Source organism: Ranitomeya variabilis, chromosome 1, assembly GCF_051348905.1.
Source record: "Ranitomeya variabilis isolate aRanVar5 chromosome 1, aRanVar5.hap1, whole genome shotgun sequence".
NCBI classification, from domain to species: domain Eukaryota; kingdom Metazoa; phylum Chordata; class Amphibia; order Anura; family Dendrobatidae; genus Ranitomeya; species Ranitomeya variabilis.
This window is the reverse complement of record NC_135232.1, coordinates 322038817-322110905: the sequence shown is the minus strand read 5'-3', so window position 1 is coordinate 322110905 and position 72089 is coordinate 322038817. Positions and strand designations below refer to the sequence as shown.

General features: G+C 44.7%; 2 protein-coding genes across 2 annotated transcripts; both read left to right on the top strand.

Moving 5' to 3' along the window:
- The first annotated feature begins 32218 nt into the window (after positions 1–32218).
- On the top strand, positions 32219–33519 carry LOC143793973 (taste receptor type 2 member 40-like). Its single transcript, XM_077280891.1, has one exon. It carries the CDS (start codon positions 32219–32221, stop codon positions 33194–33196), a length of 978 nt encoding a protein of 325 aa, XP_077137006.1. The 3' UTR covers positions 33197–33519.
- Positions 33520–52626: 19107 nt separating this feature from the next.
- On the top strand, positions 52627–53574 carry LOC143793972 (taste receptor type 2 member 40-like). Its single transcript, XM_077280890.1, has one exon. It carries the CDS (start codon positions 52627–52629, stop codon positions 53572–53574), a length of 948 nt encoding a protein of 315 aa, XP_077137005.1.
- The last annotated feature ends 18515 nt before the right edge of the window (positions 53575–72089 follow it).

Genomic DNA, 72089 nt, shown 5'->3' with positions numbered 1-72089 from the left:
CCTGTAATTGCAAGTAGAATCTATCCTTAACCCCTTCCTGACATCTGACGTACTATCCCGTCGAGGTGGGGTGGGCCCGTATGACCGCCGACGGGATAGTACGTCATACGCGATCAGCGGCGCTCACGGGGGGAGCGCCGCCGATCGCGGCCGGGTGTCAGCTGATTATCACAGCTGACATCCGGCACTATGTGCCAGGAGCGGTCACGGACCGCCCCCGGCACATTAACCCCCGGCACACCGCGATCAAACATGATCGCGATGTGCCGGCGGTGCAGGGAAGCATCGCGCAGGGAGGGGGCTCCCTGCGGGCTTCCCTGAGCCCCCCGCAGCAACGCGATGTGATCGCGTTGCTGCGAGGGTCTTACCTCCCTCCCTGCAGCTCCCAGACCCGGATCCAAGATGGCCGCGGATCCGGGTCCTGCAGGGAGGGAGGTGGCTTCACAGACGCCTGCTCAGAGCAGGCACTGTGAAGCAGCCTGCACTTTCCTCAGATCGGTGATCTGTCAGAGTGCTATGCAAACTGGCAGATCACCGATCTGTATTGTCCCCCCCTGGGGCAAAGTAAAAAAGTTAAAAAAAAATTTTTCCAAATGTGTAAAAAAAAAAAAAAAAAAATATTCCAAAATAATGAAAAAAAAAAAAAAATATTATTCCCATAAATACATTTCTTTATCTAAATAAAATAAAAAAAACAATAAAAGTACACATATTTAGTATCGCCGCGTCCGTAACGACCCAACCTATAAAACTGCCCCACTAGTTAACCCCTTCAGTAAACACCGTAAGAAAAAAAAAAAAAAAACGAGGCAAAAAACAACGCTTTATTACCATACCGCCGAACAAAAAGTGGAATAACACGCGATCAAAAAGACGGATATAAATAACCATGGTACCGCTGAAAACGTCATCTTGTACCGCAAAAAACGAGCCGCCATACAGCATCATCAGCAAAAAAATAAAAAAGTTATAGTCCTGAGAATAAAGCGATACCAAAATAATTATTTTTTCTATAAAATAGTTTTTATCGTATAAAAGCGCCAAAACATAAAAAAATTATATAAATGAGATATCGCTGTAATCGTACTGACCCGACGAATAAAACTGCTTTATCAATTTTACCAAACGCGGAACGGTATAAACGCCTCTCCCAAAAGAAATTCATGAATAGCTGGTTTTTGGTCATTCTGCCTCACAAAAATCGGAATAAAAAGTGATCAAAAATGGTCACGTGTCCGAAAATGTTACCAATAAAAACGTCAACTCGTCCCACAAAAAACAAGACCTCACATGACTCTGTGGACCAAAATGTGGAAAAATTATAGGTCTCAAAATGTGGAGACGCAAAAACTTTTTTGCTATAAAAAGCGTCTTTTAGGCTGGTTTCACACTTGCGTTTTTATCTGCATGCGTTTTTTAAAAAAACGCATGTGTGAAAAAACGCATGTAAACGTGGTAAAACGCATGCGTTTTTAGACGCATGCGTTTTTATAGAAAAACACAAGAAAACAAACGAAAAAAAAAACCCTACCCCTAACCCTACCCCTAACCTGAAATACGTGGCACTAAAATATACGTTTATATACGTATATAAGTGCCACGATATTTCAGTGGCCACGTATATAAGTGCCACGTATATAAGTGCCACGTACTTAAGTGCCACGTACTTAAGTGCCACGTACTTAAGTGCCACGTACTTAAGTGCCACGTACTTAAGTGCCACGTACTTAAGTGCCACGTATTTACGTGCCACGTACTTAAGTGCCACGTATTTACGTGCCACGTATTTACGTGCCACGTATTTACGTGCCACGTATTTACGTGCCACGTACTTAAGTGCCACGTACTTAAGTGCCACGTATTTACGTGCCACGATATTTCAGTGCCACGTATAACCACATAGTTATAGTATTTATAGTACGTGGCACTGAAATACGTGGCACTGAAACACGTGGCACTGAAACACGTGGCACTGAAACACGTGGCACTTAAATACGTGGCACTTAAATATGTGGCACTTAAATACGTGGCACTTAAATACGTGGCACTTATGACTGTCAGAAAATGTTCATTAAACGGTTAGAGGTGAGGTTAGGGGTAGGGTTAGGGTTACTGTTGGGATTAGGGTTAGGGGTGTGTTTGGGTTAGGGTTTCAGGTAGAATTGGGGAGTTTCCACTGTTCAGGCACATCAGGGGCTCTCCAAACGCGACATGGCGTCCGATCTCAATTCCAGCCAATTCTGCGTTGAAAAAGTAAAACAGTGCTCCTTCCCTTCCGAGCTCTCCCGTGCGTCCAAAAAGGGGTTTATCCCAACATATGGGTTATCAGCGTACTCGGGACAAATTGAACAACAACTTCTGGGGTCCAAGTTCTCTTGTTATCCTTGGGAAAATAAAAATTTGGGGGGCTAAAAATCATTTTTGTGGGAAAAAAATATGTTTTATTTTCACGGCTCTGCGTTGTAAACTGTAGTGAAACACTTGGGGGTTCAAAGTTCTCACAACACATCTAGATAAGTTCCTTGGGAGGTCTAGTTTCCAATATGGGGTCACTTGTGGGGGGTTTGTACTGTTTGGGTACATCAGGGGCTCTGCAAATGCAACGTGACGCCTGCAGACCAATCCATTTAAGTCTGCATTCCAAATGGCGCTCCTTCCCTTCCGAGCTCTGTCATGTGCCCAAACAGTGGTTACCCCCCACATAGGGGGTATCAGCGTACTCAGGACAAATTGGACAACAACTTGTAGGGTCCAATTTATTCTGTTACCCTTGTAAAAATACAAAGCTGGGGGCTAAAAAATCATTTTTGTGAAAAAAAAAAAGAATTTTTATTTTCACGGCTTTGCGTTACAAACTGTAGTGAAATACTTGGGGGTTCAAAGTTCTCACAACACATCTAGATAAGTTCCTTGGGAGGTCTAGTTTCCAATATGGGGTCACTTGTGGGGGGTTTGTACTGTTTGGGTACATCAGGGGCTCTGCAAATGCAACGTGACGCCTGCAGACCAATCCATTTAAGTCTGCATTCCAAATGGCGCTCCTTCCCTTCCGAGCTCTGTCATGTGCCCAAACAGTGGTTACCCCCCACATAGGGGGTATCAGCGTACTCAGGACAAATTGGAAAACAACTTTTAGGGTCCAATTTATTCTGTTACCCTTGTAAAAATACAAAGCTGGGGGCTAAAAAATCATTTTTGTGAAAAAAAAAAGAATTTTTATTTTCACGGCTTTGTGTTACAAACTGTAGTGAAACACTTGGGGGTTCAAAGTTCTCACAACACATCTAGATAAGTTCCTTGGGAGGTCTAGTTTCCAATATGGGGTCACTTGTGGGGGGTTTGTACTGTTTGGGTACATCAGGGGCTCTGCAAATGCAACGTGACGCCTGCAGACCAATCCATTTAAGTCTGCATTCCAAATGGCGCTCCTTCCCTTCCGAGCTCTGTCATGCGCCCAAACAGTGGTTACCCTCCATATATGGGGTATCAGCGTACTCAGGACAAATTGGACAACAACTTTTGGGGTCCAGTTTATTCTGTTACTCTTGTAAAAATACAAAAGCTGGGGGCTAAAAAATCATTTTTGTGAAAAAAAAAAAAGAATTTTTATTTTCACGGCTCTGCGTTATAATCTGTAGTGAAACACTTGGGGGTGCAAAGCTCTCAAAACACATCTAGATAAGTTCCTTAGGGGGTCTAATTTCCAAAATGGTGTCATTTGTGGGGGGTTTCAATGTTTAGGCACATCAGGGGCTCTCCAAACGCAACATGGCGTCCCATCTCAATTCCAGTCAATTTTGCATTGAAAAGTCAAATGGCGCTCCTTCCCTTCCAAGCTCTGCCATGCGCCCAAACAGTGGTTTACCCCAACATATGGGGTATCTGCGTACTCAGGACAAATTGCACAACGTTTTTTGGGGACCAATTTCTTCTCTTACCCTTGGGAAAATAAAAAATTGGGGGCGAAAAGATCATTTTTGTGAAAAAATATGATTTTTTATTTTTACGGCTCTGCATTATAAACTTCTGTGAAGCACTTGGTGGGTCAAAGTGCTCACCACACATCTAGATAAGTTCCTTAGGGGGTCTACTTTCCAAAATGGTGTCACTTGTAGGAGGTTTCAATGTTTAGGCACATCAGGGGCTCTCCAAACGCAACATGGCGTCCCATCTCAATTCCAGTCAATTTTGCATTGAAAAGTCAAATGGCGCTCCTTCACTTCCGAGCTCTGCCATGCGCCCAAACAGTGGTTTACCCCAACATATGGGGTATCTGCGTACTCAGGACAAATTGCACAACATTTTTTGGGGACCAATTTCTTCTCTTACCCTTGGGAAAATAAAAAATTGGGGGCGAAAAGATCATTTTTGTGAAAAAATATGATTTTTTATTTTTACGGCTCTGCATTATAAACTTCTGTGAAGCACTTGGTGGGTCAAAGTGCTCACCACACATCTAGATAAGTTCCTTAGGGGGTCTACTTTCCAAAATGGTGTCACTTGTAGGGGGTTTCAATGTTTAGGCACATCAGGGGCTCTCCAAACGCAACATGGCGTCCCATCTCAATTCCAGTCAATTTTGCATTGAAAAGTCAAATGGCGCTCCTTCCCTTCCAAGCTCTGCCATGCGCCCAAACAGTGGTTTACCCCAACATATGGGGTATCTGCGTACTCAGGACAAATTGCACAACATTTTTTGGGGACCAATTTCTTCTCTTACCATTGGGAAAATAAAAAATTGGGGGCGAAAAGATCATTTTTGTGAAAAAATATGATTTTTTATTTTTACGGCTCTGCATTATAAACTTCTGTGAAGCACTTGGTGGGTCAAAGTGCTCACCACACATCTAGATAAGTTCCTTAGGGGGTCTACTTTCCAAAATGGTGTCACTTGTAGGGGGTTTCAATGTTTAGGCACATCAGGGGCTCTCCAAACGCAACATGGCGTCCCATCTCAATTCCAGTCAATTTTGCATTGAAAAGTCAAATGGCGCTCCTTCCCTTCCAAGCTCTGCCATGCGCCCAAACAATGGTTTACACCCACATATGGGGTATCAGCGTACTCAGGACAAATTGTACAACAACTTTTGCAGTCTATTTTCTCCTGTTACCCTTGGTAAAATAAAACAAATTGGAGCTGAAATAAATTTTGTGTGAAAAAAAATTAAATGTTCATTTTTATTTAAACATTCCAAAAATTCCTGTGAAACACCTGAAGGGTTAATAAACTTCTTGAGTGTGGTTTTGAGCACCTTGAGGGGTGCAGTTTTTAGAATGGTGTCACACTTGGGTATTTTCTATCATACAGACCCCTCAAAATGACTTCAAATGAGATGTGGTCCCTAAAAAAAAATGGTGTTGTAAAAATGAGAAATTTCTGGTCAACTTTTAACCCTTATAACTCCCTAACAAAAAAAAATTTTGGTTCCAAAATTGTGCTGATGTAAAGTAGACATGTGGGAAATGTTACTTATTAAGTATTTTGCGTGATATATGTCTGTGATTTAAGGGCATAAAAATTCAAAGTTGGAAAATTGCAAAATTTTCAAAATTTTCGCCAAATTTCCGTTTTTTTCACAAATAAACGCAAGTTATAACGAAGAAATTTTACCACTATCATGAAGTACAATATGTCACAAGAAAACAATGTCAGAATCGCCAAGATCCGTTGAAGCGTTCCAGAGTTATAACCTCCTAAAGGGACAGTGGTCAGAATTGTAAAAATTGGCCCGGTCATTAACGTGCAAACCACCCTTGGGGGTGAAGGGGTTAAAGACAAAATAATTATGATACAAAATAAATTCAAGTAACTCCAAAATAAATTCAGAAAGGTGTCCATCCCAGTTGGCAGATTCATGGAAGAAGCGGGCAGCCCTTATACCGTCTTCATGTCTAATTGATGTATATAAAGATTCAATGTCAATAGTGACAAGAATCATGCCCGCCTCGAGAGACAGCCCATCAACCCTCCTAAGCACATCAGTAGTGTCCCTGACATAGGAGGGAAAGTTTAAATTAACTGTAGGTAAAAAAAAAACCTGTTGTTAATAGCTAGGGTAAAACACAGCAAAACCAGTTCAAAGGAGCCCTCAAATGCCACAATTTTTAGCCCACAGATAGAGGTGGCGTTTGACAGAGATACCATACTGTTCAATATGTGGCTTGAATATTTTTAATTTAAACCGAAAAAAACTGTATAGAACTAGGGTAACACACCGCAAAAAAGGTGAATGTAGGCCAGATCTTGCATCTGACAGAGAAACCACAATGCTCAATATGTGGCCTGTATTTTTGCCCTCAAAATACTGTATAGAACGAGGGTAGCAGACAGCAAATACAGTAGAATGTAGGCCTGAATGCCCAAATTTGTAGCCCACAGATAAATCTTGCATCTGACAGAAACCACAATGCTCAATATGTGGCCTGTATTTTGCTATTTTTGCCCTCAAAATACTGTATAGAACGAGGGTAGCAGACAGCAAATACAGTGGAATGTAGGCCTCAAATGCCCAAATTTGTAGCCCACAGATAGATCTGGCGTCTGACAGAGAAACCACAATACTCAATATGTGGCCTGTATTTTTGTATTTTTTTTACCCCCAAATACTGTATAGATTGAGGGTAACAGACAGCAAATAGAGTGGAATGGAGGCCTGAAAGGCCCTAATTTGTGGCACACAGATAGATCAGGCATCTGACAGAGGTACCACACTTTTCAATCTGTGGGCTGTTTTTATTTTTTACCCAAAATACTGTATAGAACTAGGTTAACAGACAGCAAATACAGTGGAATGTAGGCCTGAAATGCCCAAATTTGTAGCCACCCACAGATAGATTTGGGGTCTGACAGAGAAACCACAATGCTGAATATGTGGCCTGTATTTTTGTATTTTTGCCCCCAAAATATTGTATAGAATGAGGGTAAGAGACAGCTAATCTAATGGAATGGAGGCCTGAAATGGCCACATTTTCAGCCCACAGATAGATCTGGTGTCTGACAGTGAAACCACAATGCTCAATATGTGGCCTGTATTTTTTTATTTTTTACCCCAAAATAGTGTATAGAAGGAGGGTAACAGACAGCAAATACAGTGGAATGGAGGCCTGAAATGCCCACATTTGTGGCCCACAGATAGATCAGGGGTCTGAGAGGTACCACAATGCTCAATATGTGGCCTGTATTTTTGTATTTTTTCCCAAGAAATACTGTATAGAACGAGGGTAACAGACAGCAAATACAGTGGAACGGAGGTGTGAAATGCCAGAAATTTGTAGCCCGCAGATAGGTCAGGCATCTGACAGAGGCACCACACTGTTCAATATGTGAACAAGCAAAAAACAAAAAGGGGGCTCTGGATTGATTTGGAATAAAATAATCAGGATTAAGATGCCAAAAAAAATTCTTCCTAGCCACTGATACCTGGGGCTAGGTATATATGTAATAGGCAGCAGCAGCAGCAGACAGCAATGGAATGGACCCTCTTGATGTATGCAATGATATCTATATACCCATATACAGTGCCTGCTTGCCTTGCACTGATATGTATAGAGCCACATACACTTCCCTGCCTACCTAGCACTGCAATCTATATACTCCTTAATTAGTCCTTAGAAGGACTGTTGGTTTAGCTGGATTTGTGGATTCTAAGATGGTAGATCCACACTAACTAATAAATCTCCAAACCTGACCCTATGTCGGCAGCAGCTCTCACTAGGAACCCGAGCTCCCGCCGAGCAAAATGTTTGGTGTTCGCCGAGTACCGCGAGTTCAGTGATGCTCGGGCGAGTAATGAGCATTACCGAGTATGCTCACTCATCACTAGTACTGACCGCTGGGGAAGCAGGCAACGGACATGCTGCCACTCTAGGGATGAACGTGCTGAAGGAATTCGGGAGTCTTCTCATCAACGAGTCCCCAGATGTGTTCATGAAACAGTGGAGCCCTCGCGCTCCCCAAAGAAGAGTGTTTCAGTAGCTAATTTATACGGCCCAAGCCCAAGAGACCTCTAGTGATGGGAAAATGTTGGGAAAAGTGATCGTTCCAGCCTCTGCCAATCTTGTTTTGCCACCGGCACAAACCGTGCTCACCCTGCCCGTCCGGGCTTGTACCCCTCTGGAAGGAGTCGAGATACAGATAGAGCCATCTATTATTTAGCAACTACCTCCAGGGCTCCTTGTTGCATGGACGTTGGCCACTGTACATGATGGGACGGACCCAGTACAATGTGTTAATTTAGGAGCTCCCATCCAAGAGTGAAGTAGCGCAAATTCTGGGCAAGCCAGAAGAACTGATACCACCCCAGGCCATACAATTGACGGTGAAACAAGGAGATCCCTGGAACGTGGCTGTAGATATCTCTTCAGTTCCAGAACCTCAGCACCTGCGAGAGGGGTGCCATATACTAGAACAAATGCGGGCCGAATTGGCAGAACTTACACAGCAACAGGTCCAACAGTTAGAAGAATTACTAGGGCGATATCAGGATGTGTTTGCACACCATGAGGACGATTTCAGGTGCACTACAGCAATCACACACGAGATTCCGACTGGAAATGCCACACCCGTGAGAGAAAGGTACAGACAAATTACACCGCAAATGTACCAAGAGGTAAAAGGAATGCTGACCCAGATGCTACAGAACGGTGTTATCCGAGAGGGTCAGAGCCCGCGGGCTGCTCCCATCATGCTGGTGCAGAAGAAAGATGGCACTTTGCATTGTTGTGTGGACTATCACAAACTCAATGCTTGCACTGTGCGAGATTCCTACCTGTTACCAAGGTATGAAGAATCTTTTTCTGCCCTAGGAAACGCAAAATGCTTCTCATCTTTTGACCTAGCCAATGGCTATTGGCAAGTACCGATGTCCGAGCAGGATCAACCAAAGACGGTTTTTATTCTCCCCATTGGCCTATATGAATTCAACCAGATACCGTTCGGCCTGGCTAACGTTCCTGGTACTTTCCAGCGATTGATGGAGAGGTGTTTGGGTGATTTGAACTTTGAGGCTACTCTCATCTATTTAGATGATATCATCTCCAAGGACCGGAACAGGTATTGAGCCACCTACAAAGACACGGTTTGAAAGTGAAGCCTCAGAAGTGTCATCTGTTTCGGACCCAAATTGAATACTTGGGACATGTCGTCTCTGTTGAAGGGGTGAGATCGTCCAGTGAGAAAATTGCTGCAGTACAGGATTGGCCTACCCCAAAGATGGTGAAGCATGTACAGGCTTTCCTGGAGTTGACCAGGTATTATCGGTGGTTCGTGAAGAACTTTACTCACATAGTGAACCCGCTGTTAGAACTTTTGAAGGGGGTGCCATCTGGCACGAAAAACAGGACTAGTCTGTAGGGAGAATGCCAGGAGAAAGCGTTTCGAGCTCTGAAGGTGGTTTTGACTGAAGCTCCGGTGATAGCCTATGCCGTTTTCTCACAACTGTTTATTCTCCACACTGACGGGAGCCTGCATGGACTCGGAGCTGTGCTGTCCCAGATACAAGAAGAACGAGTAATCGCCTACACGAGTCGGTCTCTCCATGACTCCGAAAGGAGTTCAAAGTAGAGCTGTTAGCATTAGTGTGGTCCATGACAGAGGAGTTTGCCGAATACTTGTCTGACTCCAAAGTTCTGGTACACACTGACAATAACCCTTTAGCCCATCTTGAAAATGCGAAACTAGGGACCATGGAGCTGTGCTGGGTGGCTCGGATAACGAAGTTCCAATATAAAATCACCTACAAGAGAGGAGCTGAGAATACTCATGCCTTATCCAGAGTGACACATGGGAAACATGGTTCCAACCAAGACGACAAGCTGGAGGCTGAAGAGGTCCCTGAGTTCTGAGATTCTGCCAGGATCGTGGCAGCTACGCAGGAGCAGGTGCATGTAGTGTCTCGAGAATGTGTAGCGTCCCCACTGCCGCAGGGCCGAGGGGTACCCGGTACCGGGCCTCTAAGTCTCTGCTCTGGGGTTGTCACGGTGGCTAGACCCGGCCCGTGACCCTGCTTGGGGGGCGTACAGTAGTGGACGTGGATAGTGGTGATGGTGCGGTGCAGTAAATAACGAGGACACCAGGTTGCAGTCTCTTTACCTCTTTACTGAAGGTCTCTGGGTCCTCAGTCCGGAATACGGTTCACCAGGCTGCGCAAGTCCGGCCGGTCCAATGGCACCTCCAGAGTTCTCTTTGCAGGTGGAAATCTGTGCCTTCCTGCTAGCGCTATGTGTTGTGGTCCTCCCCTGCTGTGCTTACGGGATAGTCCCCACAACTGTTGTGTCTGTTTCTGATGTTCCCTCACAACTCGATTAGATGATGTTCTGCTAATCCTCCGTCCCTCCCTGATGTTACGGTTGGGACGCACCCGTATGACGGGTAGGCTCGGAGCTCTTCCGGGACCCTAGAGTCGCCCCTCTCCACAGGTTGCCCCCTATGTCTTCTTAGGTGATTTAGGTGAGACAGCCCGCCTATGACTGACTGTCCTGCCGTTGGTTTCAAGTATTGCCTGAAGCTATATATATATAGAAATACTTCCTCGGCGTTCCGGCCGCCGGCTGTGCGCCTCAGTAGGATGTTGCCTCGGTCTTACAGCACGACTCCTACTGGTATTCTCCTTCTTGCTTTGATCTCGTTTCTCACTCAGCACAATAAATCTCGCTTCTTGTCCTTTCTTAGGGCATCGCCGCTATGAAGTGCAGGCGCGGTCCCGTAGCTTTCTCTCTATTTGCCAGGCCTCTGTCAGGGTCCCAAACCTGACAGGGACCCTACCGAATCTTCCCCCACAACACCCTCTGCCACAAGGTGTTGCCTGGTTCCAACCCAGTCAGCTCTCTCTCTAACTTCCTGCCTGACCCCCAGCTTTACCAGTATGTGAGGAGTGGCCTAATGAATAGAACCCTTAGCTCCCCCTGGAGGCCCGACTGTGAAATGTATTGGTGTATGTGATACCTGGTCAGATGAACTCCTTCAGTGCCATCAGACGTACCATAGCCCCCCTTAGTGGCGGAGCAACAGTACTGCAATGACCAGGACTCTGGGGTGCTGCACTCCCCCCCGGTTAAATCCAGTACTCCGGGACTGGGAAGAAAACAACAACACATGTCAGCAAAAAGACATACAATTTTTGTGAGTGCAATAACAATAAGCATATTTGTACAGAGCTTCCCTTTATGGGAGGTGAGAACACTTGAACGTTACAAACATGGTTAAATACTTTTAATTAACTTTACTATAAATAACTTTTCTTACCCAACCGGGTATTCTACTTAGTGCAAATTTTCTGAACAATAATTTAACATTGCCTTTAAGGATGAACACTCTAAATCCACTAAAGACCTTCTTATAACACATTATAAGGCTTAAGCAACTGTGCTACATTCTCCTACTTTATTTCTGCAGGACCGCCTGTCCTAACGGCTCCATACCTTCTGCCTCTCCTTTCTTTTACAGGACCGCCCCTTTCAGCCCGGGCCTTCTGCCCCTCTCCTACTATACACAGTATAGAACATAACATTTTTCCTTCAGTTCAAAACTACTGAGCCTTCCCTGTATGGCTCCTAGGAGGACTCACCAACTAACCCCGTCCGGGTTCACTCCCTGTCCTCATCCTTTCATCAACATTATCAACCATTTCTCACAATTAACTAGTTAGTTACATTTAACGTTTACATATCAGCATTATTACTTTCTTTCAAGACATCATTATCACTTTACTGTTTTAAGACAGTACTACTCATAAGTGCACAGGTAAACATCCCCTTTAAGAGGAGACCAAGTCTTTATGAGGTAGCACAGCTTCTTCAGCTACCAGTCCGTACACCGTAAGGACTCCGGTGCAGGTTCCAAGAACCGTATCTTCGCAAAGAGTCCTTCTTGTATGTAAAACCAGTAAGAAGCCCCTTTAAGAAGGTGCAAACTATTTACAAGGAGTTTGTATCATGCATTGTTCATGATTCAGCAGTTCTTTGATAACTTGTGCAAAACGTAGAAAACAAACAAAAACAATAGGGATCCCGGGTCAACAAAGGGATCCCTTTAAGAATAACCCTAGACGGGTTTTAGAGCAGCAAAAAGCAGGGAAACAAACAGTTAACTATTTACATTTTCAGGTTTCCGAGGTTTAGTTGGACGGCTTCCAGGGCTGCACCTGGCACTTAACCCTTCTTGGCCTGGGAAGAGTGAAGTCCAGGGTTACACCCAGTGCTGGACAAACGCCGTTAACCCGTCTTTCATGTACGGTTAAATCATGCGCAGCGATGGAGGTCTGCGCAGCTTGAGTATGGGCATTTGCTGCAGCAGAGGTAGCGGTTGCTGCAAGATCAGTCACTGGAACGGAGTCAGCAGCTGTGGCACTAGCAGTCACTGGAGTGGTGTCGGTCGTCAGGGCAGGGTCATTCTTCATACCTGCTTCAGATGCGGTTCCTCCGGTGCCGATCTGCTCCGTCTCCACTGGGGTCTGTAGCGCTGGTTGCAGGGCCTTGCGCTGCGGCATTGTCATCTCCGTTCGCAGCATCTCGCTTTCCGGCAGGGCCTTGCTTTCTGGCTTCGGAGCGCTGGAACTTCTTTCTTGCTCCGGACCAGACAAGGCTGCCAACAGACGTCTGATGAGGCTCCCGATAAAGGTCTTCTTCCACCCGGCCTCAGTGCTCAGCTGCGTCCGCGGGAGTTGGTGGATCAGCTCGTCCGCTCCAGTCTGCAGGAAGTCAGCGTCAACTATGGAGGTCTGGCTGCGGTGCCTCTCCGGGTAGCTGGGGGAGTCCTCGGCTCCGACCCCACGCTCCGGCTCCGGCCGGCTCGCCATGGCGTCCTCCATGTCGCTGACTTCTTCTTCCAGGTCCTTTTCCCGCTCTCTCCTTCGTGAGCGGTTTCGTTTTCTTTGTCTCTGCCCACCATTGAGGATCAGGAGGCGGATCTCGGCTGCTGACGGACACGTCCTCAAGGGGCCGAAATATTTAGACTGGGCGGCCATTGTCTTTCGTGCTCTTCAGCTTGTTCACGCCCACTTCCACGCCCTTCTTCTTCTCCTGCGCTCTCCTTAGCGCTGCAATGGCGGCGGTTTTGGCGGGAACTTCTGGCGGCAAGTGGCAATACACAGTCTTTGCAATAAGTCACAGTCCAAGTAGAATAAATCACAGTTCCAAGGCACACATGACCTGATTCTTTAGGCTTAAGTAGATCCTGTTCGTGACGCCAAGTTGTAGCGCCCCCACTGCCGCAGGGCCGAGGGGTACCCGGTACCGGGCCTCTAAGTCTCTGCTCTGGGGTTGTCACGGTGGCTAGACCCGGCCCGTGACCCTGCTTGGGGGGCGTACAGTAGTGGACGTGGATAGTGGTGATGGTGCGGTGCAGTAAATAACGAGGACACCAGGTTGCAGTCTCTTTACCTCTTTACTGAAGGTCTCTGGGTCCTCAGTCCGGAATACGGTTCACCAGGCTGCGCAAGTCCGGCCGGTCCAATGGCACCTCCAGAGTTCTCTTTGCAGGTGGAAATCTGGGCCTTCCTGCTAGCGCTATGTGTTGTGGTCCTCCCCTGCTGTGCTTACGGGATAGTCCCCACAACTGTTGTGTCTGATTCTGATGTTCCCTCACAACTCGATTAGATGATGTTCTGCTAATCCTCCGTCCCTTCCTGATGTTACGGTTGGGACGCACCCGTATGACGGGTAGGCTCGGAGCTCTTCCGGGACCCTAGAGTCGCCCCTCTCCACAGGTTGCCCCCTATGTCTTCTTAGGTGATTTAGGTGAGACAGCCCGCCTATGACTGACTGTCCTGCCGTTGGTTTGAAGTATTGCCTGAAGCTATATATATATAGAAATACTTCCTCGGCGTTCCGGCCGCCGGCTGTGCGCCTCAGTAGGATGTTGCCTCGGTCTTACAGCACGACTCCTACTAGTATTCTCCTTCTTGCTTTGATCTCGTTTCTCACTCAGCACAATAAATCTCGCTTCTTGTCCTTTCTTAGGGCACCGCCGCTATGAAGTGCAGGCGCGGTCCCGTAGCTTTCTCTCTATTTGCCAGGCCTCTGTCATGGTCCCAAACCTGACAGGGACCCTACCGAATCTTCCCCCACAACACCCTCTGCCACAAGGTGTTGCCTGGTTCCAACCCAGTCAGCTCTCTCTCTAACTTCCTGCATGAACCCCAGTTTTACCAGTATGTGAGGAGTGGCCTAATGAATAGAACCCTTAGCTCCCCCTGGAGGCCCGACTGTGAAATGTATTGGTGTATGTGATACCTGGTCAGATGAACTCCTTCAGTGCCATCAGACGTACCATAGCCCCCCTTAGTGGCGGAGCAACAGTACTGCAACGACCAGGACTCTGGGGCGCTGCAAATGCATACTGGGATGGTCCCGTGATGAGTGGGTCCGGTTACAGCAAAAAGATGGGGAACTTGCTCAACTGAGATAGTGGGTAACGCTCAAACAACTTCCCAATCAGGGAGAGAGATGCCCTGTCCCCAGGGACTCTGCAGATGCTTTGGCAATGGGAAAGGCTCCAACTGAGGAATGGGCTACTTTATCGGAAGATCCAACTTCAGCGGGAGCTGGATGTCAAATGGCAGGTGTTGATCCCTGAGGCGCTGCTAACCAAGGTGGCTGTAGAAGTGCATGAAAGAGGAGCTCACTTCGGTCAGGAGACGACATCTCAGTGGCTGCAAAGATTAGTTTATCATCCTTGGCTGATGGCCGTGGTGGAAGAAACCTGTCGGCTATGTAGAGGCTGCGAATTAGCAAAACCTCCAGAGCAGAGAGTTCCCACACAGACCATCGTGACTTTGGCTCCTCTGGAAGTACTAATGATAGACTATCTGAAAATTGGCCCTGCTCATCAAGGTTATGAACATTGTCTAGTGATGACGATCACTTCACAAAGTTTGCTGTTGTGACCCCGACGCGAGATCAAACTGCTGAATCTGCTGCACATGCTATCTGCAAAAATTTCATTTAGGTGTACGGATGCCCGAAGCAAATTCACTCCGATCAAGGCGACTGTTTTCTTAGGAAAGTGATGGAAGAATTGCACCTTCTGTACCAAATCGAAAAATCTTGGACACCCTCAGGGAAATGGAGCATGTGAACAGTTTAACTGCACTCTTATTCAGATGTTAAGGATGCTAGAGGAAGATCAAAAGACTCGATGGCCTGAATTTGTGGCTGAGTTAGTGTGGGTGTACAACAACTGAATACATCGCACCACCGATTACACTCCTTATACCTTGCTGTTTGGTCGCTCAGGAAGAGAGATTACCGAGCTGGATCCAGAGAAGGACTACCCACGGACGGGTGTCAACCTGGGTCCGAGAACATTTTCATCGCCTGCAGACTCTACATGGTCTAGTAAAGACCAGGTTTCAGGAACTAGAGCATCGAGAAACTACTCTGCGAGGGACAGTGTTGTGAATTCCGTTCTTGGGCTCCCTCCGGTGGTTGTAAATGGCACTTTTGTGAATTCTGCCCTTGGGTTCCCTCCGGTGGTTTTGAGTGGAACTGCTGCTCCTTGGGTTTAGCATTAGCAGCTGCTTCTACTGATCGTCTCTCCTGGCTCTGCTATTTAGCCTGGCTCTAGTCTTCAGCCAGTGCCAGCTGTCAATGTTTCTTGGTTGGATTCAGATCTCTCCTTGGATTTCTCTGATAGCCTGTCCATTTCAGCAAAGATAAGTCATTGCTTGTTCTTTTGGTTGTCCACTTGCTGTGGACTTGATCGTTCAGCTCATGTTATGTTTTTCTTGTCCAGCTTGTCAGTATGATATATTCAGCTTAGCTGGAAGCTCTGGGGAAGCAGATTTGCCCCTCCACACCGTGAGTCGGTGTGGAGATTATTTTTGTAAACTCTGCGTGGATTTTTTAGCTTTTAATACTGACCGCACAGTATCCTTTTCTGTTCTGTCTATCTAGGTAGTTTTGGCCTCCTTTGCTAAATCCTGTTTTCATTCTGTGTATGTCATTTCCCTCTCCACTCACAGTCAATATTTGTGGGGGGCTATCTTTCCTTTGGGGATATTCTCTGAGGCAAGATAGCTTTCTGTTTCCATCTTTAGGGGTAGTTAGTTCTCAGGCTGTGAAGAGGTGTCCAGGGAGTGACAGGAACATCCCACGGCTACTTCTAGTGTTGGTGTTAGGATCAGGAACTGCGGTCAGTACAGATACCACCTCCTCAGAGCTTGTCCCATGTTACTCCTTAACCACCAGGTCATAACAGTACAGCTGGCCAGCAATGTGTTGAATGCATCTCAAAAGAGGGAAAAAAAAAGTTCTGAGCCATTTTTTTTTTCTTTGCAGCCTGTTTTGTCTTTTTTTTTCCCCTTACCTCTAGGTGGCTCAGTGGTTAGGTGCTAGCATGGATATTCAGGGATTGATGTCTCGTGTGGATCAACTTGCTGCTAGAGTACAGGGTATTTCGGATTATATCATTCAGACTCCTGTTTTAGAGCCTAGAATTCCTACTCCTGATTTGTATTTTGGGGATAGATCCAAATTTTTGAACTTTAAAAATAACTGCAGATTGTTTTTTGCTTTGAGACCCCGTTCCTCTGGTGACCCCATTCAGCAGGTGAAGATTGTCATTTCTCTGCTGCGTGGAGACCCTCAGGACTGGCCATTCTCCCTTGAGTCAGGGGATCCTGCATTACTCAATGTAGACGCATTTTTTCAAGTGCTCGGATTGCTGTATGACGAACCTAATTCTGTGGATCAGGCAGAAAAAACCTTGCTGGCTCTGTGTCAGGGTCAGGAAGCGGCAGAAGTATACTGCCAGAAATTTAGAAAGTGGTCTGTACTCACTAAATGGAATGAGTATGCCCTGGCAGCAATCTTCAGAAAGGGTCTTTCTGAAGCCCTTAAGGATGTTATGGTGGGGTTTCCCACGCCTGCTGGTTTGAACGAATCAATGTCTCTAGCCATTCAGATTGATTGGCGCCTGCGCGAGCGCAAGGTGGTGCACCATATGGCAGTGTCCTCTGAGCAGAGTCCTGAGCCTATGCAATGTGATAGGATTTTGACTAGAGCAGAACGGCAGGAATTCAGACGTCAGAATAGGCTTTGTTTTTACTGTGGTGATTCTGCTCATGCTATTTCGGAGTGCCCTAAGCGTACTAAGAGGGTCGCTAGGTCTGTTACCATTAGTACTGTACAGCCTAAATTTCTCTTGTCTGTTACCCTGATTTGCTCATTATCGTCCTTTTCTGTTATGGCATTTGTGGATTCAGGCGCTGCCCTGAACTTAATGGACTTAGAGTTCGCCAGGCGCTGTGGTTTTTCCTTGCAGCCTTTGCAGAGTCCTATTCCCTTAAGGGGGATTGATGCTACACCATTGGCCAAGAATAAACCTCAGTACTGGACACAGTTGACCATGTACATGGCTCCTGCACATCAGGAAGATTGTCGTTTTCTGGTGTTGCATAATTTGCATGATGTTGTTGTGCTGGGTTTTCCATGGTTACAGGTGCATAATCCGGTGCTGGATTGGAAATCTATGTCTGTGACTAGTTGGGGTTGTCAAGGGATACATAGTGATGTTCCTTTAATGTCAATTTCCTCTTCCCCCTCTTCTGAAGTTCCTGAGTTTTTGTCGGATTTCCAGGATGTATTTGATGAGCCCAAGTCCAGCTCCCTTCCTCCTCATAGGGACTGCGATTGTGCTATTAACTTGATTCCTGGCTGTAAGTTCCCTAAGGGCCGACTTTTCAATCTGTCTGTGCCAGAGCATGCAGCCATGCGGAGTTATGTAAAGGAGTCTTTGGAGAAGGGGCATATTCGCCCGTCTTCGTCACCGTTGGGAGCTGGATTCTTCTTTGTTGCCAAGAAGGATGGCTCCTTGAGACCCTGTATAGATTATCGCCTTCTCAATAAGATCACGGTCAAATTCCAATACCCTTTACCTTTGCTTTCTGATTTGTTTGCTCGGATTAAGGGGGCTAGTTGGTTTACTAAGATTGACCTTCGAGGGGCGTATAATCTTGTTCGTATTAAACAGGGTGACGAATGGAAAACAGCATTTAATACGCCCGAAGGCCATTTTGAATACCTTGTGATGCCATTCGGGCTCTCTAATGCTCCATCTGTGTTTCAGTCCTTTATGCATGATATCTTCCGGAATTATCTTGATAAATTCATGATTGTATATTTGGATGATATTTTGTTTTTTTCCGATGATTGGGAGTCTCGTGTGAAACAGGTCAGGATGGTATTTCAGATCCTTCGTGCTAATGCTTTGTTTGTGAAGGGCTCTAAGTGCCTTTTTGGAGTTCAGAAGGTTTCTTTTTTGGGTTTCATTTTTTCTCCCTCAGCTATAGAAATGGATCCTGTTAAGGTCCAGGCCATTCATGATTGGATTCAACCCACATCTGTGAAGAGCCTTCAGAAATTTTTGGTCTTTGCTAATTTTTATCGCCGTTTCATTGCTAACTTTTCCAGTGTGGTTAAGCCCCTGACCGATTTGACGAAGAAAGGTGCTGATGTGATGAATTGGTCCTCTGCGGCTGTTGAGGCCTTTCAGGAGCTTAAACGTCGTTTTACTTCTGCCCCTGTATTGCGTCAGCCGGATGTTTCTCTTCCTTTTTAGGTTGAGGTTGACGCTTCTGAGATTGGGGCAGGGGTTGTTTTGTCTCAGAGAAGTTCTGATGGTTCTTTGATGAAACCGTGTGCCTTCTTCTCCAGAAAGTTTTCGCCTGCTGAGCGTAATTATGATGTCGGCAATCGGGAGTTGTTGGCTATGAAATGGGCATTCGAGGAGTGGCGACATTGGCTTGAGGGAGCCAAGCATCGCGTTGTGGTCTTGACCGATCATAAGAATCTGATTTACCTCGAGTCTGCCAAGCGGTTGAATCCTAGACAAGCTCGATGGTCCCTGTTTTTCTCCCGTTTTGATTTTGTGGTCTCGTATCTTCCGGGATCTAAGAATGTGAAGGCTGATGCCCTCTCTAGGAGTTTTTTGCCTGATTATCCGGGAGTCCTTGAGCCGGTTGGTATTCTCAAGGAGGGGGTGATTCTTTCTGCCATCTCCCCTGATTTACGGCGGGTGCTTCGGGAGTTTCAGGCTGATAAACCTGACCGCTGTCCAGTGGGGAAACTGTTTGTTCCTGATAGATGGACTAGTAAGGTAATTTCTGAGGTTCATTGTTCGGTGTTGGCTGGTCATCCTGGGATTTTTGGTACCAGAGATTTGGTTGCTAGGTCCTTTTGGTGGCCTTCCTTGTCGCGGGATGTGCGTTCTTTTGTGCAGTCCTGTGGGACTTGTGCCCGGGCCAAGCCTTGCTGTTCCCGTGCTAGTGGGTTGCTTTTGCCGGTCCCTGAGAGGCCCTGGATGCATATTTCCATGGATTTTATTTCGGATCTTCCTGTTTCCCAGAAGATGTCTGTTATCTGGGTGGTTTGTGACCGGTTTTCTAAGATGGTCCATTTGGTACCTTTGCCTAAGTTGCCTTCCTCCTCTGATTTGGTTCCAATATTTTTTCAGCATGTGGTTCGTTTGCATGGCATTCCGGAGAATATTGTGTCTGACAGAGGTTCCCAGTTTGTTTCTAGGTTTTGGCGGTCCTTTTGTGCTAGAATGGGCATTGATTTGTCTTTTTCTTCAGCATTTCATCCTCAGACAAATGGCCAAACTGAGCGAACCAATCAGACCTTGGAAACCTATTTGAGATGCTTTATGTCTGCTGATCAGGATGATTGGGTGACCTTCTTGCCGTTGGCCGAGTTTGCCCTTAATAATCAGGCTAGTTCGGCTACCTTGGTTTCGCCTTTTTTTTGTAATTTTGGTTTTCATCCTCGTTTTTCTTCAGGGCAGGTTGAGCCTTCTGACTGTCCTGGTGTGGATTCTGTGGTGGACAGGTTACAGCAGATTTGGACTCATGTGGTGGACAATTTGACGTTGTCTCAGGAAAAGGCTCAACGTTTTGCTAACCGTTGTCGGTGTAATGGTCCCCGGCTTCGTGTTGGGGATTTAGTCTGGTTATCTTCTCGTCATGTTCCTGTGAAGGTTTCTTCCCCTAAGTTCAAGCCTCGGTTTATTGGTCCTTATAAGATTTCTGAAATTATCAATCCGGTATCTTTTCGTTTGGCCCTTCCAGCTTCTTTTTCCATCCATAATATTTTCCATAGATCTTTGTTGCGGAGATATGTGGTGCCCGTGGTTCCCTCTGTTGATCCTCCTGCTCCGGTGTTGGTTGAGGGGGAGTTGGAATATGTGGTGGAGAAGATATTGGATTCTCGTTTTTCGAGGCGGAAGCTTCAGTATCTGGTCAAGTGGAAGGGTTACGGCCAGGAGGATAATTCTTGGGTTGTTGCCTCCGATGTCCATGCTGCTGATTTGGTTCGTGCTTTTCACTTGGCTCGTCCTGATCGGCCTGGGGGCTCTGGTGAGGGTTCGGTGACCCCTCCTCAAGGGGGGGGTTGTTATGGACCTGGTGGTTAGGAGCACCCGGAATGACCTGATGAGTAAACTAGTAATCGGAACAAGCTCTGGGAAAGTGGGAACTCTGCTGACCACAAACTCTACTCCTATCACACACACTAAAAATAGCCGTGGAGCATACCTAACTCTCCCTAGATGCCTCTTCACAGCCTAAGAGCTAACTACCCCTAAAGATAGAAATAGAAGCCTAACCTTGCCTCATAGAAATTCCCCAAAGGTAAAGGCAGCCCCCCACATATATTGACTGTGAGTTAAGAGGAATGTCACAAACACAGGAATGAAACAGGTTTTAGCAAAGGAGGCCAGACTTCACTAAATAGTCAAAGGATAGAAAAGGGAACTATGCGGTCAGCACAAAAGACTACAAAAAAAACCACACAGAGTAAGCAAAAAGACTCCCCACACCGACTCACGGTGTGGAGGTGCCACTCTGCACCCCAGAGCTTCCAGCTAGCAAGGGAATATCATGATAGCAAGCTGGACTAGAAATTAGCAATACTAAGAAATATATTCAGGAAGCAGTAACAACAAATGAACTAGCAAAGACTTAGTTTCTGCTAGAGTAGACAGGTCCTCAGAGAAGTCCAAGAGAGATCTGAACCAATACTGAACATTGACAGCTGGCATGAAGTATCGATCTGAGTGGAGTTAAATAGGGAAGCCAGCATAGCAATAAACGAGAGCAGCTGAACAAAACCAACCTCAGTGACCAGCAGTTCCGCTCAAGGCCACCAGAGGGAGTCCAAGAGCAGAACTAACCAAAGTACCATTCATGACCACAGGAGGGAGTCCGAGAACGGAATTCACAACAGTACCCCCCTTGAGGAGGGGTCACCGAACCCTAACCAGGGCCCCCAGGCCGATCAGGACGAGCCAAATGAAAAGCACGAACTAAATCGGCAGCGTGGACATCGGAGGCAACAACCCAGGAATTATCCTCCTGACCATAGCCCTTCCACTTAACCAGGTACTGAAGCTTCCGTCTCGAAATACGAGAATCCAAAATTTTTTCCACCACATACTCCAACTCCCCCTCAACCAACACCAGGGCAGGAGGATCAACGGAGGGAACCATAGGCGCCACGTACCTCCGCAACAATGACCTGTGGAACACATTATGGATGGCAAAAGAAGCTGGAAGGACCAAACGTAATGAGACAGGGTTGAGAATTTCAGAAATCTTATAAGGACCAATGAAACGAGGCTTAAACTTAGGAGAAGAAACCTTCATAGGAACATAACAAGAAGACAACCAAACCAAATCCCCAACACGAAGTCGGGGACCAACACAACGACGGCGGTTAGCGAAACGTTGAGCCTTCTCCTGGGACAACGTCAGATTGTCCACTACGTGAGTCCAAATTTGCTGCAACCTGTCCACCACAGAATCCACACCAGGACAGTCAGAAGGCTCAACCTGCCCCGAAGAAAAACGAGGATGAAAACCAGAATTGCAAAAAAAAGGCGAAACCAAAGTAGCCGAACTAGCCCGATTATTAAGGGCGAACTCAGCCAATGGCAAGAAGGTCACCCAATCATCCTGATCAGCAGAAACAAAGCATCTCAGATAGGTTTCCAAAGTCTGGTTGGTTCGTTCAGTTTGGCCATTTGTTTGAGGATGGAAAGCCGAAGAAAAAGACAAATCAATGCCCATCTTAGCACAAAAGGACCGCCAAAACCTAGAGACAAACTGGGAACCTCTGTCCGACACAATGTTCTCCGGAATGCCATGCAAACGAACCACATGTTGAAAAAATAATGGCACCAAATCAGAGGAGGAAGGTAATTTAGGCAAGGGTACCAAATGGACCATCTTAGAAAAGCGATCACAAACCACCCAGATGACAGACATCCTTTGAGAGACAGGAAGATCTGAAATAAAATCCATGGAAACATGCGTCCAAGGCCTTTTCGGGACTGGCAAGGGCAAAAGCAACCCACTGGCACGAGAACAGCAGGGCTTAGCCCGAGCACAAGTCCCACAGGACTGCACAAAAGAACGCACATCCCAAGACAAGGAAGGCCACCAAAAGGACCTAGCCACCAAATCTCTGGTCCCAAAAATCCCAGGATGACCAGCCAACACTGAGCAATGAACCTCAGAAATAACTCTGCTAGTCCATCTATCAGGGACAAATAGTTTCTCCGCTGGACAACGGTCAGGTCTATCAGCCTGAAACTCCTGCAGCACCCGCCGCAAATCAGGGGAGATTGCAGACAGAATTACCCCCTCTTTGAGAATACCAGCCGGCTCAGGGACTCCTGGAGAATCAGGCACAAAACTCCTAGAAAGGGCATCCGCCTTCACATTCTTAGAACCTGGAAGGTATGAGACCACAAAATCGAAACGGGAGAAAAACAGCGACCATCGAGGCTGTCTAGGATTCAACCGCTTGGCGGACTCGAGGTAAGTCAGATTCTTGTGATCCGTCAAGACCACAATACGGTGCTTGGCTCCCTCAAGCCAATGTCGCCACTCCTCGAATGCCCACTTCATAGCTAGCAGCTCCCGATTGCCAACATCATAATTACGCTCAGCAGGCGAAAACTTTCTAGAAAAGAAGGCACATGGCTCCATCACAGAGCCATCAGAACTTCTTTGAGACAAAACAGCCCCTGCTCCAATCTCAGAAGCATCAACCTCGACCTGAAAAGGGAGCGAAACATCTGGCTGACGCAACACAGGGGCCGAAGAAAAACGACGTTTCAGCTCCTGAAAAGCCTCAACGGCCGCAGAGGACCAATTCACCACATCAGCACCTTTCTTTGTCAAATCATTCAAAGGTTTAACCACACTAGAAAAATTAGCGATGAAGCAACGGTAAAAATTAGCAAAGCCCAGGAATTTTTGGAGGCTCTTCACAGATGTAGGTTGAGTCCAATCATAAATGGCCTGAACTTTAACAGGATCCATCTCGATAGTAGAAGGGGAAAAAATGAAGCCCAAAAAGGAAACCTTCTGAACTCCGAAGAGACAGTTAGACCCCTTCACAAACAAGGAATTAGCACGAAGGACCTGGAATACCATTCTGACCTGTTTCACATGAGACTCCCAATCATCCGAAAAGACCAAAATATCATCCAAATATACAATCATGAATCTATCCAGATACTTTCGGAAGATGTCATGCATAAAGGACTGAAACACAGATGGAGCATTTGAAAGCCCGAATGGCATTACCAGGTACTCAAAATGGCCCTCGGGCGTATTAAATGCTGTTTTCCATTCATCGCCCTGTTTAATACGCACAAGGTTATACGCCCCTCAAAGATCTATCTTGCTGAACCAACTAGCCCCCTTAATCCGAGCAAACAAATCAGACAGCAGAGGCAAAGGGTACTGAAATTTGACCGTGATTTTATTGAGAAGGCGGTAATCTATACAGGGTCTCAGAGAACCATCCTTCTTGGCCACAAAAAAGAACCCTGCTCCCAACGATGATGAAGACGGGCGAATATGCCCTTCCTCTAAGGACTCCTTTATATAACTCCGCATAGCAGCGTGCTCTGGCACGGATAAAATGAAAGTCGGCCCTTAGGAAACTTACTACCAGGAATCAAATTTATAGCACAATCACAATCCCTATGAGGGGGTAGGACACTGGACTTGGGCTCATCAAATACATCCTGGTAATCTGACAGAAACTCAGGGACTTCAGAAGGAGTGGAAGCAGAAATGGACACCAACGGAACATCGCCATGTACCCCTTGACAACCCCAACTAGACACAGACATTGATTTCCAATCCAATACTGGATTATGAACCTGTAGCCATGGCAAACCCAACACGACCACATCATGCAAGTTATGCAACACCAAAAAGCGAATGTCTTCCTGATGTGCAGGAGCCATGCACATGGTCAGCTGAGTCCAGTACTGAGGTTTATTCTTGGCCAACGGCGTGGCATCAATTCCCCTTAATGGAATAGGATACTGCAAAGGCTCCAAGAAAAAACCACAGCGCCTGGCAAACTCCAAGTCCATCAAATTCGGGGCAGCGCCTGAATCCACAAATGCCATAACCGAGTAGGACGACAGAGAGCAAATCAGAGTAACAGACAAAAGAAATTTAGGCTGTACAGTACCAATGGTGAGAGACCTAGCGAACCGCTTAGTGCGCTTAGGACAATCAGAGATAGCATGAGTGGGGTCACCACAGTAAAAACACAGCCTATTTTGACGTCTGTGTTCTTGCCGTTCAGTTCTGGTCAAAGTTCTATCACATTGCATAAGCTCAGGCCTCTGCTCAGAGGACACCGCCAAATGGTGCACAATTTTGCGCTCCCGCAAACGCCGATCAATTTGGATGGCCAAGGACATTGATTCATTCAGACCAGCAGGCGTGGGGAATCCCACAATAACATCCTTAAGGGCTTCAGAAAGACCCTTTCTAAAAAATTGCTGCCAGGGCACACTCATTCCATTGAGTAAGCACAGACCATTTTCTAAACTTCTGACAATATATCTCCGCTTCATCCTGACCCTGACACAAAGCTAGCAAGATTTTCTCTGCCTGATCCACTGAATTCGGTTCGTCATAAAGCAATCCAAGCGCCAGAAAAAACGCATCTACATTAAGCAATGCAGGATCTCCTGGCGCAAGGGAGAATTCCCAGTCTTGAGGGTCGCCACGCAACAAAGAAATAATAATTTTTACTTGCTGAATGGGGTCACCAGAGGAGCGGGGTTTCAAAGCAAGAAACAGTTTACAATTATTTTTGAAATTCAGAAACTTAGATCTATCCCCAGAAAACAAATCAGGAATTGGAATTCTAGGCTCTAACATCGGATTCTGAACTACATAATCTTGAATGCTTTGTACCCTTGCAGTGAGATGATCCACACAAGAGGACAGACCTTGAATATCCATATCTACACCTGAGTCCTGAACCACCCAGAGGTTAAGGGGAAAAGAGAGACAAAACACACTGCAAAGAAAAAAAAATGGGTTCAGAACTTCTCTTATCCCTCTTTTGAGATGCATTAACACTTTAGGGCCAGCTGTACTGTTATGGACCTGGTGGTTAGGAGCACCCGGAATGACCTGATGAGTAAACTCAAAATCTGGACTAGCTCTGGGGTAGTGGGAACTCTGCTGACCGCAAACCCTACTCCTGTCACACACACACTAGAAATAGCCGTGGAGCGAACCTAACTCTCCCTAGACGCCTCTTCACAGCCTAAGAGCTAACTACACCTAAAGATTGAAATAGAAGCCTTACCTTGCCTCAGAGAAATTCCCCAAAGGTAAAGGCAGACCCCCACATATATTGACTGTGAGTTAAGAGCAAAGTCACAAACACAGGAATGAAACAGGTTTTAGCAAAGGAGGCCAGACTTCACTAAATAGTCAGAGGATAGAACAGGGAACTATGCGGTCAGCACAAAAGACTACAAAAAACCACGCAGAGTAAGCAAAAAGACTCCCCACACCGACTCACGGTGTGGAGGTGCCACTCTGCACCCCCAGAACTTCCAGCTAGCAAGGGAATATCATGATAGCAAGCTCGACTAGAAATTAGCAGTACTAAGAAATATATTCAGGAAGCAGTAACAACAAATGAACTAGCAAAGACTTAGCTTCTGCTGGAGTAGACAGGTCCTCAGAGAAGTCCAAGAGAGATCTGAACCAATACTGAACATTGACAGCTGGCATGAAGTAACGATCTGAGTGGAGTTAAATAGGGAAGCCAGCATAGCAATAAACGAGAGCAGCTGACAAAACCAACCTCAGTGACCAGCAGTTCCGCTCAAGGCCACCAGAGGGAGTCCAAGAGCAGAACTAACCAAAGTACCATTCATGACCACAGGAGGGAGTCCGAGAACGGAATTCACAACAGGGGGTACTGTTGTGAATTCCGTTCTTGGGCTCCCTCCGGTGGTTGTAAATGGCACTTTTGTGAATTCTGCCCTTGGGCTCCCTCCGGTGGTTTTGAGTGGAACTGCTGCTCCTTGGGTTTAGCATTAGCAGCTGCTTCTACTGATCGTCTCTCCTGGCTCTGCTATTTAGCCTGGCTCTAGTCTTCAGCCAGTGCCAGCTGTCAATATTTCTTGGTTGGATTCAGATCTCTCATTGGATTTCTCTGATAGCCTGTCCATTTCAGCAAAGATAAGTCATTGCTTGTTCTTTTGGTTGTCCACTTGCTGTGGACTTGATCGTTCAGCTCATGTTATGTTTTTCTTGTCCAGCTTGTCAGGATGATATATTCAGCTTAGCTGGAAGCTCTGGGGAACCAGATTTGCCCCTCCACACCATGAGTCGGTGTGGAGATTATTTTTGTAAACTCTGCGTGGATTTTTTAGCTTTTAATACTGACCGCACAGTATCCTTTTCTGTTCTGTCTATGTAGGTAGTTTTGGCCTCCTTTGCTAAATCCTGTTTTCATTTTGTGTATGTTATTTCCCTCTCCACTCAAAGTCAATATTTGTGGGGGGCTATCTTTCCTTTGGGGATATTCTCTGAGGCAAGATAGCTTTCTGTTTCCATCTTTAGGGGTAGTTAGTTCTCAGGCTGTGACGAGGTGTCTAGGAAGTGACAGGAACATCCCATGGCTACTTCTAATGTTGGTGATAGGATCAAGAGCTGCGGTCAGTACAGATACCACCTCCTCAGAGCTTGTCCCATGTTGCTCCTTAACCACCAGGTCATAACAGGACAGCTCTTCAAGCTGGGGACCGGGTGATGGTACGAGATAAACTTCATCGAGATAAGCTGGAGTACCATGGGAGAAGATTCCGTATCAGGTGAAGCGAAGAATCAACTCCAAAGGACCCGTCTACGAAATCCAACTTGAAAGGGAATAAAACACTTCCACTCGTATAGTCCACCAGAATATGCTTCGACCCTGTTTGTCAAGAGATCTTGACCAAATAGAGGAGATGCAATATGCTCCTGAAGTACCCCTGCCAGACATTACTGATTGTGAAGAAGGTCCTGAACAGCCACCTGTAGAACCAAGAGCGAAACAAGAGCTTGAAGTCCCTGTAATGGCTGTCCCATTTGGAAACGGGCACGTCCCCGCCCTCACCTGTACAACCTGACTCGACTATCCAATTTGACTCGGCTACTCCTTCTGACTTACGGCGCTCCAAACGGGCAAAAGCCGGAATACCCCCCAACCAATACAATCAAGATAAATTTATTTGGCAACAAATCGTTCAAGGAATTGAAGAATGTGAACACGTTTTACAAGAGCTCTCACCTGTGGAATGGCGAGCAAAAGGAGAGGGGGAGTGTATGAAGATAGACCGAACCAGGAGTACCTCTCTTGAGCCAGCTCCAGGACTGTCGGGGCTGTCACCATTGTTGCCGGGGGAAAGCATTCTAACCCGGACCGACCTTTGCACATGACAGCAGGGGGCGTGAGGATGATAAAAGGCCCTGTGCGTGGGAAAGAGGGGGCAGACTTGGTGGGAAGACAGAGGAAGGTTGGTGCTTCATCCTCTGAGCATCGTTTTAGCGCAGGCCTGTGCTGTAGATTCCCTGTGTCCAGGTACACTGACTGTGGAATGACATCTGCCGTGTGCCCGTTGTCTTCTGTGACCAAAAGTTGCAGACGCTCCAGGCCGGTGGTTACTGTAGTCATGCCGCCTAAGACAGACCAGGTGACTCAACCAGAACTGTGTCATTCCTCACCCGCATACTACTGCCGAGCTGAGTTACACTCCGGCAGTCCTACAGACTGTGCTGCACACTGTACAACGAACCGTGGATCCAGGACCTCGCTTAGTATAACGAGGACTCACCGCCATCGCCGGGAACCGGACCCCCAGCTTCTACAGGACAAAATCAGAGTCATCACGCGCCAGTTGCATAGGCACCACCGTTGGAACTTAAGGCTCTGCAGCCAGGAAGCTGGCAGACTGATAAGTTAACTCTTTTCATGAACAGTTGCTTTATCTGTTACCTCGCCCCGGACTCATATCATGCTAATATCAACCCCCCATACCCTCTGCTCAACCCATTACCTCCCTGCATGGAGTATACCTCTGCTAATAAACCTGTTAACTCTTGCTCTGCCTCCTGTCCGTGACTGCATCCCGGTACCTGCTCACACTTGGGGCAATAAAAACACATTGGAATACGTTATTGAGTGCCAGCCACAATTCTTGCTTTTTATGAATTTATATACCATATATATTCAGAAATATATGAAATATTTATTATTCTAACCCAAATATCCTTTGCACTTTTTACAAAATGGAAAGGGTCAATTATAATGGTATAATTATATCAAGCTGTTATTTTTGGGATGCTGAATAATTTCAATTTCTATAATTATCCCCTAGATAATGCCATATCTCCTAACTACAGGAGGGTATAGTGTCTGTCAATATAAATAGCATTCACAGTTCAGCAAATTGTAAGAGCTAATTAAACATATGATCAGAGATGATACAGACATCATTATGGTAAGTGACCTCAATGTATAACCTATTAACCACAAAATGGATTTATTGTAAAATTATATTTTGTTTTCTGCTCCTATACATGTATGTATGTCTGTTTGGTAGTCATATTAACTTAAGAGCATGTGGGTGGCCTTAGCCACTACAGAAAAAAAATGCTCTCGGATTGAACATTTGGTGTTGCCTAGATTTTTTTTTATTGAGAACACACTTTTTATGAGGAAATCAATATAAGCAGACATGAGATAATGAAAATGCTTGTGTCCGGATAGTTATTATATCGATATCCAAATCACAGTTTAAGACAGTTTAATAAACAAAATTTCTAGTAAAATCATAACTATTAATAACGGCAAATATAAAATGCTTATCTAGCCACATTTATAGTATCTCGTCATCTTCCAGATGAAATGGCAGGGTATCAATATGCTAGAGATAAGTAATTTTGTCTGTTAGCGATATAGCCAAAAACTTTTAAGCCATTTATGTAATATTTTATTAAATGTGACTATGTTCCACAGAATAAAAAAACAATGATTTTTTAGGTTAGCGAAAGCAATATCATTTGCAATTACTGAGCAAAATATTATAATCGATAGCTTGCCAAACAGGTTGGGAACAACTGACCAATAATTGACTTCCTATATTGGGTCAAAGAACCCTTAAGTCAAACACGAAACCATAAGATGCTAAGCAGACAACACATGTTCATATTTCACTGCGTCTCATCAAATAACGCATTTGTTACATGAGTTTAGGACTAACCTCAGACTCATCAGCCTGAAGTTTACTACAATTCATTGTTCTGCTTTCAGTAGTGTTCTGTAAAAACTTACAATATCATTGTCATTACAATGGACATCCAAAGCAGGTATCTGAGACCAAAAGACATGAAGTGCATTTTTGCATATTATATTGTATAACAAAATATAATTAAAAACAAAAAATTTCTTTCTTCTCTTCTAATAAACTCCAGCTGTCTTTTCATCTGATTTATATAGTCTGAATCGTTTTCATTTTAGACATTTTGTGATGGCCAGATGCATAGTACACTGTTTGGTCGTGAGTTTTAATGTTTTTTTTTCTTTTACATTTGTAAATTTATTCTCAACTTTGGATATATTTTGTGATTAGTTATATTTTGTGATTTACACTTCTTTTCTAACTATATTTTACATATTATCTGAAGGTAGAACAGATGCAGTATTGTCCCAACCGACCGATACTCCTGGTCACCCACTGTATAAAAAACTGCAACACAGCCCCATTTACTGTGTTATTTACTCTTGTACAACTAGTAATTGGGAGCAATCCCTTCATTATCATAAATGACGGGGGTGGGGGGGTTGGGGCAAGTGGTTGGTCTCTTGACAGACCCTTGGATATGCCATGGCATAATAAAATAGATGGACTTACGAGCTGCACCTTTTCAAATCATGAAGTGAGTCATGTTAAAAGTAATTTCCAAAAGGATTTTCATCACTAAAATGTCTGGAAAGAATTTCTTCTCCATTAGATCCGGTAGACATGGAGCATCACTGAGGTCTCAAGCATCATTTACATTTCTTGAATAAGATTTATTTTGGGGTTTAATGTGTATGTATTTTCCTTGTGATGTCTCTTGGTTTTATGTCTATCGTGTATTGTAAATTCAGCCATACACTTTATAATGTTAGTCAAACTCTGTTTTGGCTCCCAGATATTCTTCCCCTCCTCCATATACACATGCACACTTTGTTCTGATTGAGGTGGTGGGAGACGCCAGCTTTCAGATACCACTGGTGGCAGCTTATTTTCCAGTGGATAACAAGGATCGAGCATATTGGAACCCAATCCTTTCCTCCAATATTTGCCATCAGGCTAGGTGCAGGAATATCAGATCAAACTCGGTCATGCAGCAATTTTTTCCTCTGACAGGCTTGGTCTGAGGAAAAAATCTGACATGTGCACAGCCCCATAGATTAATTTTTGATCACAGTGCAATCTAATGTTCTGTTGGATCACAATCGGACCGAATATACAGACATGTGCACGAGCCCTTAGGGGAAATTCAGGACAACTTTGTACTCATTAGATCAGAGGGTTTGGCTTCCATTAATCTGATGTCTATAGCCACCATAAGGCCACGTTTACATGTTTAGTATTTGGTCAGTATTTTTGCATCAGTATTTGTAAGCCAATATCAGGAGTGAGTAAAAGAATGGGGTGTGTTCTATTATAAACTCCTTCTGATTGTTCCGCTCCTGATTTTGGATTACAAATACTGATGTAAAATACTCACCAAATGCTGAACGTGTGAACAAGGCATTAAGGTACCGTCACATTAAGCGATGCTGCAGCGATATAGACAACGATGCCGATCGCTGCAGCGTCGCTGTTTCATCGTTGTGTGGTCGCTGGAGAGCTGTCTATGTGATGCCGAAGTCCCCGGGTAACCAGGGTAAACATCGGGTTTCTAAGCGCAGGGCAGCACTTAGTAACCCGATGTTTACCCTGGTTACCAGTGTAAATGTAAAAAAAACCAAACACTACATACTCACATTCTGATGTCTGTCGGGTCCCCCGGCGTTCTGCTTCCCTGCACTGTGTAAGCGCCGGCCCTAAAGCACAGCGGTGACGTCACCGCTGTGTTGTGCTTTACGGCCGGCACTGACACATTCAGTGCAGGAAGCTCTGAGCAGCAGCGCGGACGCCGGGGGACGTGACAGACATCAGAAGGTGAGTATGCAGTGTTTGTTTTTTTACTTTTACAATGGTAACCAGGGTAAGTATCAGGTTACTAAGCGCGGCCCTGCGCTTAGTAACCCGATATTTACCCTGGTTACCATTGTAAAACATTGCTGGCATCGTTGCTTTTGCTGTCAAACACAACGATACACGCCGATCTGATGACCAAATAAAGTTCTGGACTTTCAGCAACGACCAGCAATATCACAGCGGGATACAGATCGCTGCTGCGTGTCAAACACAACGATATCGCTATCCAGGACGCTGCAACGTCACGGATCGCTGTCGTTATCGTTGGAAAGTTGGTCAGTGTGAAGGTACCTTTACTCTTACTTTATCAGGGTGAGATGCACTACTATGTTGTTTCAAAATAAATAAATCCAGGTTTCTTTTCTCAAGATTGTACATAACAAACAAGTCCTCAAAAAATAAATATTTTCTTTCTTCTTCTTAATAATAATTTCCTTTTACAGCAAGATTAATTCCATGGTGATGTACATATGAGTAATCATTGTATCATTTTGGTACTTTGTATCATTTTTGTACGTTTCTTATTTGATCTCATATTATTATATATTGCTCTATTTCTTGTACAGAATTTTGTGTGTATCACAAAACAAGATATTTGGAAGGTTTGGTAGTTTCTCAGCCCACTGAGAACTCTGGTTATCTCTGATGCTCCCAGCTTTTATTTTGGCTTCCATGACCATATTAGGTGTCAGCACATTGATGGGGATATTCACAAATTCCCTTATAATTGTTGTGAACATTGCAGACAAAGTGAACGGTAAGCCTCTCAGTCCATCAGACCTCATTCTGATTACTCTGAGCACATCTAATGTTTTATTTCAGCTCATAATGCTGGCAAATGATTTCCTGAGCTTCCTTGATAGCGAGCTCTATTTTTCGGATGAGATTTACGCTCTATTTACTGTTATGTTAAGCCTCCCCATTTACTCCAGCTTCTGGCTCACTGTTTGTCTCTCCGTGAACTATTGTCTTCAGATTGTCATATTCACCAATCCATATCTCATTCGAATCAAATTTGCTGTCTCCAAATTAATACCACTACTTCTTTTGGCTTCAGTTTCCTTAGCAATGGCTACTTGTATACCTGCTGCATGGAACCTTTACAGATATACTGAAAATGTAAATATGTCGAGTGATCAGGAGATGGAAATTTCAGTTCCTAAACAGAATATTGCATATCTGATTCCTTCTAATGTTCTAAACTGCTCTCTTCCTTTAATACTGGTAGCAATTGCCAATGGAGTAATTGTAAAGTCACTTGTGATTCACAATTCAGACAGAATTACAAATGGAGATCTCAGTCAAAGAGCACAAGGTAGAGTTCGAGCAGCTAGAACCATAAGTGGTCTACTCATGCTCTACATATTCTTCTATGTGTCCGAAATCCTTATGTTTGTGGACGTCTTTCCTCCCAGCAGTCCCGGATTTTGCATCTGTTTGATCGTAATCTACAGTTATTCTCCGGCACAGTCAATTGTTCTTATTTTTGGGAGCCCGAAACTAAAAAAAATATCTTCCAATTTACTCAGTGGAGTGCATGGTTTTAAATGTCAAAAATCAAAGAAATCCTCTGTGATGTTCATTGAACTGAGGCATAAGAAGAAAACTCACTTATCAGATTAAATTCTTACTGGACTGGTAAATGATAAGAATGGATAATACAATAGCAAGCATACATTTTAATAAATTTTACACTAAAGAGATGCCAAAGTCTACTCCCGACCTCCTTCAAATGAGCACAAAACTGTCACAGTTATCAAATGAGCATAAAAAAATGACTCCTGTAAAGGTTTGAAGCTTAACTCTTTAGTGGCAGAGCAAAATATTGTCCTTAATTGACCAAGCCAATTTTTACAATTCTGACCACTGACAATTTATGAGGTTATAGCTCTGGAACACTTCCACGGATCTCATTGATTCTGAGTTTGTTTTTTTCGTGACATATTGTACTTCATGTTAGTGGTAAAATATGACTTGCGCTTATTTATGAATAAAATGGAAATTTGGCAAAAATTTTGAAAATTTAGCAATTTTCAAACTTTTCATTTTTGTGCCCTTAAATCAGCATGAAATAGTTAATAAATAACATTTCCCACATGGCTATATTACATCAGCGCAATTTTGGAAACATAATTTTTTTTTTGTCAGGAAGTTATAAGGGTTAAAAGTTGACCAACGATTTCTCATTTTTATAGCAAAATTTACAAAACCATTTTTTTAGGGACCACCTCACATTTCAAATGAGTTTGGGGGGTCAATATGACAGAAAAATACCCCAAAGTGACACCATTGTAAAATTTTGCACCCCTCAAGGTGCTCAAAGCCACATTCAAGAATTTTATTAACCCATCAGGTGCTTCACAAGAACTAAAGCAATGTGGAAGGAAAAGATGAACATTTTACTTTTTTCACAAAAAATTTACTTTAGACCCAAACTTTTCAGGAGAAAATGGACCATAAAATTTGTTGTGCAATTTCTCCAGAGTACGCCGATACCCCGTATGTGGGGGAAAGCCACTGTTTGGGTGCATGGCAGGGCTCAGAAGGGAGTGTCCAAAACACTGTTTTCTACATTAGAACCACAATGGATGAGATTTATAGAAATCCCATGCCCACTGTGCTTCTATTTGATGCTGTGTAAACTCACCCACAGTGCAGATTTACGAGCTGTAGCACCTTAATTATCTGCAGCAGAGACCAAAGTCTCTGTTGCGGATTTGGACCAATTGAATGTCATTTTATGTGATGAATACGCATGTACTGACAAACAAGTGCGGCAATTAGAAGGCAGCGTTTTGGATTCTGCAAAAATATGCTGTATCCAAAACGTTGCTGTTCCTGATCGTGAGGACGTAGTCTTAGATGGTATAAGTGCTTTTTAATAGTGGTTGATGCCTTTTAATAAAATAAACACGAAGAAACCAAATGCTTTTTAGAAAGGTTAAAATTAATATTTTAATTATTACAATAATTATGAAAACAATGAAAAAAAGTTATATAAATGTAAAAATGGGGTATACAAATACAGCACAGGAGAGGAAGGTGGATATACCTGGGAGTAAATGGTGTGTGAGGCACTGCAACACTATATTAGTCAAATTGATTACTTATAAATGAGATGAATAATCAAAAGGACTCATATTTGATACCCATAGTAATGATTTTGTAAAGTGCTAGGACAGATATGACAATAATAATTCAGTAATAAACCTGTTGGAAATCAGGTGTATGTATCCCAAAGATTCAGTATAAAAATGTCCAACATTAGAGCGTACAAAACGTATAACACAGAGAACCTGGATGAAGCTTTCTATAGCGAAACACTCGTCGGGTGTGGTAGGTCTCTGGTTCGTAGCTCTGCTGGTAATTTCATCTTGGACATTATTGTTTGTTTCGTGATGTCTGTATACGTGTGTTATCACAGTCTTTGTGAATCTTTCCCTCCTGTTCATAGATCAGTACTATACAGGTTTACAGGGGTGTTGTAACCCTGTTTAAACTAATAAAGTTTGCAGACATTTATTTATACTGTCTTTCAAAGCACTTCAGTAATACAATGTAGTACTATTCAGTAACTGTTCATAATAGCTCAGGGTTCCTAACTTCTGAATTCCTTGAAACCTATTCTTTGACTGTTGATTCACACCTCATAGTACTTTAGTGACACTAAATAGAACTATTTGGCAAATTATTTTTAGTGCAAGAGGGTTCTCATTATCTGAATACCCTACACTGAATTTCTTAACACCTAATTTACAGTTCGACACGTTTCACCTATCCTTCTTTATTTGATTACATCAGGAGGTTTATAAAACTTATTTTGCCCAAATATGGTGCTATACTCCAGGTAGTTTAGCACAGGAGATCATACCCCTGGTCACAATGTGAGCTGCGTGTGGCGGCACGGACGCCAAACATTTATGAAGAACACCACGCCTCCTATGACTCACATTCAATCTAGCCACTCGGGGATTCCCTACATCTGTGTCAATACATTATGGCTACATCAGATGTGACTAACATTGCGTCACCTGAGATGTGGCGTTAACCAGGATACTAAAGAATACAGAGAAGCTTCAGCGGTAAGTTGACCGCTTCCTCACCGGTGACTATTCATTCTTTTTCACTAGAAACGGTATTCTTTTTAATTCAAAAATATATTCCCACAGACCCTAAAAGAGAGCCTTACAGTGATTAAATGCACAGTCTCAAGAATGACACTTATACTGTAATCCCTTAACAATATACATACAGTAATTAAGCTCTAATAATCCGTATCCTATAAAGGGTCCTATTCCAACTACTTACCTGAAGAACATAAGTAATGAGCTGTAAACAAAAGTGTTTGACCAGACCACCTTCTTCCAATATGCCATGTAGGGGACAGAGCTAGCATGTGGAATAAGGTGGTCTGGTCAGATGAGACCAAAGTAGAACTTTTGGGGCTAAATACAAAACACTATAGGTGGTGGAAAACTAACACTGCACTGCACATCACCCTGAAAACACTATACCCACAGTCAAACATGGTGATGGCAACATCATGCTTCAGCAGAGGAGGAAAGGTGGTCAGAGTTGATGGGAAGATGGATTGAGCTTAATTTATTGTAATTCTGGAAGGAAAACCTGTTAGAGGATGCAAAACACTTGAGACTGGAGAAGAGGTCCACTTTCCAGCAAGAGAATGACTGTCAACATACTGCCAGAGTGTGGGAATTCTACACTATTGGGTTCAAGGTGAGGTAACACAGGAATCGTCTACACTTAAATGTCCACACTTGTTTATTGGTGCTTCATAAACCATGCCACAAGCAAAAGAAAATAAAGTCTTTCAGTGCAGGAAAATACAAAGTAAACAGTTCCAACAAAGTCATTTTAGAGACAGTCCAGCACACACTGGCTGGATAGCATCCAGTATAGTGCCTCAGTCTGGAGACATCAGACAGAAGATCTTTTTACCTACACACATACAGCATATATGACAAACAAGCAGATTACATTTTAAACTACACCCAGAGGTGGGGAATGTGGGCAGCCAGACCCGCCTATCTCTAAGGTGCCCGTGAGCCTGACCCAGATGCACAAATCAAGCCTCTTAGTAGTAGAGAATTACTCCAGGTTTATATCACAGAGGACAACCACCTCGGCAATACATACCTCCCATCAACTATATGTCTGGTAGTGAACTTAAACAGAGGTACAATGGAATGGTTTAGATTGAAGCATATTCATGTGTTTAAATGGTCCAGTCAAAGTTCAGACTTAAATCCCTTTGAGAATCTGTGGCAAGACATGAAAATTACTATTCACAGATAATCACCATCCAATCTCACTGAGCTGAGCTATTTTGCTAATAAGAATTGGCAAACATTTCAACTTCAAAATGTGCAAAGCTGGTAGAAACATACAGACTTGCAGCAGTAATTGCAGTGAAAGGTGGTCCTACAAAGTACTAACTCAGGGGGGCTTAATATAAATGTATGTCACAATTTTCAAATTGTCTCTTCAGAGAGGAAGAGGGCTAGAACTCTAGTGCCACCTATTGGAAGTAGCAATCCTAACAGTCAATGTTGATCCTTTAAGGAACCTTGTCACATGACTTAGCATAATAGCCAAACCAAAATCTCAATTTGCAGACACTGTTTCGGGGTACTGCCCCTCGTCAGTGCAAAGTGGAGATCTGGTTTGGCTGATTGAGAGGCGTCTGACCAGGATCCAAGAAGTATCGTTTCTCCTTGTGGAGAGTGACATGATAAGCATGTCGAGGTGAGGAGACTTAAAGCCGCAATGCTCCTCTGGGAAATATGCAAATTGTCTCTTCAGAGAGGAAGAGGACTAGAACTCTAGTGCCACCTATTGGAAGTAGCAATCCTAACAGTCAATGTCGGCCCTTTAACGAGCCTTGTCACATGACTTAGGATAATAGCCAAACCAGAATCTCAATTTGCAGACACAGTGTCTGCAAATTGAGATTCTGGTTTGGCTATTCTCCTGGATGCATATGGATGCATATTCATGACCTTAATGAGCGGTACCACGTGACCGCTCACACAGGAAGAAGCTGCAGCGCCGGGACACAGATGCAGGGACTTTTGGCATGGGGGAGAAAGGTGAGTATGACAGGGGAGGGAGGGAGATTGGAGGACGGGGCATGGATGGGGGAGCCATGCATACAAGATGGGATGGGGGGAACCGAGCCATGCATACAAGATGGGAGGGGGCAGCGGAGCTATACATACAAGATGGGATGGGGGGAGCAGAGCCATTCATACAAGATGGGATGGGGGGGCCAAGCCATGCATACAAGATGGGACGGGGGGGAGCAGAGCCATACAAACAAGATGGGATGGGGGGGAGCAGAGCCATACATACAAGATGGGAGGGGGGAGCAGAGCCATACATACAAGATGGGAGGGGGGAGCAGAGCCATACATGCAAGATGGGATGGGGGGAACAGAGCCATGCATACAAGATGGGATGGGGGGAGCAGAGCAATACATACAATATGGGAGGGGGGAGCCGAGCCATGCATACAAGATTGGGGGCATGTATGAAGAAACAATATGGGGCAATGAGGGCATGTATGAGGAAACAGTACAGGGAAATGGGGGGCATATCTGAGGAAACAGTATGGGGGATGGGTGCAGACACTATGAGGAGCAAATGGGGGAATGTATGCGGACACAGTATGAGTAGCGATGTGAAAAATGTATGTTGACAGAGTTTGGGGAGTGAGGGAGATGGGATGTGTGCAGACACAGAACGTGGAGTCGGGGGGTATGTGTGAGCAGGCAGTATAGAAAGTGAGGGGGTAAATAAATGAGGAGATAGTATGGTGAACAGGGGGATGTGAAAGGAGACAGTATGAGGAGGGAGGGGAATAGTGTGAAGAGACAGTATGGGGGAGAAAAGTGAGTGGGCACAGAATAGAAACTGAGTAGTGGGGGCGTAGCATGGGGGACATTGTTAGAGCAGAGCCAGGATGGGACAGTATACCAAGGAGGGAGAAGTGTGATGAGAGAGTTCCGGGGGGGACTCAGTATGAGAGGACAGTGTGAAGAGGGGGCCGGTATGGAAAGGAGAGGCCAGTGTGAAGAGCATGTACCATAAGAGGGAAAGTATGGGGGTCATATTTTGTGCAGACAATATAGTGAGGGGCAATTTTTTATACAGAAGCATTTTAATGACACTTGTATCTTTAAGGGCATCATGTGGAGATTTTCTGCAGAAGAGCAGAGAAGATGGAAGTCTGCAGAGACGGCTGTGGATGAGAAAACTCATCATGGGGTCTGGACAAGATGAAGAAAAGAAGAATGACTCCAGAGATGACATCATCTATAAGGTACCTGGATGTAAATGTTATTTGTGATACTAACTAACTCTCATGTTTTTATTTATGTTAGGAGCATTAAAGGCAGGTATGGACTGGGGCTGAAATTCAGCCCTGGCATTTGAAATCACACACGCCCATGCTGTCCCCGTCCCCATGCACCGGATGGGATATATTACTAATATTACCCCAGATGGAGGAAAGGAAGATTTTCTGCAAGACCAATATTTCTAATCATACCAGTGTCCTGCAGGGTAAGTGACGGAGTCAGCAACTTTGTGCTCCTTCACAACTCTTGACAGTATGTGTGTGTGTATGGGTGTCTTGAGAACACTAATTCTGTTAATAACATTGCAGACAAGGCGGCCCATGACCACACAGGCCCTTCTAGCATTTGCCAGACTTGCCAAATGGCCAGTCCAGCCCTGATTAAAGGGGATGTCCAGGATTGTGATGAGTCTGCAGTCATTCTTTGTGACTGCAGACTTCTGAATTCTCACAGTGTGCACTGCACGCTGTCAGAATTCTCTTGTGCTGGTGATTTACGTACATGCGGTCACATGCTGACTAGACATGTGTGGCCTCATTCAATGGAAATGAACTGAGCGAGGACGGGCATGTCTAGTCGGAATGTGGTCAGAAGTATACAAATGCATGCTTGTGCTGACATGACTGTCCACCAGCCAGGGAGAATCCTAAAAGTGTGCAGTGCAATAGTTGTGAGATTTCAGAAGCCTACAATGCCAAGATTCAGCTCTGCAGGATCCAGTAGTCATCACATGGACACTTCACTCATATGCAATTTTCATACTTGTGGTCCTGTGACAACGAGCTTCTCTTCCCGCTTCTCTCAGTTTTTCACTGAACATTGAGAGCATTAGGGAGAGGAGCTTGTGGGTACATGACTAAGTGTGCAAATTGCATATGTCCTTGGTGGGGGGGCACCAAAATGAATTCTTGCCCCGGGTGCCAGAAGCCCTAGATACACCTCTGCCGGTATGCTACTGCGAGTGGTGATTACCGGGTCCGGTGGAGGTGCAGCGCCCCAGAGTCCTGGTCGTTGCAGTACTGTGGCTCCGCCACTATGGGGAGCTATGGTGCGTCTGATGGCACTGAAGGAGTTCATCTGATCAGGTATCACAGACACCAATACATTTCACAGCCGGGCCTCCGGGGGGAGCTAAGGGTTCTATTCACTAGGCCACTCCCCACCATAGTGGGTAAACTGGGGGTCAGGCAGGAAGTTAGATCAGAAAGCTGACTGGGTTGGAACCAGGCAACACCTTGTGGCAGAGGGTGTTGTGGGGGAAGATACAGTAGGGTCTCTGTCAGGGGTGGGATCCTGACAGAGGCTTGGCAACTTGAACGAACGTATCGGGACCGTGCCTGCTCCGGGTAGCGGCGGTGCCCAAGGAAGGATTAGAAGCGAGATAGATTGTGCTGAGTGAGAAACGAGATCACGCAAAGGAGAAATACCAGTAGGAGTCGTGCTGTAAGACCGAAGCAACATCCTACTGAGGCGCACTACCGGTGGCCGGAACGCCGAGGGAGTATCATAACATTCCGCTTCAAGCAATACTCCAAACAGCGGCAGCACAGTCAGTCTAAGGCGGGCTGTCTAACTTATATCACCTATGCAGTCTTGGGGGGCAACCTGTGGAGAGGGGCGACTCTAGGGTCCCGGAAGAGCTCCGAGCCTACCCGTCAAACGGGTGCCGTCCCAACCAGAACACCAGGGAGGGACGGAGGATTAGCAGAACATCATCTAATCGAGTTGTGAGGGAACTTAAGAAACAGACACAACAGTTGTGGGGGACTTTCTGTAAGCACAGCAGGGAAGGACCACAACACATAGCGCTAGAAGGAAGGCACCGATTTCCACCTGTGAAGAGAACTCTGGAGGTGCCATCGGACCGGCCGGACTTGCGCAGCCTGGTAAACCGTGTTTCGGACTGAGGACCCAGAGATCTTCAGTAAAGAGGTAAAGAGACTGCAACCTGGTGTCCTCGTTATTTACTGCACTGCACCACTACAGCGTCACCACCATCATCCATATCTATTATTCACTGTACGCCCCACGGCAGGGCCACGGACCGGGGCCTAGCCACCGTGACAACCCCAGAGCAGAGACTCAGAGGCCCGGTACCGGGTACCCCTCGGCCCTGCGGCTGTGGGGGCGCTACAGAGGGATGTCTGTGCACAGGGAGTGAGGCAGGGACTGAGGGTGTGCACAGAGAGAATGGAGACCCGGAGACTGCCCGTCCCAGCCTACGCCGTAGCCCTCAATATCATAGGAATATGTCAGTTAATAAACTGTTTTTCTAAAGCTTTATAGTGCAGTTTTAGGTCAGAGGGATGGTTAGGGATGAGCTAGCAAGGTGCAGGGACAGGTAGTGATGGCTAATTGCAGACATGTCTGGCACTTGCGGTTTTGCACTTGCTGTGAGACAAAAAAACACTGCTAGCAGCGTTTTTTTTCCATTGCTGCAAATACCGCATTTGCCGGATCATGGCAAAACCGCAAGTGTCGCACATTTCCGCAAGTCCCATAGGGAATGATTGAGACCGAACGCAGTGTTGCCGTAAGTGATCCATCACGCGGCAGATGCGGAAAAACTGCCGCATCTGCTGCAAAAGGCTACTTTCACATCAGCGATTTTTGCCAAAGTCACTGCCGATAGTGTCATACTCACCAATAGGGGAGGCAGCACTAAAAGTGCTTAGGGCAGCATGAACTCTAAATACGGCCCTGCCCACCAGCCCATATACTATAACACGTCCCATCCCAGATCAGTGGCATCTTCCCCACTTTTCAGTACTGCTCCGGTCCCACGGCGCCATTTGGTAAGCCAAAAATACTAATACCTGGTTTAACCCCTTTACCCCCAATAGTGGTTTGCACGTTAATGACCGGCCCAATTTTTACAATTTTGACCACTGTCCCTTTATGAGGTTATAACTCTGGAACGCTTCAACAGATCCCAGTGATTTTGACATTGTTTTCTCGAAACATATTGTACTTCATATTAGTGGTAAAATTTATTTGATATTACCTGCGCTTATTTGTGAAAAAAGCGGAAATTTGGCAAAAATTTCGCAATTTTCTAACTGAGTTTTTATGCGCTTAAATCAGAGATATGTCACACAAAATACTTAATAAGTAACATTTCCCACATGTCTACTTTACATCAGCACAATTTTGGAACCAAAATTATTTTTTGTTAGGGAGTTGTAAGGGTTAAAAGTTGACCAGCAATTTCTCATTTTTACAACACCATTTTTTTTTTTAGGGGCCACATCACATTTGAAGTCACTTTGAGGGGTTTATATGATAGAAAATAACCAAGTGTGACACCATTCTAAAAACTGCATCCCTCAAGGTGCTCAAAACCACATTCAAGAAGTTTATTAACCCTTTATTAACCCTTCAGGTGTTTCACAGGAATCTTTGGAATGTTTAAAAAAAAAATTACATTGGGATACGCTGGGTCTGAAGTATAACAACCACATGGGATATGCTGGGGCTGACATGTATCGACCACAGAGAATACGCTGGGGCCGACGTGTATCCACCACATGGGATACGCTGGGGCCGAAGTGTATTCATCACACAGGATACGCTGGAGTCGATGTGTATCCACCACACAGGATATGCTGGGGCTGATGTGTATCCACCAGACGGGACACACTGGGGCTGATATGTATCCACCACACGGATACGCTGGGACCGATGTGTATCCACCACATGGGATACGCTGGGACCACCGTGTATCCACCACACAGGGTACGCTGGGACTGAAATATATACATTACATATGTGATATTTGAAAGTGAAATTATGGGCTTCCCACACACACACACACACATACAAACACACACACACACACACACACACACACACACACACATATATGAAAATACACATGCATGCTCACACACATTGCAAATCACACACATTGCAAAAAACACACATGCACGCTCACCCACACTGCAAATCACATGCACACATTGGAAAATACACACATATGCACACTAAAATACACACATGAAAACACACATGTGTAAGGAGGAGGACCAGGCTGCAAGTACCTGTACTGAGCTTGGTCAGGAACTGTTGAGGCTGCATCACCTATTTTGGGGGAAGCAATGGGAAGCCGGGTGTTCAGCAGCAGCCAGGGGAAGAAGTGTAGAAGTGTTCACTGCTGCCATCATCATCGGACTGTGGTCTGCAGTACCACGCCAGAGAAGCAGTGCGCCAGTGGTTGTCGGCGCTTCAGTCTTGACGGGAACAGGCAGCGCGCAGCATAGAGAGAAGAGTGCAGCATGCCCAGTGACTACAGAGAAAGGTACAGTGTGTGCCCAGTAGCTGGCAGAGATCGAGGTGCTGTGTGCTTCGTGACCGTGAGTACAGGGCACATGCTGCAAAGAGAGAAATGAGTACTGGATAGACTTTTGTAACCCACCTTACCAACATATACTTTCCCGCTCATGGGAGACCCTGATTGTGCTGCGGCCTTGTTTGCTCTGGCCGCAAATGTTCATGGACTAGTGGTTCAGCATATGGTACCAGAGACTGACCGCTGCTGCCAGAAGACGGACCACCGTTGACAGCTGAACCTTCTTGTAGAATTACTGCCATGTTAAGTGATTCACAGGAACTGCCCTTACCTGATTCATTGTCCTTCAACTCTGCATATCCTTTTGCAATTAGACTGTTTATTCCCCTGTTTAACCCATTGCCTCCCTGCGTGGAGTATTCCTTGTTAAGTAAAACTGTTAACCCTTGCTCTGCCTCCTGTACGTCACTGCATTTCACAACCTGCTCACACATGCATGTTCACACACATGCACGCTCACACACAATGCAAAGCAAAGGCACACATTGGAAAATACACCCAAATGCACGCTCACACATGTACATTAACACACGATGCAAAAGAAACATACAGGCATGCTCACACACATTGCAAAAGACACACACATGCACGCTCACACACATAGGAAAACACACACATGCATACTCCTGACACATAAATTGTAGGATTTATTGCCTAGGAAAGGTGACAAAACAGGACAGGGACCCAATTTACGAAGGATGCCTTGACATTGCAATTGGGCTCACATACACTCACCGGCCACTTTATTAGGTACACCATGCTAGTAACGGGTTGGACCCCCTTTTGCCTTCAGAACTGCCTCAATTCTTCGTGGCATAGATTCAACAAGGTGCTGGAAGCATTCCTCAGAGATTTTGGTCCATATTGACATGATGGCATCACACAGTTGCCGCAGATTTGTCGGCTGCACATCCCAAAGATGCTTCATACAAGGCAGGATGGATCCATGCTTTCATGTTGTTTACGCCAAATTCTGACCCTACCATCCGAATGTCGCAGCAGAAATCGAGACTCATCAGACCAAGCAACGTTTTTCCAATCTTCTACTGTCCAATTTCGATGAGCTTGTACAAATTGTAGCCTCAGTTTCCTGTTCTTAGCTGAAAGGAGTGGTACCCGGTGTGGTCTTCTGCTGCTGTAGCCCATCTGCCTCAAAGTTCGACGCACTGTGCGTTCAGAGATGCTCTTAGGCCTACCTTGGTTGTAACGGGTGGCGATTTGAGTCACTGTTGCCTTTCTATCAGCTCGAACCAGTCTGCCCATTCTCCTCTGACCTCTGGCATCAACAAGGCATTTCCGCCCACAGAACTGCCGCTCACTTGATTTTTTTTCCTTTTTCGGACCATTCTCTGTAAACCCTAGAGATGGTTGTGCGTGAAAATCCCAGTAGATTAGCAGTTTCTGAAATACTCAGACCAGCCCTTCTGGCACCAACAACCATGCCACGTTCAAAGGCACTCAAATCACCTTTCTTCCCCATACTGATGCTCGGTTTGAACTGCAGGAGATTGTCTTGACCATGTCTACATGCCTAAATGCACTGAGTTGCCGCCATGTGATTGGCTGATTAGAAATTAAGTGTTAACAAGAAGTTGGACAGGTGTACCTAATAAAGTGGTCGGTGAGTGTATATTGGCCAATCTATGCACGAAGTAGCTTCCTTTTTTCATAGCAATTTTTGCAGATAAATATTTAATGTGTACATTATATACAGTGGGGCAAAAAAGTATTTAGTCAGTCAGCAATAGTGCAAGTTCCACCACTTAAAAAGATGAGAGGCGTCTGTAATTTACATCATAGGTAGACCTCAACTATGGGAGACAAACTGAGAAAAAAAATCCAGAAAATCACATTGTCTGTTTTTTTATCATTTTATTTGCATATTATGGTGGAAAATAAGTATTTGGTCAGAAACAAACAATCAATATTTCTGGCTCTCACAGACCTGTAACTTCTTCTTTAAGAGTCTCCTCTTTCCTCCCCTCATTACCTGTAGTAATGGCACCTGTTTAAACTTGTTATCAGTATAAAACGACACCTGTGCACACCCTCAAACAGTCTGACTCCAAACTGCACTATGGTGAAGACCAAAGAGCTGTCAAAGGACACCAGAAACAAAATTGTAGCCCTGCACCAGGCTGGGAAGACTGAATCTGCAATAGCCAACCAGCTTGGAGTGAAAAAATCAACAGTGGGAGCAATAATTAGAAAATGGAAGACATTCAAGACCACTGATAATCTGCCTCGATCTGGGGCTCCACGCAAAATCCCACCCCGTGGGGTCAAAATGATCACAAGAACGGTGAGCAAAAATCCCAGAACCACGCGGGGGGACCTAGTGAATGAACTGCAGAGAGCTGGGACCAATGTAACAAGGCCCACCATAAGTAACACACTACGCCACCATGGACTCAGATCCTGCAGTGCCAGACGTGTCCCACTGCTTAAGCCAGTACATGTCCGGGCCCGTCTGAAGTTTGCTAGAGAGCATTTGGATGATCCAGAGGAGTTTTGGGAGAATTGTTATGATCCGGTGGTAGGATCACAAAACTGACCTGATAGGTAAACCTGAATTGTAGGACAAGCTCTGGGAATGTGGGAACTATACCGACCGCAATCCTGATCCTATCCACACACACTAAAGGCAGCCGTGGAGCATTACCTAAAAACCTAGACGCCTCTTCACAGCGTAAGAAACTGGCTACCCCTAGAGAGAAAGCAAAGCCTCACTTGCCTCAGAGAAATAACCCCAAAGTTTAGACAACCCCCCACAAATAATAACGGTGAGTTAAGGGGAAAATACAAACGTAGGAATGAAAAACAGGCTTAAGCAAATGAGGCCCGCTAACACTAAATAGTCAGAAGAAAGCAAGGGATCTGTGCGGTCGGTACAAAAACTATCAAAAACTATCCACGCAGAAAGTACAAGAACCCCCACACCGACTCACGATGTGAGGGGCGCACTCTGCACCCCAGAGCTACCAGCATGCGAAAAATCAAATATAAGCAAGCTGGACTGAACACATCATATACTGAGAAACATATTCAAGGAAACAATGAGCAAAAAGAACTAGCAAGACTTAGCTTCTCAGAAAGAGACAGGTCACCAGGGAGATCCAGGAGAGGTCAGAACCAGTACTGAATACAACGACAGCAGGCAACAAGTAAAGGTCCAGGTGGAGTTAAATAGGAACCAGCATAGCAGGAAATGAGGCAGCTGAGCCCAGCTCCAGACCCGCAGTATCGCTAAAGGCCACCAGAAGGAGCCCAGACGGAATTCACAACAGAGAATGTCCTATGGTCTGATGAAACCAAACTGGAACTGTTTGGTAGAAACACAACTTGTCGTGTTTGGAGGAAAAAGAATACTGAGTTGCATCCACCAAACACCATACCTACTGTAAAGCATGGTGGTGGAAACATCATGCTTTGGGGCTGTTTCTCTGCAAAGGGGCCAGGACGACTGATCCGGGTACATGAAAGAATGAATGGGGCCATGTATCGTGAGAGTGCAAACCTCCTTCCATCAGCAAGGGCATTGAAGATGAAACGTGGCTGGGTCTTTCAACATGACAATGATCCAAAGCACACCGCCAGGGCAACGAAGGAGTGGCTTCGTAAGAAGCATTTCAAGGTCCTGGAGTGGCCTAGCCAGTCTCCATATCTCAACCCTATAGAAAACCTTTGGAGGGAGTTGAAAGTCCGTGTTGCCAAGCGAAAAGCCAAAAACATCACTGCTCTAGAGGAGATCTGCATGGAGGAATGGGCCAACATACCAACAACAGTGTGTGGCAACCTTGTGAAGACTTACAGAAAACGTTTGACCTCTGTCATTGCCAACAAAGGATATATTACAAAGTATTGAGATGAAATTTTGTTTCTGACCAAATACTTATTTTCCACCATAATATGCAAATAAAATGATAAAAAAAACAGACAATGTGATTTTCTGGATTTTTTTTTCTCAGTTTGTCTCCCATAGTTGAGGTCTACCTATGATGTAAATTACAGATGCCTCTCATCTTTTTAAGTGGTGGAACTTGCACTATTGCTGACTGACTAAATACTTTTTTGCCCCACTGTAGCACTTTTTTTCCTTTTTTCCCATTTTCTATGGCAGTAATGCATTTTCAATGTTCTAGGGTAATCATTCTAGGTAAATCATGGTGCAACCTGTATCGTTTTTCAGAAAATAAAATTGGTCAGACAGAATAATATACAGCAGCAGTGAGTACACCGAAGAATAAGGTGAAATGTATATTTAGACTAACTTGATAAATCAGAAAGATGGGGATTGTCAGGAGCACACAGGAGAGGGGGTGGATTAGAAAAATCACAAAAACAAAACCACAGTTGAGGGAAGATTTCATGGTAAGGCTATGTGCACACGTTGCGGATTGGGGTGCAGAATTTTCTGCACAAAATCCGCATCTCCTGGCAGAAAACGCATGTGCAGATTTCACGTGTTTTTTAATGCGGATTTTTTGCGTTTTTGATGGGGATTTTGTGCGGATTTAATGCGTTTTTTACCCCTGCGGATTTCTTTTATGGAAGGGTGCAGAAACGCTGCAGATCCTCACAAAAGAAGTGACATGCTATTTGTTTTGTTCCGCAGCGTTTTTCATGCGGAATTTTCCGCACCATTCGCACAGCATTTTTTTTCCTATTGATTTACATTGTACTGTAAATCACTGTGCGGATCTGCAGCGTTTCTGCGAGGAAAAATCCGCACTAAATCCGCATCGTGTGCACACAGCCTTAAGGTCTCCCCCATTTTCATGAATAAAAATACTTTTATTTTGTGGCCAATGCTGGAACAGCCTTCACATCTTTTTGTCTACAGCTATATAAACCAATTTGGAAGGTGAAGACGTGCTTCACTCTTAGGTTTATTCCTGAAGTGCCAATCATCCTGAGGTGCACTGGGAATCTAGGTTTAATGAAACATGCAATTAACCTTGGAGCATTGTCCCTCCTCTCCATAATCACATGAGATTAGACTGACATATATATCTTTGCCTTTTGTCCAGATCCTGAATAAACTCAGAGAGAATTTCTGGAGATTACAAAATTGGCAAATACTGCAAAAGGTATTACCAATGGATATTTTATAGCCAATTTTAACGTCCTAAGATGTACTACAAAACAGAAGTTGTGATAATGCCATCATGTTTTGCCCCTTGAAAGATTTTTAGAAGGTAAGAAATGATAATGACAATGCTGTACTAACATTCAGGCCAGTCTCATCGCTAATTGCGGACATGACTGGCTCTATGTGCAGCTCCGTGTGCAGGACCTGGCTGCTATCTTTACGCATGTGTATGCTGCGATTTTTTTCCACACAGACCGTTGGTCTGTTTGGAAAATCGGCCATGTGCATTGGCAAATTAGATTTATTGAGTGCTCGTGCTTTCGGGGTGCGTTACGTGGAACACACATCCATGTAATACTCTCGTCTGAACAAGCCCTAATAGTCACATGATTTCTTTGACCTATAGTGGGGTCTGTTGGGTTTCTATCAGGGTGAGAGTATTTTGGATGGCAATGATAGTACTGCTGTCTGCTCTGTACATGCTATATTAATAATTGACAGAAACCCTCGGAAACTGTGTAATGCTGAAGACAGTAGAGACTAATGATATCAACCCATTCACGACCTTTGACATACATATACGTCATGGTTGAGTAGGGGTTCCCGACCTTTGACGTATAAGTACGTTATGGCTGTAGTGCAGGTACAGGAGTTGTGCCCGCACAATCGCTGCCGGAAGCTAGGCTTACATGATAGCTGAGCCTCGACTGTCATAGCCAAGCCCCCAGCTGTTTAACCCCCTAAATGTCATCATCTTAGCAATTGGGAAACTACGATAGAGAAGGGCCTCCCTCTAGGTCTGATCGGCGCCCCCGTCACGTCATCACAAGGGCCTGATCGTTGTCATGGCAACTCGAGGTCATCATGATGACCTCCAGGTCTGCCAGCTATAGGAACCTGTTTAGACAAATGTTAGCAGCATGGTCTAAGTGGCTTCTGCCAGTGTAATATTGACAGGTATAATGCATTGCAGAGCTGTTGCTTTGTAATGCATTATACCAGCGATCAGAGCAATAAAAGTTAAAATAACATAGAGGGACTAAGTAAAAAAAAGTAAAAACAAACTGTAAAAATATTTTTTTTTAAATATCACAAAATATATGTAAAAAAAGAAAAAATATTATGCCGCATCCTTTAAAATATCACACTACTTAACCCCTTCAGTGAACATTATAAAAAAAAAAGAGAAAAAACGTGGCAAAAAAACTATGCTTTTTCATCATACTGGCCAACAAAACACGACCAAAAAGTGGAATGGAAATAAAAAATGGTATAGCTGAAAACGACATCTAATACTGCAAAAAACAAGCCGCCATACAGCATCATTAGCAGAAAAATACCACTTAGAATAAAGCAATGCAAAAACAATTATTTTTACTATAAAATAGTTTTATTTTGTAAAAGCGACAAAACGTAAAAAAATTATATAACCGTGGTATCGCGGTAATTGTAATGACCCGAAGAATAAAGCTGCCTCATCAATTTTACCACACGCAGAACGGCATAAAAAAACAAAATTGCTGGTTTTTGCTCATTTGGCCTCCCTAAAAGCGATCAAAAAATGTCATGTGCCTGAAAATTGTACCAATAAAAATGTCAACTCATCCTGCATAAAACAAGCCCTCACAGGACTGTCAACAGAAATCTAGAAAAATTGCAGCTCTCAATAAATGGGGTTTTGCTTAAAAAAGCCTTTTTTAGTGTGTAACAGCAGCAAAACATAAAAAACTATATAAATCTAGTATTGCTGTAATTGTAGCTAACCGAAGAATAAAGTAATCTAATCACTTAAATCACAGGAGCAATGGCGTAATAAAAAAAACAACAAATTTTTCAGGGTTTCTGTGTAAATATCTGAAATATGTGATTTAGACGGAACCTCCGGTGGAAGATTCCATATAATGAGCAGATGGAGGCACTATGGATGCCGTCTGGCCTATTATTCAGTGATATCTGTGTATTTAAGTGTGCATAAAAGCGAGGATGGCGACAATTTTGTGCACCTCTGAAAAGGACACTGCTGAACAGAGGTCAGAAGGAGTCCAGAGTAATGCTGTTTCCTCATTATAGTGAATAGATCCCTCGAGGGTTTCATCTGAATCACATCATTCGGAGATTTAGATGGAAACCCCGATGTAAGTGCTCAGATAAGAGCACAGGATAAATGTGATCCAAAACGTTATGTAAAATGTTCCCAATAAAAGCTTCAACTCAATCCACAAAAAAACAATTCCCCACTCAGGTTCATCTGTCAATGGAAATATATTCCACCTTACTGGTAGCACAAAGGGTCTGAAAAAAGCGTTATGGCTCCTCACCCCTCTAAAAGAAATCCAGTGAATTCTGAGCTCCCAAATCCAAATGAACCCCCTCCTTCTGTAATGTAATTAGTTTTTCTTCATTGCCCAATGGCATAAATTTCTGAGACACATCAGTGGTGTCAATAAGATCACTGCACCCAGGTCTCTTGTGGGGATTGCTGCGCGCTCTTCAAATATAACATGGCTTCTATGCAGCAAAAACTGTGCTCCATAATTTAATTGGCACTCTCTCGGCATACTAAGCAGAAATTGTACAAATTATTTTGAGGTTCATTTTCTTCTGTTACCTTTTGGAATTTGCAAAATTTGGGGCCAAAGCAATATTTTTCTGTTAAAATATTATTTTATGTTAAATTTTCATTTTCTCCTTCCACACTGCTTTAATTCCTGTGACACCCTCAAAGGGTTAATAAACTTCTTGAATGTGGTTTTGAGCACTTTGAGGGGTGTAGGTTTTAAAATGGTATAACTTTCGGGTGTTTTCTATCAAATAGGCCCCTCATATTCACTTCAAATGGAAAACTGAGTAATTGATAATAAACTTTATTCCTTCTAACTTCCTAGCAAAAGAAATATGTTTAAAAAAAAATGATGCTAATGTGAAGTAGACATGTGGCCAATGTTATTTATTAACTATTTTGTGTGATATAATTAAATGTTTTAGAGGCATAAAAATTTAAAGTTTGAAAATTGCAAAAATTGTAAAAAAATTTTGTCAAATTTTATATGTTTTCATGAATAAAAGCAAAACGTACCACTAACGTGAAGTACAGCATCTCTAGAAAAAACAGTCTGAGAATTACTACCTCATAAAGTGACACTGGTCATAATTTAAAAAAATGGTCTTGTCAGGAAGCTAAAATAAGGCTGGCGGATGAAGGTATTAAAATTCAAATTCTACAATACTTTGACTCATTGTAACTGTTAAAAATAGAGAACCTTTTGTTAAATGTTTGACTTTTTTCTTGTTTGAAAATCATAGTGGGTGATATTCTTCTATTTATCAAAAAGGATTTGAGATGAAACTACTGTAAGTCTAAGTTTTGACCATTGGCATCAGAAGAATCAAAATAAGTAAATTGAACAATTAGTTAGAAATGTTTGCCATAAATGTAAAATATTAGTGTGAGATGAGCTTAAGTAGTTCTGTTGGCACAGTTTCTAGAAAGTTGTAGTAGTGACACACAAGGTTTCATAGAAAATTAGTCGCTTAATAAAATAAGTTAAAAAAGTACTAAGATCCCATAAACTTGCATCCATTTTACTTAAATAATGTTCTCTAAGATGTTGATCAGAATTAACTGAAATATTATTTTGTGTCTTTCTACTTTAATGTGGTACACACGTCACCTTTTTAAAACTTTAATTATCTATTATAACAATAAAAGAAAAAAAAGCAACAGATTTAGTAAGTAGCATAAAATAAAAAAAGCAAGATGTATATACAGCATTTCCAGTTGCGAATACTATAACTGGGCCACCACCTCACCGCCAATGATTTTACAGACAATTGTATGCAATGATGACTTGCTATATAGACTCTGTATCTGTATGCATCATATATGAATATTTTTAATGAGCTATAACTCTTATAGTATGGCTGTCTATTTAAAAGAAGTTATTGTACCATTGTTCCATCTCCTTTCTATGCATCTTGGACAACTATGTTCAGTCAACGTTTTGGGGCCATGATGCTTTTGCTATCTCTGTAACAAAGTTATATACGTTCATATAAAGGGCTTTATTTAATGGGATTACTTATGTAATTTACCAAATTTGTAACAATTTTAATTTTGTTCTAATTTCTTTATTTTTTCAGAAGCCTAATTATCGCTTCTCTGATGGATAGCAATTTGAAATTTTTTGCTACACTATGAACAGCATGTTGTTCAGACAATTGAAATCAGAGACAGATGCCTCCTACTTTTATTGTAGCATCTATGACTATTTTGGGAGCTAGCACAATATTTGGGGTGCTCACCAACTTACTGATTGTCACAGTGAATTTTGTTGACAAGGTCAAAGGCCGGAAGCTCAATCCATCAGATCTCATCATGGTCACCCTTGGTTCATTTAATGTATTTTTCCAGTTTATCATGCTGATTAATGACTATGTGAGTTTCTTGGACCATGATCTCTACAGTTCTGAACAAATTTATACTTTATTTACAGTTTTGCTTGTTCTGCCTATATTTTCTAGTTTCTGGTTCACAGTTTGTTTGTCAGTCTACTACTACTTGCAGATTATCATTTTCACTCACCCAGTTTTAATCCGGCTTAAACTGGGAGTTTCTCAACTCATACCAAAACTGCTTATGGCTTCCGTGTTTACTTCAGTGGCTAATGGCATACCTGCTGCCTGGTACCGGTACAAGGATCACCTTAGCTTAAACATATCTAGTAATCAAGGTTTAGAACCAACTGTGCCAAAAGTAAATGTTGTGTATATGCTCCCCAGTACTATCATTAGTAGTTCCCTTCCACTGACTCTCATTGGAATTGTCAATAGCATTATCATCAAGTCATTGCTTTCACACAGCCACAAGGAGGACAGAAATGCAAATGGAGACCTTCGACAAAGAGCAGAAGCTCGTGTACGTGCCGCTAGGACCATCGGCAGCCTCCTTCTTCTTTACATAGCATTTTATGTATCTCAGATTCTCCTTTTCACAGATACTTTTCCTAGGAATAGCCCTGGATTCTGTGCTTGTCTGATGGTAATTTATATCTATCCTCCAGCACAATCTATGGTTCTGATAACGGGAAGCCCTAAGCTGAAGCAAGTCTCCATTGCTTTACTATGGTATTTAGTAGGTAAAAAGCAGACAAAAACTATAGAGATCTTAGTTATCAAGCTCTGATGCCATCCTGATCTCATCATTACTCAGGGTGGCTCTTATCAACATTTCATTTTATTGTTATATCATTTTATTATTTTTATGTCAAAAGTTCAATACAACCAAATAATGTCCCAACTCCTTTTTGAAAACTCCTTTGCCTCTGTGCTGCTAGGTTTATTCCATACCACACATGATTCAAAATAAATAAAAACTCTGTAAACCAAGGCCTACGACAACTATAGATCAGTGACATTCAACAATGATATGGTACCTGTGCACCTACTGTACCTCTTATTGAAGCTACTGATTAATAAAAATTGCCACTCTATACTGATTTTCTTGTTGATATTATTGAATCCATGTTTTTTGTTGGCCATATACATTAAAATGTGTTTGTCCACTCAACACCTATCTTCCATGACTACTTCTAAATATGTTGAAGTTTATGTTACTTGAAACCAAAATATATAATGGGTTAAATTCTACCTGTCTGCCCAAACTGGAAACTTTTTAGGCTTCTCCCTATACACATTAGAACCCCTTTGATCTGTACAGTGCAATGTCCGTGAATGCATTGTGCAGATATTGCAACTCATATTCTTTCTGTCACGAACACCACAAGGGGTCGGTCAGCAGATGGCACAACACACACTCAATGGGATGGTAAAGGGGAGAGGAAGGCCCTAACGACAGGGAATTAGGGATGGGACACCTCCTGAGCTCCAACCTGAGCCATTCCCTGCACTCCCCTAACGTCCTAAGCGGATCCTTTCCCCCGCCGCCATCATAAACCACGTCCCTTGCTGTCACCTCACACTCCCCTGTCTAGTGCACTGGCTGATTAGGGTGCTAGCCTCACCACTGCAGATGGTACAAACACAGGGTGTAGTGACAAGCACCAGACAGACAAGGTAAAAACACAGAACTTAGCTCCAGGCACCGCTGCCAAGCTCCACACTATAGAGGACATGAAAACAGGACCCCAAACTCCAGAAGTAGCTGATACAGTGCTGACACCATAGCTGCACATTCCAGGGCTGGTCTGCATAGAATTACTCTATCACCAACAGTCAGCTGATGTATCAGGTGACCATTTAAAGGATGGTGGGAATGGTCACCACCCACATCAGCTGACCTAGCAATTCTGCAGCTGCAGCAAGCTGCCAGCAAAGGAAACTGACATTAACCCCTGCTGGCCTGAAAGGGAAAAAGCTACATTTAAGTTATAGTGGAACCAGAGCTGTCACAAATCCAAAAATGGATTGTGACATTTAAAAGGGGTCGTCTGGGGAAAACAAGTTATCACCTATCCACAGGATAGGAAATAACTTGTTGATCAGTGGTGGTCCGAACACTGGGCCCCACATTGACCAGCAGAATGGGGATTTTTTTTTTCCATTAGAATGGAGCAGCAGTGTGCATGCTTGACTATAGATCCATTCACTCCCTATGGGAAAGACAAATGCTGCACTGGGCTTTTTCTGGCAACCCCATAGAGAATGAATGGAGCAGCCTTTAGGGTATGTTCCCACGGTCCAATGTATTGGGCATGTGGTGATTCAACACGGTTCAATGAACACATGCGGAATCACCTGCGTTCAAAAGCTGTCAGTGCCTTGGATGGAGCGGACATGTGCTGCCGGACAAATGCTGCCGATTACTGACCATGGGGATGTAGCCTCAGGCATTTGACCTGACGCTCCTTTTTGTAAAAGGGATAAAAGAGTCCTGACTTGGCTAAAAGTGTTTCTGTTCTGTTGATCAATGCAGGTCCCAGCAGTTGGATCACCATGGATAAATACGTTTTTCACCTATCTAACTTGTTTTCAATGCGCCATACATTTAGGTCTCTGTCTTTATGAAAATACAATATATGGTTTATTAATGATTCCAATATGAAATACTTCTAATGGAATCTTGGAGAAACAAACAACATTGTATACTTATATACTTTATATGCTCTGCCAAGCTCCTACTACTTACGGCGGCATATGAAATATTAGTCTTATCTCATCTTATGTAATCCAATTTAATATTATTGATAACTTTTCATAATTATAGCAGTATGTGTAGTATTATATATTAATTGGTGCCAGTAGAGACAGATAAGGTAGCTGTATTACAAAGAAATCCTTCAAAAATTCATCCTGTTGTCTTCGGTGACTGAGTTTTAAGCTTTGGATGCTCAGAGACTTTGGTCATAGTAGCAGGGGTGGACATACCATTGGTCCAACATCTGCAGCGGCACAATGGCTCAAGAGGTAATGGGGCCCACTACCACCTCCAAATCAGGGGGAATTGTGCATTATGATGTGCTATTGGAGTTTAAAGGGCCCATATATTGTTCTTACACATGGTCCTTTCTCTGTCTGTATTTGATCAGTTATCACAGAATTGCATGTGAATGGGATCACATTGTCACCCATAGGGTTCTGCAACTGGTCGGAGGCAAAACGGAACAAATGGACCCCTAAATTAGAACCTTTAAGTAATCACATTAAAACTCTGAAAAATACTTTGAATTTGTGTAAGGTGTATGCAAGCAAATTATTGTCAGGGTCTTATGAGGGTACCAAAAATAAAACACAGAAACTATCAAACCCTTGAATTCCCTAAGGTGTCCCTACCTGTCAACAGAGGCTGGCACCCTAAATGTATGCGAAATGGCACCCCCGCTCCACATTGGATATCCCTCAAGACCCTATTAAACACCTATCACTAAAGTGCAGCACTGGTAGTCACATATACACACAACAAATCCTGGATGTATAATTCAAAATTCAAGCAAATCGCTGGCCTTAGTCCACGGACAGAAGTGACTCTCCTGTCACCACAATACAATAGTCAAAGACTATCGATATGCATAAAGATGTTCAAAATATATAAATAGCCAGATCAAAGACCAAAAGGTCTATACAGATTTACATCCGGGATACACAAGGGTTAATATTTATCTCACATATATAAGAAACCTTAACCCCTTCACCCCTGGAGCTTTTTCCGTTTTTCCGTTTTCGTTTTTCGCTCCCCTCCTTCCCAGAGCCATAACTTTTTTATTTTTCTGTCAATTTGGCCATGTGAGGGCTTATTTTTTGCGGGACGAGTTGTACTTTTGAACGACATCATTGGTTTTACCATGTCGTGTACTAGAAAACGGGAAAAAAATTCCAAGTGCAGTGAAATTGCAAAAAAAGTGCAATCCCACACTTGTTTTTTGCTTGCCTATTTTGCTAGGTTCACTAAATGCTAAAACTGACCTGCCATTATGATTCTCCAGGTCAGTACGAGTTCATAGACACCTAACATGACTAGGTTCTTTTTTACCTAAGTGGTGAAAAAAAATTCCAAACTTTGCAAAAAAATAAATAAATAAAATTGCGCCATTTTCCGATACCCGTAGCGTCTCCATTTTTCGTGATCTGGGGTCGGGTGAGGGCTTATTTTTTGCGTGCCGAGCTGGCATTTTTAATGATAGCATTTTGGTGCAGATACGTTCTTTTGATCGCCCGTTATTGCATTTTAATGCAATGTCGTGGCGACCAAAAAAACGTAAATCTGGCGTTTCGATTTTTTTTTTCATTACGCCGTTTAGCGATCAGGTTAATGCTTTTTTTTATTGATAGATCGGGCGATTCTGAACGCGGCGATACCAAATATGTGTAGGTTGGGTTTTTTTTTTATTGATTTATTTTGATTGGGGCGAAAGGGGGGTGATTTAAACTTTTATATTTTTTTTATTTTTTTCACATTTTTTTTTACTTTTTTTTTTTACTTTTACCATGCTTCTATAGCCTCCATGGGAGGCTAGAAGCAGGCACAGCCCGATCGGCTCTGCTACATAACAGCGATCATCAGATCGCTGTTATGTAGCTAAAATGCAGGTGTGCTGTGAGCGCCGACCACAGGGGGGCGCTCACAGCCACCGGCGATCAGTAACCATAGAGGTCTCCAGGACCTCTATGGTTACCTTCCTGACTCATCGCCGACCCCCGATCATGTGACGGGGGTCGGCGATGCGCTCATATCCGGCCGCACGGCCGGATGCGGTAGTTAAATGCCGCTGTCTGAGTTTGACAGCGGCATTTAACTAGTTAATAGCGGCGGGTGATCGCGATTTCACCCGCCGCTATTGCGCGCACATGTCAGCTGTAAAAAACAGCTGACATGTCGCGACTTTGATGTGCGCTCACCGCCGGAGCGCACATCAAAGCGGGGGTCCCGACATGTGACGTACTATTCCGTCACATGTCGGGAAGGGGTTAAATATTGTCCCTGAAAATCAGTCTGAAGTGTGTACAAAAAATATTATCAAGATCTATGAGGATCACATAATATTGGCAGGATATAATAAAAGGGACATAGCAACCCTAGAATTCCCTGTCAGTGGAGGTTGGCACCCTAATGTGGTTATGAAGTGGTGCCCCCACTCCACGTCGACTGTCCCTCAAGACCCTAATGCAGCAATTATTATTAGAATGCAGTGCAGGTAGTAGTCAATACACACACATGATCCTGGATGTGTGATTCAGGAAAGATAAAGCCTTGTTAGCAGATCCCTGATCTTAGTGAACTAACAGGAATAATTCCCAGTCACCACAAAAAGATACATACAGGCGCTTCTCACAAACTTAGAATATCATCAAAAAGTTAATTTATTTCAGTTTTTCAATACAAAAAGTGAAACTCATATATTATATAGTTATTACAAACAGAGTGATCTATTTCAAGTGTTTATTTATGTTAATGTTGATTATTATGGCTTACAGCCAATGAAAACCCAAAAGTCATTATCTCAGTCAATTAGAATAATTAAGAAAAAACACCTGCAAGTGCTTCCTAAGTGTTTAAAAAGGTCCCTTAGTCTGGCTCCACAATCATGGGGAAGACTTCTGACTTGACAGATGTCCAGAAGGCAGCCCTTGATACATTCCACAAGGACGGTAAGCCACAAAACGTCGTTGCTAAAGAAGCTGACTGTTCACAGAGTGCTGTATACAAGCATATTAATGGAAAGTTGAGTGGAAAGAAAAAGTGTGGTAGAAAAATGTGCAAAAGCAACCGGGATAACCACAGCCTTGAAAGGATTGTTAAGAAAAGGCCATTAAAAAATTTGAGGGAGATTCACAAGGAGTGGACTGTTGCTGGAGTCATTGCTTCAAGAGTTACCACACACAGATCTATCCAGGACATGGGTGTCACGGGGAGACTAGGTGAGCGAGAGCTAATAACCCGGGCCCCTCAAATTTCCCTCAGACTAGGGAAATCCTGACTGACCCTCTACCTGGAGTTTACACTGATGGTGTGCAAGTCCAGGCCTCGAACCTCACCCTGTCTCCTGTTTCAACCCTAGGCTGAAACCTCCGCCCACCACCCAGTGAAGAGGTAATACACCAATACCCACAGTTAGCACAGACAAGGATAAAGGAAAATATACACCACGCCGCAGTCACTCAGGAATACACTATAAATGTGCAGGGCAAAATAAATACAAATATAGGAAGGAGTAAATAAGACAAAGGAAAATACACCACCAGCAACGAATCTCCAACAACCAGCTCTCCACTCCAGACCGAGATAACAACGCACAAGACAGAAGCTATAATCGGCGACGCCCAATGATCAGCAGAACTATTTAAAGGCAATGGGCATGGCCCAGCTTCCAATCCGAGGATCAGGTAAATTAACCCCAGAACAGCTAGATAAAATCTAGCCGACGCCAATAAGCACATAGTGGTCAAAAGCGGAATTACCGCTGTCTGTCGAATGACCTGGTCTGAACAGCGTCCGACATGACAGTACCCCGCCTTCTACGAGGGACCCCAGGGCCCTCACGGCTTATAGGACCCGACTTGTCTGGATGACGACGATGAAAAAACCTGACCAGCCGATCCGCATGAATGTCCGAGGCTGGTACCCAGGACCTCTCCTCAGGCCCATAACCACGCCAGTGAACCAAGTACTGTCACCTTGGAGACTTCAAATTCCAAATTACCATCCACCAAGACTGGAGGTAGCATAGGCGCTGCGTCCACAGAACCCACCACCTTCTTTAGAAGAGACCTGTGGAACACGTTGTGTATCTTATACACCGTAGGGAGCTCCAATCGGTACGCTACTGGGTTAATGACGGCGGTGACCTTAAATGGACCAATAAACCGTGGACCCAATTTGAGGGACGGTATTTTGAGTCTTATGTTTTTTGTGGATAGCCACACCCAGTCATCCACACTCAGGTCCGGACCTGGCACACGCCTACTGTCAGCCACACGTTTGTACCTAGCACCCACACTCAACAGGCGCTGTTTAACTCTCCTCCAGACTGATGACATTTGTGCTCCTAACTGGTCCTCCTCCGGAACGCCGGAAGAGCCCCTCTGACTCAAAGTACAAAATTGAGGATGTAGCCCGTAAACACAAAAAAACGGAGACTCCCCAGACGACTCCTGGAGGTGATTATTGATGGCAAACTCAGCCAAAGGAAGGAACGTAGACCACTCCTCCTGGTTATCAGAGACAAAGCAGCGTAAGTACTGTTCCAAATTTTGGTTCATACGCTCAGTCTGACCATTTGACTGAGGATGAAACGCCGAAGAATGAGACAACTTGATCCCCAGCCGTGAGCAAAATGCTTTCCAAAATTTTGCCACAAACTGAGACCCCCTATCAGACACGATGTCAGACGGAACCCCATGAAGTCTGACCACCTCCTGCACAAATACCTGAGCCAGAGTCTAAGGGTATGTGTCCACGTTCAGGATTGCATCAGGATTTGGTCAGGATTTTACGTCAGCATTTGTAAGCCAAAACCAGGAGTGGAACAATTAGAGGAAAAGTATAACAGAAACATATGCTCCACTTCTGCATTTATCACCCACTCCTGGTTTTGGCTTACAAATACTGATGGAAAATCCTGACCAAATCCTGATGCAATCCTGAATGTGGACACATACCCTTAGCGTTAGGCAACGAAGGCAAAGACACAAAGTGCGACATTTTTGAAAACCGATCAACTATCACCAAGATGACCGTGTTCCCAGCTGATGAGGGCAAATCAGTGATGAAATCCATGGAGATTTCCGTCCATGGCTTACTAGGTACCTCAAGAGGAAGTAGTGTGCCAACAGGACGGGAGCGGGGCGTCTTAGCCCTAGCGCACGTGGTACAAGCTGACACGTATGAGACCACGTCCTGTCGGATCTTGGGCCACCAAAACCGACGTGACACCAACTCCAAGGTACCTCTAACCCCTGGGTGGCCAGCCAGGACAGCATCATGATGCTCCGCCAAAACCTTTAAGCGGAGATGAAGCGGTACAAAAGATTTGTTGATGGGAAGCTCAGATGGTACCTCCTCCTGAGCCTCGGCAATCTCAGCCTCAACCTCGGTAGTGAGAGCCGAAACCACAACACCCTTTTGAAGGATGGGTACTGGATCCTCCCGAGGTTCTCCACCCGGAAAACACCTGGACAGAGCATCTGCCTTAGTGTTTTTAGACCCCGGTCTGTAAGTGACAACAAAATTGAACTGCGTGAAAAACAATGCCCAGCGAGCCTGCCTGGGGGACAGACGCTTGGCTGACTCCAAATACAGCAGATTCTTATGATCAGTAATAACAGTAACCTGATGTACCGACCCCTCCAAGAAGTGTCGCCATTCCTCAAAGGCCAACTTAATAGCCAACAACTCCCTGTTGCCGATATCGTAGTTACGTTGTTACGTTCGGCGGACGACAGTTTCTTGGAGAAATAGGCGCACGGACGCAAACCACTCAAAGATGAGCCTTGAGATAGTACCGCCCCCACACCAACCTCAGACGCATCGACTTCCACAACAAAGGGTTTTGATATGTCTGGCTGCACAAGAATGGGGGCTGAAACAAAACTGTTCTTAAGAAATTCAAATGCGCACACAGCAGCCTCAGGCCAAACGGAGAAATTGGTACCCTTTTTAGTCATGTCAGTTAGCGGTTTAGCAATGATGGAAAAATCCTTGATAAATTTCCTATAGTAGTTAGAAAACCCAAGGAACCGCTGAAGTGCTTTCAGGTTATCAGGACATTCCCAATGCAGCACCGCTTGCACCTTAGCGGTGTCCATTTTAAAACCAGAAGCAGACACAATATAACCCAAGAAAGGCAACTCCTGAACAAAAAATACACATTTCTCAAGTTTAGCATACAGATTATTCTCTCTGAGAAGCTGTAACACCTGCCTGACATGATCTAAATGAGCATCACGGTCGCAAGAATATATGAGAATGTCATCTAGGTACACGATAACGAATTTCCCCAAAACATGCGAGAACACATCATTGATGAAATGTTGGAACACTGCAGGTGCGTTAGTCAACCCAAAGGGCATCACCAAATTTTCAAAATGACGCTCAGGGGTATTAAAAGCCGTCTTCCACTCATCACCTTGACGGACTCTTATAATAATAATAATAATCTTTATTTTTATATAGCGCTAACATATTCCGCAGCGCTTTACAGTTTGTACACATTATCATCGCTGTCCCCGATGGGGCTCACAATCTAAATTCCCTATCAGTATGTCTTTGGAATGTGGGAGGAAACCGGAGTGCCCGGAGGAAACCCACGCAAACACGGAGAGAACATACAAACTCTTTGCAGATGTTGTCCAAGGTGGGATTAGAACCCAGGACTCCAGCGCTGCAAGGCTGCTGTGCTAACCACTGCGCCACCGTGAGGTTGTACGCCCCCCTGAGGTCAAGCTTGGTAAACCACTTAGCACCCGCCACCTGGTTGAACAAATCTGGTATCAGTGGCATAGGGTATGGTTCACGAACCGTAATCTGGTTCAACTCCCTGAAATCCAAACACGGGCGTAATCTGCCATCTTTCTTCTTCACGAAGAAGAACCCTGCTGCCACCGGCGAGGATGACGGCCTGATGTGCCCTTTGCTCAAGCTTTCAGCATATAATCTTTTAACGCTTGTCTCTCCGGACCGGAGATGTTAAACATCCTTGCTTTAGGCAACTTGGCCCCTGGTTTAAACCTGATAGAACAGTCATAGGGATGATGTGGCGGCAACTCTGAACAACCCTTCTCAGAGAACACATCCACAAAATCCAGAAGTGACTCCGGAACGCTTGAAGTCACCGCAGCCACACATGTGGCCAGGCAATTCTCCTGGCAGAACTCGCTCCACTGAATTATGTACTGAGTTTTCCAGTCAATTACCGGGTTGTGCATAGACAACCAAGGAAAACCCAAAACCACCTGAGCAGGAAGATTCCTGAGCACCTTACATGTAACCCGCTTGGAATGTAGAACTCCAATGTGGAGTTTCACCTCAGCCACAAATTCAGTAATCTCCCCCTGAGAGAGAGGAGCAGCATTGATGGTGACCACACGGATAGGATGAGACAGTTTTACAATCCTAAACCCTGCTGTGCGCGCAAACTCCTCATCAATGAGATTTGTGGCTGAACCACTATCCACAAAAACAGTAATTGGCAGCTCACTGCCAGCGATAAAAACCTTAGCAGGGAGCATGCATTGAGAAACCACCATGGAGGATATACATAAGCTCAGATTGGTCTCCTCCACACCCTCCGAGCTTAGAAGTTTTCTGCCGTTGCGTTTTTCTTAGACAGCAGAGGACATATGTTAATAAAATGACCAGTTTTACCACAGTAAAAACAGGCTCCCTGCTTCCTGAGCTCAGGGGCTCGACGCTTCACATGTGACACCCTTGCAATTTGCATAGGCTCCGTGGGCTCACCTGCAGCAACCTCACGTGAACCTAAACCCTCTCCCATAGGCGGTGTCTCATGCTCCCCCTGACGCAAACGGCGATCAATGCGGACAACCAGACTCATAGCGGAATCTAGCGAAGCAGGAGTCTCGTACATCAGAAGGGCTTTTTTAACCCTTCCAGAAACCCCATGAATAAACTGACTCCGCAATGCTGGATCATTCCATTATGTATCGATCGCCCAGCGATGAAATTCAGAACAGTAATCCTCTGCAACTCGCTCCCCCTGGCGAATAGTGCGTATCTTAGATTCTGCTAGAGCCATTCTGTCAGGTTCATCGTAGATTTTTCCAAGAGAGGAAAAAAACCTCTCCACAGAGTCAAATGCAGCAGAATCAGATGGCAAAGAAAACGCCCATGCTTGGGGATCCCCGCTTAACAATGACAACACCAGGCCCACACGCTGAGCCTCATTACCCGAGGAGATCGGGCGCATACGGAAATATAGTTTGCAAGCTTCACGAAAAGAAACAAACTTACTGCGTTCCCCAGCAAATTTTTCAGGCAAAGGGAATTTAGGCTCAGCAACTCTTCCTGTCGCTCCAGCTTGCACATTGGATACTGCTAGTCCCTGTTGCTGTACTGTTCCCCTCAACTCAGTGACCTGTAGGGACAGCGCCTCCAACTGGCGGGTTATGGAAGTCATGGGATCCATGACAAAACACACACAAAAAAGAAACCCTTTTTTTGTTGTTGTTGGGCCGATTATAATGTCACGGGGAGACTAGGTGAGCGAGAGCTAACAACCCGGGCCCCTGCAATTTCCCTCAGACTAGGGAAATCCTGACTGACCCTCTACCTGGAGTTTACACTGATGGTGTGCATGTCCAGGCCTCGAACCTCACCCTGTCTCCTGTTTCAACCCTAGGCTGAAACCTCCGCTCACCACCCAGTGAAGAGGTAATACACCAATACCCACAGTTAGCACAGACAAGGATAAAGGAAAATATACACCACGCCGCAGTCACTCAGGAATACACTATAAATGTGCAGGGCAAAATAAATACAAATATAGGAAGGAGTAAATAAGACAAAGGAAAATACACCACCAGCAACGAATCTCCAACAACCAGCTCTCCACTCCAGACCGAGATAACAACGCACAAGACAGAAGCTATAATCGGCGACGCCCAATGATCAGGAGAACTATTTAAAGGCAATGGGCATGGCCCAGCTTCCAATCCGAGAATCAGGTAAATTAACCCCGGAACAGCTAGATAAAATCTAGCTACGCGCCTCAGTAGGATGTTGCCTCGATCTTACGGCACGACTCCTACTGGCTTTATCTCCTTTTTGCTGCGATCTCGTTTCTCACTTCTCCACAGTAAACCTCGCTTCTTTTCCTTTCTTAGGATGCCACCGCATTCGAGTGCAGGCGCGGCTCCGTAACGTTCTGTTCTGTTCGCTAGGCAACTCTCAGGATCCCACCCCTGACAGAGACCCCCCTGAATCTTACCCTGCAACACCCCCTGCCACGGGATGTTGCCTGGTTCCAACCCAGTCAGCTTCTGACTAACTTCCTATCCAGCCCCCAGTTTTACCAGATTGTGAGGAGTGGCCTAATGCATAGAACCCTTTGCTCCCCCTGGTGGCCAGAATGTGAAGTGTAAAGTGTGACTGTGATACCTGGTCAGGTGAACTCCTTAAGTGCCATCAGACGTACCATCACTCCCCTTAGCGGCGGAGCGTCAGAACTGCAATGACCAGGACTCTGGGGCGCTGCAAAAGCATCAGGCAAAATTGCAATTTGAGGCCAAGTATTCACTCTGAGCGGGAACTTCCAGATGCAGGTAGGCCCTGGATCATGTGCAAGGATACAGACATGCTGCTCACTGTTCCCTCTTGAAGAAACAAGTTTTATTGTTGTGTGTTGTGCTATGTTGTGATGTATAATGTGAATTCTGATATGTTCCTGAATTCTGATATATAATTTCCTGTCAGAGAGTGATATAGGGCCTGGACTACATAGCGAGTGTACCAATATGCCCAAGGTGAGAGGAGACTGAACACAAAGGATAGCGAGACCTGGAGCTTAAGTGACTAGGAAACAGAGTGACCTTCCGAAAACTGGTCCTAGGAGAGGACACCTAGCCACAAGACTCTGAGCTTAAAACGCTAGAAGGTAAGGGGCCTAAGACAGGATTAAGTACTTGGGATGTGTAAAGTGTCCTGGGCAGGAGTTCCAGAGCGTCAGCTTTTCCAGCCATACTGGAAAGCTGAAGGGAAAAAGAGGATGCAGAACAGTAGAACAAGTAGATGACACTTGTTGATCAGGACTGTAGTGTTAAAGCTGGGTTGTAGTACAGTAGGGAGAAACAGTGGACATAGAGAACCCTGCGGTAAACTACTAAGGAAGAAAACTGTGTGGAAAATGCTTCAAGCTGTAAAAGAAACATTCAAAAGGCTGTGTACCTGCTAACTCTTGTGTATAACCCTTATCAAGTTGCTGTTCAGTAAAGAGTTTATTTTTGAATGGTGGTCTCCCTCATTGAACTGCGAAACATCTGGTCTTGGCAAACGAGCAACATTGGTTACATATGGCCTGCACAGGCATAGCACCCTCACAGCACATGTGCACACACCCAGCCAGGACCTCAACTTTCATGTAATGTGCCATAGTTGAGCACCTCGCTACCACAGCTACTGCCCCGCATCACATTACACATGTCCAGTGAACTCCTGGGCATGCTCGTGGTTGGAAGCCCTAGCCTAAAGTGAACACCAGGGTCAGAAATGGCCATGTAAAATATAACTGGACTTGTCTTTGATAGTACATGCACATATAAATAGTTAGATGGGTGAAATCCTGCTGACAGATTCCCTTTTAAATACTCAAACATAGAGCAGGGAAAAACAGGATCAGCTCTTGATCCAACAACTGCTGAATGAGTAAATAGAACTATACAGTACATGTAATGCCCCAAAGTTGTAGTGTATGTGCCTTTAAGGTGTAGCAGAGAGGGCAGCTACCTTATTGTGCAAACACTACCTTATTATGCATGCACTATGTTGCAGATAATGTACATGAGGATTCAGTACACAGAAATGGTTAATATCTGTGTAAGGAGGTGGCAGGGACCCTCTGTCCTTCCTTTCTCCTGAACACTGAGAACAAGTGTCATGTGCGGCACCCTGACAGTTATTCACATTCACTAATGCTAATGTAATGTGCTGTTCCCTAATGTTCATTAATGTGTGTCATGTATTGTAAAGGCCCCGTCTCACTAAGCGATTTACCAACGATCACGACCAGCGATACGACCTGGCCGTGATCGTTGGTAAGTCGCTGTGTGGTCGCTGGGGAGCTGTCACACAGACCGCTCTCTCCAGCGACCAACGATCAGGGGAACGACTTCGGCATCGTTGAAACTGTCTTCAACGATGCCGAAGTCCCCCTGCAGCACCTGGGTAACCAGGGTAAACATCGGGTTACTAAGCGCAGGGCCGCGCTTAGTAACCCGATGTTTACCCTGGTTACCAAAAAAAACAAACAGTACATACTCGCCTTTCGGTGTCCAGGTCCCTTGCCGTCTGCTTCCTGCTCTGACTGAGCCGCCGTACAGTGAGAGCAGAGCGCAGCGGTGACGTCACCGCTGTGCTCTCAGTGTACGGCCGGCAGTCAGAGCAGGAAGCAGACGGCAAGGGACCTGGACACCGAAAGGCGAGTATGTACTGTTTGTTTTTTTTGGTAACCAGGGTAAACATCGGGTTACTAAGCGCGGCCCTGCGCTTAGTAACCCGATGTTTACCCTGGTTACCAGTGAAGACATCGCTGGATCGGTGTCACACACACCGATTCAGCGATGTCAGCGGGGCCTCAACGACCAAAAAAAGGTCCAGGCCATTCCGACACGACCAGCGATCTCGCGGCAGGGGCCTGATCGCTGGTACGTGTCACACATAGCGAGATCGCTATGGAGGTCGCTGTTGCGTCACAAAACTTGTGACTCAGCAGCGATCTCGCTAGCGATCTCGCTATGTGAGACGGGGCCTTAATGTGATGCATTTGTTATATACCATGTGTAAGCTTAGGGACAGTATAGGACCATAGGGGGATTAGAATAGAGGGGGCACATTAGAGATAGAGAATAGCATAGATAAGAGTATTAGTTTAGGCACAGGCAGCAAGGAGTTAAGTTGATGGTAGGGGCACAGAGCAGAGCAGGGAGATATAGGACAGACACTTCTTGGCTCTGTCAGTGGGTGAAGGTACTAGGTGGGAAGTTATAGAAGAAAAGAAAGGGCAGGAGAGCTGAATTTTAAAGGGGCTGCAGCGGCCAGGAGGAGGAACCATGTCCAGCCAGAGGACACGTGGCCCCTACAGAAAGCCCTTAAAGGAATTGGTGGCCACAGCCATGTCACAGGAGCCAGAGGCTCCAAGTTTGCCGAGCCGGCCGAGGAAAGAAGTTGGAGGAACAATGGTGAGTCGTTCTTCAGTGGATCTTCGGGCTATTCTTTTATTGTTATTCAGGGCCAGAATGCGGCCCTGTATTGGCTGATGTGGCCCCTTTAAGAGAGTTGTGTCGGTTGCACCAAAGTAACAGAAAAATTAGTGATGAGACTGTTCCGTGTCTCTGGAAGGGCAGGGAGCCCTGGACGACACCAGTACTGAGTGTCGGTGGTGACCCGATTGGTCACGAATAAAAGACTGTTGTTTTGGCTTTCTCCCTTCCTCATCCAAGTTTCATTTGCTCATGTTTGCGCATCCCCTGCTCTGCTGGATTACGGGACTGAGCCCTGAAGGGATTAATCACCCTTGAAAACAGGAATGGACTGAGTGTGCAGTTGCTTGAAGAAGGACTGTGTTGTTTTAACCCTTACCTCCATTTGCCCCGAATTTTACCTGTCTTAACCTTGAACTGTTCCTTGATAAAGCAGCCCACTTGTGTTTGGGGCCCGTAATCCACTAAAAGGAGGGGAGAGAACTTGTGTAGGAAGACCCAAGGAGCGATCCAGGTCAGGACTGAATGTACTGCTGAGTTGGCCATCGGGCCATGTGTTTTAAGAGATTTCCCGTGTTTGACTACTCAGAGCGAGAAAGGACTGGTGTATTGGCCCGAATGGTTGTTGTGCGATACTGTATGTGTCTGAGTCCCAGGAGCAAGGGAACTGGGGTCAGTCAGACCCAAGTTAAAGGGAACCTGTCACCCCGTTTTTTGAAGATGAGCTAAAAATAGCGTTAAATAGGGGCAGAGCTGGGCGTTACATTAGTGTCTTTTGTGTGCCTTTATTACCCACCTATGCTGCTGAAATACCTTTGTAAAGTCGCCGTTTTCTGCTGTCACTCACGCTGGTCTGGTCCTATGGGCGTGGTGACAGCGCTGTTTCTCCCCAGATCAGGCTCATCATTACGTTGGTGGCGTAGTGGTGTGTGCATGTCCAACAGAGAATATCCACTGCCCAGGAGATGAAAAAGAGCGCGATCTGCACTATTCAGCCATTTACCAGTGGGCGCAGCCATCTTTCCTGTGGCTGCGTGTGCGCAGATGGAGTGCTCTGCTGCCCAGGGCTTCAGGAAAATGGCCACCGCGATCTCCATCTGCGCACGCGCGGAATCCCGCGGCCAGTGCGAAGAACCAATAGGCAACCTTGGCATAACAATCTCACAAAAAAACTTCGACAAGCATCCAGGGTTGCGGAGCGGTGTTGGAAGAAAACACGCCTGCCAGACGACTTCACTGCTTTCAAACAAGCTACATTTGACTTCAAATTAGCCCTCACCTCCGCTAAACAGACCTATTTCACTAACTTTGTATCTTCACTATCCTACAACCCAAAACAACTATTCAGCACATTTACCTCCCTCCTCCGCCCACCACTGCCACCTCCAACTCCCCTCATCTCTTCCGAGGACTTTGCCAACTACTTCAAAAACAAGATCGACCAAACAAGGCAAACCCTAACTGTTCCACCACCCCAACCACTCCATATACCAGACCTCTGCCCTTCCCTAATAACCTCCCTCTCCAACATCACTGAAGGAGAGCTTACTCGCCTCTTTTCCAAATCGCACCTCACCACCTGTGCACTTGACCCCATCCCCTCCCACCTGCTCCCCAACCTCACTAACATGCTCATTCCAGCCCTAACCCATCTCTTCAACCTATCACTATCTTGTGGTACCTTCCCCTCTGCCTTCAAACATGCCACCATCACACCCATCCTCAAAAAAACTAACCCTGACCCAACTGCTATGCCCAGCTACCGCCCCATATCACTGCTCCCGTTTGCTTCAAAACTCCTTGAGCAGCATGTCCATGCTCAAATTTCATCCCACCTCTCATCTAACTCTCTCCTTGACAACCTCCAATCTGGCTTCCGCCCCCACCACTCCACCGAAACTGCTCTGACCAAAATTACTAATGACTTAGTCACAGCCAAAGCTAACAGACAGTTCTCCATCCTCCTCCTTCTTGACCTGTCCTCTGCTTTCGACACAGTCGATCACTGCCTACTGCTACAGATTCTTTCTTCCCTTGGCATCAAAGACTTTGCCCTGTCCTGGATTGCCTCATACCTTTCCGACCGCACATTTAGTGTTTCCCACTCCCACACCACCTCCTCATCCCGCCCTCTCTCTGTTGGAGTCCCTCAAGGCTCTGTCCTAGGGCCCCTACTTTTTTCCATCTATACCCTTGGCCTAGGACAACTCATAAAGTCCCATGGCTTCCAGTACCACCTGTATGCGGATGACACTCAGATCTACCTCTCTGGCCCAGATGTCACCTCTCTGCTGTCCAGAATCCCGAAGTGTCTGTCAGCCATATCCTCCTTCTTCACCTCTCGCTTCCTAAAACTCAATGTAGACAAAACCAAACTCATCATCTTTCCCCATCTCACGTATCCCCCCTACCTGACCTATCTATTATGGTAAACGGCATCACGGTCTCTCCCGCACCTGAAATCCGCTGCCTCGGGGTAACTCTCTACTCTGCCCTGTCCTTCAAACCGTACGTCCAAACTCTTGCCACCTCTTGTCGCCTCCAACTCAAAAATATTGCCAGAATCCGTCCCTTCCTCAGCCCACAATCTACCAAAACTCTTTTGCATGCTCTCATCATCTCCCGCCTCGACTACTGCAACACCCTCCTCTGTGGCCTCCCCGCTAACTCTCTTGCACCACTCCAGTCTGTCCTCAACTCTGCTGCCCGGCTAATCCACCTCTCTCCTCGCTACTCCCCTGCTTCTCCCCTCTGCAAATTTCTCCACTGGCTCCCAATTCCCCAACGAATCCAGTTCAAACTACTATCACTGATCTACAAAGCCACCCACAACCTGTCCCCTCCCTATATCTCTGAACTAATCTCCCAATATCTTCCTTCACGTAATCTCCGATCCTCCCAAGACCTCCTACTCTCCTCCACACTTATTCGTACCTCACACAACCGCCTCCAAGATTTCTCCCGAATATCCCCCATCCTCTTGAATTCCATGCCTCAACACGTCCGACTATCCGCCACCCTCGGATCCTTCAGACGGAACCTGAAAACCCATCTCTTCAAGAAAGCCTACAGCCTGCAATAACCATTCTGCCGCCTCACCATCGCCAGAGCCGCCGCCTCTCCATCGCCAGAGCCACCGCATCGCCATCGCCTCGCCCCTACCTTCTGTCTCTTCCCCACTATCCCATAGAATGTAAGTCCGCAAGGACAGGGTCCTCTCCCCTCTGTACCAGTCTGTCACTGTAAACGTGTTTACTGTAAACTACGGTATATCTGTAACTCTATGTGTAACCCCTTTCTCATGTACAGCACCATGGAATTAATGGTGCTATATAAATAAATAATAATAATAATATGTGCTTGTACATACTGTATGTGTCTGTATATTGTATATACAGGGTATAGTGTGTCTTTCTATATTTATAAAGTGTATATAATGTGTGTACATATATAGTGTGTATCTGTGTATATGTGCTGCATATACAGTTCTGTAATTGTAGTGTCGCCATAATAGGGATCATCAGTTAATGTCTAATGTCTGTGTTTTCTGTCTTTCTTTACTGCGCCTGGTGGGTTCGGCCTGAATCCCCTATAGAACCTTAGATTGCTGTGACAGGAATGGAGTTTAAATGTGAACTTTTGATCGGAGTCATTTGGATGTTTTGGGTTGTCATTACGAATTAAAAAGAGAAAACACAGTAATTTGACAATAAATGGCTTCACCCAACCACTAACCGTGAGTGGAGAAAAAGGTTTGGTGCTATCATTAATATTCTCTGGACAAAAAGGCCAAGAAAGCAAAAATTCTTCCGGGGTATGTAAACTTTTGAGCACAACTGTATATCCCCACCCCAACTTTGCATCTCCTGCTTCCTTTATTTATTAAAATCCCTTTTCTGTGTTCTTTCCCAATGTGATCTTCTCTCGTACCCAATTCATTGCAATCGACAAATGAGCGCCATTAATGGATGGAAAAGCAGATTTTAATGAAAGCAATCTGGCTATAGATCTACCTAGAGCCTCAGGTTGCAGGCAGCAGCTCAGATTGCTCTAATTATAATCCACTCCGAATTAAGTAATCAATTTCTTGGTCAAACATAAATCTGATTTTATATGTAACCACTATTGATATTAATGAGAAATGCACCAAGCACAGACAAAATTGATTCTGCAGCTTTTGCTACAAGTCATATTTTTGCTTCATTAATAGAAATCAGAACTACCTAGAGATACACTGGGATTATAACAAAGGGAATGTAAAATCCAACTGGGAATCCAATAGTATAACAGGGGTTACTGCCTAGAACAATCCAA

What these genes read in the sequence shown, in the direction of transcription:
- LOC143793973 (XM_077280891.1), top strand. Translation starts at nt 32,219, where the DNA reads ATGCTCCCAGCTTTTATTTTGGCTTCCATGACCATATTAGGTGTCAGC.
- LOC143793972 (XM_077280890.1), top strand. Translation starts at nt 52,627, where the DNA reads ATGCCTCCTACTTTTATTGTAGCATCTATGACTATTTTGGGAGCTAGC.